This window comes from Papaver somniferum, unplaced genomic scaffold (assembly GCF_003573695.1).
Source record: "Papaver somniferum cultivar HN1 unplaced genomic scaffold, ASM357369v1 unplaced-scaffold_117, whole genome shotgun sequence".
NCBI lineage: Eukaryota > Viridiplantae > Streptophyta > Magnoliopsida > Ranunculales > Papaveraceae > Papaver > Papaver somniferum.
Window position 1 is genome coordinate 1,274,226 of NW_020620714.1, and position 60,948 is coordinate 1,335,173.

The 60,948-nt window shown below is 37.1% G+C and overlaps 2 protein-coding genes, 1 long non-coding RNA gene and 1 pseudogene across 6 annotated transcripts; 3 read left to right on the forward strand and 1 right to left on the reverse strand.

Annotated features, from left to right (window-relative positions):
- Nucleotides 1-6,075: 6,075 nt before the first annotated feature.
- LOC113330106 (putative wall-associated receptor kinase-like 16) lies at nt 6,076-7,711 on the forward strand. The gene is made up of 3 exons (XM_026576964.1): nt 6,076-6,394; nt 6,482-6,670; nt 6,741-7,711. The coding sequence occupies exons 1-3, from the start codon at nt 6,076-6,078 to the stop codon at nt 7,709-7,711; spliced, it is 1,479 nt and encodes a 492-aa protein (XP_026432749.1).
- Nucleotides 7,712-24,838: 17,127 nt separating this feature from the next.
- On the forward strand, nt 24,839-29,594 carry LOC113329546 (putative disease resistance protein RGA1). 4 transcript variants are annotated; one of them, XM_026576406.1, is made up of 5 exons: nt 24,839-28,554; nt 28,761-28,848; nt 28,972-29,065; nt 29,148-29,162; nt 29,245-29,594. In XM_026576406.1, exon 1 carries the CDS (start codon nt 24,931-24,933, stop codon nt 28,549-28,551), a length of 3,621 nt encoding a protein of 1,206 aa, XP_026432191.1. In that variant the 5' UTR covers nt 24,839-24,930; the 3' UTR covers nt 28,552-28,554; nt 28,761-28,848; nt 28,972-29,065; nt 29,148-29,162; nt 29,245-29,594. The 4 variants fall into 4 exon arrangements, with proteins under 4 accessions (XP_026432191.1, XP_026432190.1, XP_026432192.1 ...); XM_026576405.1 differs by lacking the exon at nt 29,148-29,162; XM_026576407.1 differs by lacking the exon at nt 29,148-29,162 and having other exon boundaries at nt 28,761-28,844.
- Nucleotides 29,595-51,840: 22,246 nt separating this feature from the next.
- Nucleotides 51,841-55,618, forward strand: LOC113330194 (annotated as a pseudogene).
- A 949-nt stretch (nt 55,619-56,567) lies between these two features.
- On the reverse strand, nt 56,568-57,969 carry LOC113329982. Its single transcript, XR_003350042.1, has 2 exons — nt 57,226-57,969; nt 56,568-57,103 (listed from the first exon to the last, which is right to left on the reverse strand). It is a non-coding gene; the product is annotated as an uncharacterized LOC113329982 (long non-coding RNA).
- Between the last annotated feature and the right edge of the window lie 2,979 nt (nt 57,970-60,948).

Sequence of the window (60,948 nt, forward strand, 5' to 3'; positions counted from 1 at the left end):
AATTTAAATTATTCGCGTCATGCTCCACGAGCATGCTTGAAAGGGAAAATGAACGTGCATTTTCTTAGTTTTAAGACCCACTGAGTAGCATCAGAGTGGCGCACCAGATGAGTTATGGCCTGCGCGCCCAGACACGCTAAAAGTAATTTTCTGGTTCGTCACAAAAAAAAATGATGCTTAGATGTGGGTTGTTCATCACAGTCTCAAAATTATTGTTGCTTTGGTTATTCAAAAGTTTGAGGCCAAAATGATTCTACTTCTACCATCTAACTTTGTGATGCAAAAGTCGAGCCACCATGGAGATTGCAAAAACTTATTGAAGATATAAACTCGCTGAGGATTAAGTTCACAAGTACTGTCTTCGACCGCCAATATAGAAAAATAAGTAATCGATTGTCTCGTTAAATTGGCTAGCAGTATGGATCTTGAGGGTCAGTGGTTGTATGGTACACCTGATATACTTCCTCAGTTTCGAAATAAAAGGCTGGTTTCATATATAAATTGCACCTAAAAATCATCCTATTATTTGAAATGGATGGAATAATAAAGATTCATGTTCTCCGGGTTAAAGCTGGTACTTCCTATTTGCGTGTAGTTAGCTAGAAAAGTGGGGTTCTAGATTTTTTTTATTTTTTTTTATGAAGCATTAGTAGTGGGGTTTTAGTTAAGGCTGCACAGAAACCGAACCAGAACCGAAAAACCGGACCAAAACCGGTGAAAAAAGACCGGTACCGAACCGGAACCGGCTGAGGAGGTACAGGGAACGGTTCTCGTTTTCAGAACCGGTATAGAAGGAGTACAGGTACCGGTTCCACTATGATTCCCGGCAAAACCGGTACCCAAAAAACCGATCAATACTAACCGTTGATAATATTTATGAAAATTAATCTGGGCTGTAAGATTTTAGGTTTAGAGTAAATATCTCTTTCACCCACTTCATCTCTTTTCCTTCTATCTTCTTCGTCATAAACCAGCGCCTTATTCTTCTCCACAGAATGGATACCACCACCAAAAATCCTTAACAATCAAACATCAATTCTTCCACCACCGAATCCACGAGCAACCAAACCAAGAGAGAGTTGTTTAATACCAGATCTAATATCTCCGAAGAAGCATGACCGAATTGGTCATTACTTGGACTTCGATATGAACCAGCATATTCATCACCTAATGTAAAATGTTTCTATAAGTTTCAATTACTGCCTTGCTACTCTTGAATATTCGATGAACAACAACAAGTCAAGGTAAAAATTATTCATCTGATTTAGGGTTTGTTCAATTAATTGCATGTCTATTTAAAATTTTCAATTGATGTTAGATCTATGATCAATTTTTCTTCTTCACCATCTCTAATCGCATGTTAGGGTTTGTGATTCTATTTCTGGGATATTTGGGGTTTGTTGATGCTGGCTTGTTGCTGCAATGGAAGAATGATGTTGTTGTGTATGGAATTGAAGAGTTTGGCTACGAATTTGAAGTCAAGAAGGAAATACAGGTTGGGTTGTGTATGAAACTGAAATTTGATTCAGGTGGAGACGGATTTGTGGTGTTCATGAGATGAGGATAGATGGGCTTGTGATGTAATGGATTGATTAATTACTGTAATGGATTTTGTTATCTCCTGTTATTGTTGAATACACATAAAAGTGTGAATTTATTTCACTGTGATTCAATACTTGATCAAAACTATCTCTTAAGTTGATTAATCACTGTAATGGGATTTGTAATTTTGGGCATTTTTTTTTGAGTGAGTTCATAACTGTAGTGGGTAAAAACCCGGTACCGACTTGTACCGGACCGGTGTTACAAGTCCAGGTACAGGGACCGGTCCTCAAAATGAGATACCGGTCAACTTCAGATACAGGTACCGGGTTCATAAGAAATCCGGATTATACCGGCCCATGTGCAGCCCTAATTTTAGTTGCTAGTTGTGTCTAGCTTATAAGAAGAGAAAAGAAAGAAAGAAAAGGAATTCAAAGGGTTATTATAGTTTTTAAAAGCAACTTTTTTTACGTGCATCACACCCATCTGTTTTAGTAGATATCCAAAAAGAAAAAGAAAAGAATAGGCGTGTATACCCATTGAGAAAGAAAGGTTCTACTTATTTTACCAAGTCAAAGTTATCTAATTTCCAACAACTAAATTAAGTAATATTCAATACGTGTTCAGAATATACGTGCACCCGAAAATGCTAAATTTACAGGTTTTGAGAGTATACGTGCAACCGACAATGCTAAAAATAGACATCAAATATCTTGCCCGCAACCCCTATGAGGTCCCGAAGTGTCCATGAAATATTCTTATTTTTATGGGTAAAAGACGTAAGGCAGGACGTATATGACAAAGTTGAAGAGTAAGTATAGAAGAAAAAGTATTCTCTTGAAACTTCTTCGAGAATGATTAGTGAGTTAATTAGTTATTTTAGTACAAAAATTACCACTAATTGAATTACTATAATGATTAGTGACTTTAAATTAAGAAGTTGATTTTGTTTAAAAAAAATTATTGAGAAGAAGATGAAGACAAGAGTTTTGGAAGGAAAAAAAAAGATCTTTTTCTTTAAGAGCCACAACAAGAATACGATGTTTTGGGTACTCACGGATACTTCAAATTTAGTTAATGGTGCTTGAATCGGCCAAAATATTCCTAAAAATGAACAATTTACAAATTGATATCGGTTTGGTTAAAAGAGTTCGGCTACGACATCTGAAGAACAGTTAGTCGAACTCTTCTGCAAGTAGTTCAGCTAATGTTTCTGAAAACACAGGTAGCCGATCTCGGCTTTAATGGAGTTTTTTTCTTTCAGAGAAAAGTTCGGCTAGCAAAAAAAAATTGCGACGTAACCGAACTAAAAGTTCGGTTAGGAATTTTTTTTCGACGTAGCCGAACTCAATATATAAATTTTCATAAAAAAGTTTGGTTAGGAGAAAAAATTTACGACGTAACCGAACTAAAAGTTCGGCTAGGAAAAAAACGAAAAAAAGTTGCGATGTAACCGAACTAAAAATTCGGCTGGGAAAAAATTTTGCGAGGTAACCGAACTTTTTTCTGAAAGAAAAATCTTCATTAAAGCTGAGTTCGGCTAGTTCGACAAATTGTTTCACATAATTCCTAGCCGAACTTCTCTCTACAACTTCCATTTTCAACTCATTTTTTCGATGATTACTTCTCATTTTTCCAATCAAAAACGAATGACAAGTAATGAGTTTGTGATAATATCTTTGTTAATGATTTAAATTAAGCTATATATATAGAGGTGGTGGTGGTTGACGGTGGTGGTGGTAGTCGGAGGTGGTGGCGGGCGGCGGTGGTGGTGGATGTGTTATATGTATATGTGTTATATGTATATAGGTGGTTATTGGGTTGGTTTTAAATTAAATTAATTAATCATTTCCACATTTTAGGACACCCCATATTAGTATAGGATGGGCGTTCCTATCACAAAGTAGTCCCCACCAAAATAAGCTAGTCCCCAACAAAATCATTCATACATAGCTGCTGCAAGTCCAAAAGTCCAACAGATGAATTGTAGGGCCCAGTCCACCACCGAAATCAGAATAGCCAACCATAATAGCCAATACAGGCAATTAACAAAGTCCGGCAACAACACCTTATATCCGACTGTCTGACATCACCAATTTCCCAACTCCAAATCCCTTTGAAATTCAAGACTTCGAGTACAGCACCAAGCACATGCCTCCAGTACATTTTCCATCTTATTTCATGTCTCTGAATCACCATTTATCCACCGTCGGCATAAATTTAGGCCATGAATTTCCCTTGTTTCATCTCCAACTTCGCTGCACCAGTCCAACTTGGCATAATTATCCAAGGGGCCCGATGGTCCGGAACCCTTTAGAGAAATAAAGGGCAGACAAAACCTCTAAATATCTAAAATTTAAAAGAAATGGGAAAAACAGGCTCTTACAGGAAACCGTAAAAACCTATAACTCCCATTAAATTTCAAGCATTATCTTCACATGAACTTCAAGCATCATATAGATTACTAGCGTTAAAATTTCATTTAAAACTGGGTTTATGTGGCTGTAAAGGACCACGAATTTTACTACTCTTCGTTGTATTTCCATCAACTTGTTGTAGCCTTCTTCATATTTTCCCGGTTCAAGACTCTATGAGCTTCTTCATCCGCAATAGGGTCAAACGCACTATCTATACTGGAAGAGTTTAAGATATACACCAATGGAATATAATTTACAATCACTGATCGGTTAGTATCATCCTCCATCCTCTCATTATAATTTTTTTTCAACTTTCTCATCATTCTCATCAACCAGTAGAGATTCATTAGCCACCTTCTCCGCCAATTCATCAATGAGATTATTTGCTGCAGTGTCTATAATTTTTTGAGCGAACTTCGACATTTTTCTCCATTCTTCCTCAAATATCTCCTTACACATGCGTATTTCCTCTTCAGTGAGATTCTCTTTAGATTTATTTCCAAGTTTACATTTTTTTGAGTCTTTTGTTACCAGTTGCAACACCCTGTATAATTTCAGTAATAGTGGGATTGTCCACTACTGAAGTTATAGTCATACCTGCATCTGTTGTTTCATCATAAACATCCTCACAATCTTTTTCCTTTCCGTGATCAGTTTCCATCTCTTCATTATTTATCAAGGCATCAAATCTACCATAGTATAACGATTTAATATCCTCAACTTCATCATCATCGTCCGCCCATCTGCGATGAGTATTTAATTGTTTATGTTGCACAATCTGTAGGTTTTTTCCAAGCTTCTCATTATTATTATTATTATTAATTTCACCTTAAGTTGGAGCCTCATATTCTCTGTTTTTATTCTCTCTTCTTCCACCCCTAACATTGTTCGTTCCAGTAGCTATTTTCCTGGCTTGCATCTGGTTTGTACGTGTCTTTAAAGTTTCCCTACCTTGACTGAGATGATGACCTAGAACCTTATAATGCTCGCAGTATTCGGGTGCTTTAGGAATTAAAACCTAATGTTCATAACCCTCCGGATCCCATCTTGATTTGACATACACTGTTTTGTCAACATGTTTTGAGAAATCAATCTCAACAAGCACTGATGCGTAATACCCAAATTCTTTCTGCAACGTAACTTCATCGACTTTTATTGGTATACCTAGGGTTTGCGCCATGGCTAACACGATCTTCTCAGTCCAATACTCTTGTCTTAAACGCGGAAATCAAACCCATACCAATGAAGACGTTACCTTTTGGTTTTCAGGGTCAAAACCAGGCAACCATTCTTGAACTCTAACTACATGAATAATTTTGATACCTTCAGCAATAGTTTCAATGATACATGGACCTTCTTCTAAAACCTTTTTTGTGTCTTCAGCATTCCGAAATGTCATTGTAAAGAAGCCTTTAGGTAACGGAATAGGTCTACAGCTATCTTTGATTTTCCATTGTGTTAAAAGCTTTTGTGTAACTATCTCAAACTTCATATTAATCTTCTTGGTATCCATACGGCCTACCAAGATAAACTTCATTCTCTCAATGGCTTCATCTTCTAAGGCAGTCGTTAGAACAATTCCTTTCCATTTTCCGGTAATAAGAACAAGTTGAGGCAAAGTATCAATCTTAACTGTTGTGGGTTCTCTATAACGTATAACCTTACAGTAACAACATCAAAATAATTACTCCGTGGAGGATCCCCAGACCGAATTCCCATTGTTGTAATCAACCTTAAAATCCAAAACCGCGAGGATGAAAAGCCAAAAATAAAAAACTGTCAAACCCTAGTTTCACCACTGGGGAGAAAACCGTAGAGAAAACCAGGTTTGAGGGAGACAACAATGTACCCTTGAACGTGTACACACTCCATGTTAATTGGTAGCCTATTAGCAATCCAGTACTTTGTGGTAGGTCACGCAAGTGGTTTCACGTGTCAACATCGTGCCCGAAATTTGCCGTCCAATTGCGATGTGCAACACACTACTACTAAACATAAGTGAAATCCTATTAATTAAGAAACGAAATTAAGTTCATACATCAAGAATAGTACCATAAACAGAAAGAGAAAAGAAGTCAAAATGTTTCAGCATATTATGTTCTTCCGTTTGTTACTAATGATATCAGTATTATCATTTTCATTCTCAGCCGAATCATCTGACATCGCACAATCTAAACGTGGTTGCCAATCGAAATGTGGGAATGTTACAATTCCATACCCCTTTGGTATAGGTAATGGTTGCTCTAGGATTGAGAAAGATGAGTTCGGTAATTCTGGTGGTATTGTCGACTACTCCATCTTCTGTAATACTTCATACAATCCTCATAAACCCTTCATCAATGCAAACGGCGGTAAATTAGAAGTTTTTAGTATAACAGATACAGAAGTTCGCATTAGAAACTCCTTCACAAGAATCTATTGTAGCAATAACTCAGGTATTCCCTTTTGATTTGTTCTTTTTTTTTTCTTTTATTTGTCTTCCTTTTACTTATTGTACGTAACCGAGGCATATAATAATTCAGGTATCCCTGTGGTTAATAATGACAACGAAGATGGTGCTCCTTATGGTGGTCTCAACTTGAATAATACTCCATTTGCTGTGTCCTATACCAAAAACAGTTTATTTGGGATTGGATGCGATGTTACCGAAGTGACATTATGGGCGACGGACAATTCTGATGATAACAGCAGTCCAGATATAAAGAGAGATTGTGAATCAAGCGGAAGAATACTATAATTTCAGTGAGTTGGCTTGTGTTATAGTATTCTGGTATGGTGTAGTTTACAAGGGAACTTTATCCGATAATCATGTAGTCGCCATAAAAAAGTCCAAGGTTTTTGATAGGAACCAAGTTGAGCAGTTCATAAATGAGGTTGTTATTTTAACACAGATTAACCATAGAAACATAGTGAAGCTGTTGGGTTGTTGTTTGGAAACTGAAGTTCCTTTGCTTGTGTATGAATATGTATCTAGCGGTACACTTTTTGAACACATACATTACAAGCAGGATTCTACTGAAATGTCTTCCATGACGTGGAAAAATCGTTTGAGGATTGCAACCGAGGTTGCAAGTGCAATTGCGTATTTACATTCCGCGGCATCTCCACCCATCATTCATAGGGATATAAAGTCTGCCAACGTATTGTTAGATGAAAATTACACTGCTAAGGTTTCAGACTTTGGAGCGTCAAAGTTAATTCCTTTAGACCAAACCCGTGTAAATACACTCGTTTACGGGACTTTAGGGTATTTGGATCCAGAATACTATAATACAAGCCAACTCACTGATAAAAGCGATGTGTATAGTTTTGGTGTAGTTCTTGCAGAACTCTTAACAGGTGAAACACCACTCTGCCTTGAGAGACCAGAAGCGCAGAGAAATCTTGCAACATATTTCATTTCTTGTATGGAAGGAAAAGATCCGTCCCAGCTTATCGACCCTAAAGTTGCACCTGATGGAAATCTGGAGGAGATTTTTGCAGTAGCAGAGATTGCAAAGAGATGCCTCAGCTTAAGGGGCGAAGACAGGCCTACAATGAAACAGATAGCAGCAGATCTACAAGTTTTGCAAAGGTCAGAGTCATCCGGTTCAAATCATCAAAACAGGCGCCACCAGCAAAATGAGAAATCAAACTTGGCATCAGAGCCAACTGATCTCTATAGCATGCCAATGAGTTCTGTCGACGGTCACTCGAGCCAACACAGGGCGGGGACAAGTATGATCACTCTCTCTATGAATCTACCTAGGTGAATTGGTATGTAAAATGTGCATCAAATATATTGATGGATTGCAAAAATCTTCGTAAGTTTCATGTTAGTTTTTTCCATTTAGTTTTCGTACCATCAAATGTGTAAATTTCCCATCGATCGGTATTTGTAACCATAGACGACTCTAATTGGTTAAGTTTTGTGCTCTAAAGTTTATAAAAGTTGTCTGGCAAAGAAAAACATATAGTAATTTGTATCTTATTGCTGCGGAATGTTAATTCGGCATAGTTTAGACAAACTTGTCTAGAAATTACATGAACAGAGAACAAAAGGCTTTAACACCCCAATTTAAAAGAAATAAAAATCAATTTCCAAACCCTAGGATTCAGAAAAGTCATCTTCTTTGGTGGGTAGCAGTAATATATCATCCTTGTTTGTTTCCTCCTAGTACCGGTGCATGCTTAGCTCTTTTCGCTGGTCGATTGGACGAAGAAGAGCCTTCATGGAGACTCACATCACCTGAGTTATCGCTGCTGCTAGATTCACCTTATGTTGCAGAAGGTGATGCCTGAGCTGAGTTCACTAGTGGGTTTTGCTGAGGACACATACTTGAGACACCATAGGCATTAGCTGCTGCGCGCCTCACGCGAATTTCTTCGATGAAATGATGATTAACTAAATTAGCTTATGTTTCAAGAGATTATTAAAAATGTATGATGTTGGAATCTGTTGGAAGTTAGTATGTGAAGATAATCGGAAGACCAAGTCTCTCGCATATAATCCTGTATTGTAGCTAGATAAGTATAGTGTACCTGGTCAAGATAGTTTGTTGCTCTAGGTTTACTGCTTATTCAATAAACCTATAAATAGGATTCATTATGTAAATGTAACTCATCCCAGAATGATCAATCTCTGGAGATCATAATCCAATTCACCCTACGGGGTTTCTCAGTGGATGTAGGTCAATGACCGAACCACTTTAAACATTGTCTTCTTTGATTTCTGTTTTCCGATCTATGAACCCTCGATACCCATAATTTATTATGGTATCAGAGCGGGGAGATCCGCTCAAATGCTTCCGCTATCTATACTTTTTTTGTTATCATATTGATTTTCTCATAGTTATGGGGTATCATCGATTCCGCATCTACTGGCATCTTTTTTGTTTTAATGTTGATGTTTACATGGTGCTTTCTCTACTACCCAGATTTCTTAGAGTTAGTATCTTAAATCACAAGTAAGTTCATAAAATCTGCTTTCCTTGTTATGAGAATGGGTATCAAGTAAAGAGGTGGAATAGTACTCACGTTTTGGCATAGAAGATTCGTGGGTTCTATAATCTTTATCATTATTGTACTGTACATCGCATCAACGTATGATTTTGAGTATATGCAGTACATATCACTTTCAGTGATTGTCAATCTAAACGAGGTTTTATGCTTCAGTTTTCATGAGGTACTATGCTCTTCAGTACCTAACGGATCATATCATCTATTGGAATCCTTTTGTATTCTCTTGAGATCTGTGAATACAGAGAGAAACAAGATATGTTAATATGCTATAAAAAAAAAATTGCCATTATTCACGGCAAGACTTGGCTTAAATATCACGAACCTTTGGTTTCCTAATCATCACATTATAATCTACTGATCATATTTTTATCAGGGATTTTTTTTTTTTTTTATCAGTTTCAATCAATTTCTTTCGAACTTGAGTTCGAATCAATCCAACCCTATTGTAGTGGGTACAATACAATCAACTTCTTGTATTATCTACTGATGATTGATATTTGGAAAGGTTTTATATCTTTCTATTCTCCAAATATAATTTGGATGTTCAGATCTTCTATTTTCAAAGGGTATCAACATCTGGGTTTACCCATCTAAATCAAATTTTTCAGCATCTTTATCAAGTTTCGTCAAAGTTGCTTGTGCACGGGTCTCCCTGTTCTCAAACAATCAACAGGGAATACGTTGTGCGATATTCATGTTCTGTTCTTTCAGAAACTTTCACTTTCTCTACAGGATGAGAAGTTCCAGGCAAGTCTTGTGTATCTCAACTTGGTGGTTTCTGTTTTTGTACCACCATTGTTTTTATCGAGTTCTAGCTTCAACAAAATTTCTATCAAGATTTCTTGCCATTATTCCCAAGATTTCTTTTTATTTTTATCAATACCTAAATGGTATTCATGTTCTCGGTGTTGGTTTTATTCCAAGAATCGTTCATAATCATCCGTTTTGGAAGGATGTTTTTATTTTATTCCAAAATCGATATAATCACTGCAAATCTTAATCAAAGGGATTGAAGTATCTCTCACGTCTGTTAGGGTAAGACAAAAAAAAAAAAATTGTATTACCCTTCTCTGGTGCACTCAAGGCATGTGCACATAAGAAGACGGTAACCAACCAAGTTTTTGGTATCTCTCACGACCATCATCTGCTCCAGGTTTTTGGTTTGTCTATAATGTCATGTCTTGGTTAGAAATATAACCAACCAAGCCCATTCAAGTCATTTTGCTCATCTGTGTTTTTTTTGAAGATCGAAGTCTATGCTAACAGATTCTTTTGAAGAATGCAAGTTCAAGTTCAAGGTACAATGTACACTTCGAACACCACTCCAATTGCTTAATCAATAGCAATTTGTGAGCATATCAGCGTCCACTTAAGGAAGATAAGAGATCAAACTGCTGGCTTATGTTACCTAAGGAAGCCTGCTCATAAAGATCAACTGTCGCGGTCCAAGTACGTGAATGAAGCATCCATGCCATGGTCGAAGTACGTCATGCAAAGTTTAAATTACAAGGTTTCTTTTCAAGATATTTTCCAAGTTGCACACTTCATTTCTCTCCGTGTCCAACTTTAGGGGGGGTGTTGGAATCTGTTGGAAGTTAGTATGTGAAGATAATCGGAAGACCAAGTCTCTCGCATATAATCTTGTATTGTAGCTAGATAAGTATAGTGTACCTGGTCAAGATAGTTTGTTGCTCTAGGTTTACTGCTTATTCAATAAACCTATAAATATGATTCATTATGTAAATGTAACTCATCCCATAATGATCAATCTCTGGAGATCATAATCCAATTCACCCTACGGGGTTTCTTAGTGGATGTAGGTCAGTGACCGAACCACTTTAAACATTGTCTTCTTTGATTTCTGTTTTCCGATCTATGAACCCTCGATACCCATAATTTATTATATGACGCGAACAAGGGAAATGAAGCTTACCCTCAAGCATCTTTGTCTCCTGTTTTTCAAATTGTAAGCGGATTTCAACAAGTGATTTCTCAATGACGACCTTTTTGTAATTCCTCTGCAAAATACAAAACCAATGAAGAAATTGATTAAGTCTAATTTTGTATACACCGAAACACTATTTACCTGTTGGTGTGTGAAGTCAGATGACTCTACATGCCCTGACCTCTCTCCGTCACTACGTGCAGATAATTATATGCAGGTAGTGTTTCTAAAAAATATGCACATCATACAGAATATACCCTCCGTAGCTGCAATTCAACACGATAATATGTTGCTTCAGCTTCGAGGGATTCAATTTTGCTCTCCATATTTGCAATATATCGAGCTTCTTGTGCTCTAGAACGAGCAACATCTTCGCGGTTTGGGGTATAAATTTGAATTATTATCATCAGCAAGAAAGAAACATAAATTTCCTCGACAACAATTATCTTAGATTTGGGGTGTGTTTGGTATCTGTTAAACGTGCTTTCCAAAATTGTTTTACGACCTTCGAATTATCATCTCCTTGACGTATATCGACCTCCAAAATTGTAATAGCCGGTTTTTCTCAATCCGCCGATCATTTTTAAAGTATTATCATGTGAAAAGAAAAGGTAAGCGCCAAATTAGGTAAATTCCAGGAGGGCGACAAACATAAAGGTCGTCTATGGGTCTGAGTTCTCCCCGGATAACACTGGATGCGGATCCAGACCCTCTTTATAAAAATTGGGTCTGATTCTTAACGGTTCGGATCTGGCTGCAAAAAAATTGGTCCCTGAGCCGGAACCACTAAAAAACCCGGTCATTATTGGGTATTGAATAATTATCGATATTTTCCCTAAAATATGATATCTTCTTCTTTTCGCATAAATTCATATTACTTTTACACAAGTTGATAATAATTCTTTTATTAATGTTCCAGATAAAGATCAGATGTAAGCAGTAAATTAAAAACTAAAAAAGAATCTAAACCAAAATTAGCAAAATACATAGGATTTTGCTGAAGAATTAAAAAATAGGTATTAAGACACGTAACCGAGACCGATATGGAAAGTGTCTCATAAAGCACCAACGAGGTTGATAAGCAACTGAAACCGATATGGTATATGCCATATATGAGACCCATTAAGTTGGTATCTAATCTTGAGACCCGTATGGTAGGTCTTAGAATTGTATTAGGAAAGGTATTATTTCTTGAGTCCCAAGTATTGGTCTTGTATAAATAGATGATTGATTAATGAGAAGGGTTAGACCGAATTATTATATCAATTCTTGACATGGCATCAAGAGCGAGTTACGAAAAAAAAAAAAACTCGTTCAAACCCTAAAAGATGGTTGGTGAAGTAGAATCATCCAAAGGGAAGTTGGTGGAATATGATACACAGAAGAAGAACCCAGTATATCATCTGGGATTTAGTGATGGACCGGGAATCGTCATCACGCCAATTGTTCTAAAAGGAACTAATTATGAAGAATGGGCTAGAGCCATGAGAAGGTCGTTAATAGCCAAGAGAAAAATTGGTTTTATTGATGGAACAATCAAACAACCTGTAGAACCAGATCAGTTGGAAGAATGGATAGCAGTTCACTCAATGTTGGTTTCATGGATTAGTAATACGTTAGAAGCATTAGTTAGATCAACTCTGGGAGACTATGATGATGCGAGTCTGTTGTGGGCACACTTTAAGAGAAGATTCTGTGTTGTGAGTGGAACAAGAATATGCCAGCTAAAAGCATCTTTAAGTGATTGCAAACAAAAAAAATGGAGGAGGTTGCTGTATATTATGGAAGATTGAACAAAATATGGGATGAGATGGTGACTTATATGAAGATACCTCAGTGCAAGTGTGGACAGTGCACTTGTAATATTACGACTCAGGTAAGTATGTTAAGAGAAGAAGATTTCTTACACTATTTTCTAATTGGCCTGGATTCTGCATACAGTTCTTTGCGTGAACAACTGCTAGCTAGGGAACCACTGCCATCAATAGACCTTGCATACCAAACGGTTGTCAACTCAGAACTTCTGAGAATTGGAGATGGAGGTGTGTCTACAGATGTGCAAGAGAATATCATGGCTTTCAAGGTGCAAGATGATAAACGACTGCTCAACAACACCTATGATCCAACCAAATACTGCAAACATTGCAACAGACAAGGACACTCTGATGATGGTTGTTTTAAGATTATTGGATACCCTGAATGGTGGGGAGACAGACTAAAGAATGGAAGAGGAGGTAGAACTGGAGGAAGAGGACGTGCTGGTGCTGGGAATGCAAACGGAAGAGGAGGCAGAGGACAAGGTGGTAACACTGTTCGTGCACATAACTTGCATATATCAGTAGCAAACCAAACTAGTGGCGCGTCGACAGCTGATGGATCAGGACTGGTGGGAGTTACAACAGCACAGGTTCAGCAGGTGATGGAGTTTTTGAACTCACGAAAGTCCAGTTCTCATCTACATGGTAAAAAGAATGAAACATCCTGGATTGTTGACACCGGAGCAACCAATCATGTCACGTGTGAACTTCTTGACATGATAAACGTAAGAGATATTAGGGCATGTTCAGTCGGATTGCCTGATGGAAAATATGCGTACTCTGAGAAAATAGGAACTGTGATTCTTCCTGGTGGATTAATACTTGATAACGTTCTTTACGTACCTCAGATAACCTGTAACTTAATTCCAGTTACACAACTTATTGATGAGATGAGATGTATTATCCAATGTACTAACAGTTTATGTCTTATAGAGGACCGGTTGACGAGGAGGATGATTGGAGTGGCTGAGAGACAAGGTGGACTATATATTTTCTGTGGTGTGCCTCAAGTTGAAGTTATGGCCGTGAGTGAAGATACATATGAGCTGTGGCATCGACGTATGGGACATCCTTCAGAGAAAGTTTTACAAAAGATACAAGGAGTGAGTAGGTTAATAAAGAATAATAATGATGCTTGTGATATTTGTCCACGAGCAAAACATCGTAGAAGTAGTTTTTCTAGTAGTTTGAGTAAATCAAATTGTATTTTTGAGTTAGTCCATATAGATTTATGGGGTCCTTATAAGATACATTCATCATGTGGAGCTCAATATTTTCTGACAATAGTAGATGATTTTTCAAGAAGCGTGTGGATTTATTTGCTTCAAAACAAAACTGAGGTTGAATCAATATTTCGTGATTTTTTTGCTCTAGTAAAACGGCAGTTTAACAAAGAAATCAAAATTGTTAGAAGTGATAATGGAACTGAATTTAATGCATTGCGTGGTTATTTTAAGACTAATGGGATAGTCTTTGAGACATCGTGTGTAGGTACACCTCAACAGAATGGAAGAGTTGAGAGAAAACACCAGCATATAATCAATGTGGCAAGATCTTTGAGATTTCAAGCAAGTTTGCCAATACGATTTTGGGGAGAATGTGCACTGACTGCGGCATATTTAATTAATCGTACGCCTACACCTATTCTAAACAATAAACCCCTTATGAAATATTGTTTGGAAAGCAACCTCCATATAATCAGTTGAAGGTGTTTGGATGCTTGTGCTATGTGTATGATCAAAGTAGTAAAGGAGATAAGTTTGCGAGTAGAGGAAGGAGATGTGTATTTCTTGGCTATCCTTTTGGTAAGAAGGGGTGCCAAGTTTACGATTTAGACACAAGAAAATTTCTGGTGTCAAGAGACATGAAATTTTATGAATATCAGTTCCCGTATAAGACTGATTTGAATGGTGCATTGAATGAGACGGGTCAGTTGAGTACTGATGGTTCGACTGAAAAAGAATCAGTCGTGTTTTAGAGATTCCTATGAGACCGATATGGCTGGTGTTTTGACTGGGACCGATCAATTGAGTCCTGGTGTGTGTTGGAGTGATGATGAAGACAGCTCAGTCGCAGACGAAGGTGTATTTGTGGAAGTACACAGCGATACCCAAGAACAACCTGCTGAAGATGTTGGTGGTGAAGTGGATGTTGGTGCTCGCAACGGTGTCACAGCTGAAGAAGAGATGGGTAAGGGAAAGCGTCAGAAGATCCCTTCTAATAAGCTCAAAGGATTTGTGACGCACACCATTCGAGAAAATATTCCATATCAGCCTCATTCCACACAATCATCATCCTCAGGTACACCTTATCCTTTGACATATTATGTTAGTTGTGATAGGTTTTCTGCAGTACATAAAAATTATCTTGCAGCGCTAACTGCAAAGTCTGAGCCTAAAAGTTTCAGAGAAGCAATGAAGCATCCAGAATGGAGTAAATCTATGGAGGAAGAAATAAGAGCCTTGGAAGAACAAGGAACGTGGGATCTAACAGAATTACCACCCGGTAAGAAGGCACTAGGAAGCAAATGGATTTATACAGATAAGTATGATGAAAATGGGAAGTTGGTACGATTAAAAGCGAGACTAGTAATCTTTGGAAATCATCAAGTTGAAGGATTAGATTACAATGAGACGTTTGCACCTGTGGCAAAGATGACAACTGTTCGTATGTTTCTTGCTGTTGCAACAGCTAAGAAGTGGGAAGTGCATCAGATGGATGTACATAATGCATTTCTTCATGGAGATTTGGAGGAGGAAGTGTATATGAAGATACCACCAGGATTTTCCAAGGGTAATCCTAATATGGTGTGCAAGATGAAGAAATCATTGTATGGTCTAAAACAAGCTCCACGGTGTTGGTTTGCAAAGTTGTCAGCAGCGTTGAAGAATTATGGATTTCGTCAATCATACTTAGACTATTCTCTTTTTACTATGATCAAGGGAAAGATGCATCTTAATGTGCTGGTGTATGTTGATGATTTGATTATTGCAGGTAATGATCTAGTTGCGCTTACAAAATTTAAGACATACTTGGGTCGATGTTTTAAGATGAAAGATTTGGGAAAATTAAAATACTTCCTAGGTTTGGAAGTGGCTCGTAGTAAACAGGGTTTCTACATATGCCAGAGAAAATATGTGTTGGATATTATCATGGAAACAGGTTTATTAGGTGCAAAACCTGCAGAATTTCCAACGGAAACGAATCATCGTCTTGCTTTGGCAAAAGGTAATTTGCTCAAAGATATGGAGAAATATAGAAGACTGGTTGGACGTCTAATGTATTTGTCAGTCACCCGACCAGATCTTGCTTACTCAGTGCATACTTTGTCCCAGTTTATGCAACAACCTAGACTGGAGCATTGGGAAGCCGCACTTCGTGTGGTTAGATATTTGAAGAAGAATCCTGGACAAGGAATTCTGTTGCGCTCTGATAGTAGTCTTAACTTGAAGGGTTGGTGTGACTCATATTGGGAAAGTTGTCCTTTAACTAGGCGCTCTCTAACAGGATGGTTTTTACTTCTTGGAGATTCGCCAGTGTCGTGGAAGACTAAGAAGCAACATACTGTTTCTCGTAGCTCAGCTGAAGCAGAATACCGTTCAATGGCGGCAACTACGTGTGAGTTAAAATGGTTAAAACAGATACTCCGAGATTTGGGAGTTCAACATCCACAAGGAATGAGCCTTCTTTGTGACAGCCAATCAACATTATATATTGCTAAGAATCCAGTTTTCCATGAATGTACCAAGCATATAGAGGTGGATTGTCATCTGATCAGGGATGCAATAATACAGAAGATTATATCACCATCTTACACTCCTACCACAGTACAATTGGCGGATATTTTCACTAAATCATTAGGGAAAGCTCAGTTTCATGGTCTTTTATCCAAGATGGGCATTTGTGACCTGCATGCTCCGTCTTGAGGGAGGGTATTAAGACACGTAACTGAGACCGATATGGAAAGTGTTTCATAAAGCACCAACGAGGTTGGTAAGCAACTGAGACCGATATGGTATATGCCATATATGAGACCCATTAAGTTGGTATCTAACCTTGAGACTCGTATGGTAGGTCTTAGAATTGTATTAGGAAAGGTATTATTTCTTGAGTCCCAAGTATTGGTCTTGTATAAATAGATGATTGATTAATGAGAAGGGTTAGACCGAATTATTATATCAATTCTTGACAATAGGTAACCAAGTTTCATCTGCAAATGGGTAATATCTTTCGGGTCCTAAGTTATCGATGGGTCCAAATTTAGGCCCGAACCCTAATCTACATGGACCGGCTTCAATTCTGGGTAACAGGTACCCATTCAAAGCCCTAGGGGAAATACCATTTCTGAGGTTAGAGGTATCGACTAATGCCGCCCATTTTCGGTGTGTAACACATGACATATGCAACCTAGATGAAGTTGAGTGTAAAATTTAAAAAGAAGGAAAGTCCATTTAACTCGTTACCTTTGTGTTTTCTCTTGATCAGCATTCCAAAGTCGGGTATACTCTTACGGAAGCAACCTACCCCTAGATGGAAAAGGTGAAGAAAGAGCTTTACGAACGGATTCGCTATTTTTTACTGGACTAGACATATCTCTCTCCCTTTTTTTTGTTGTTGGAAGAAAGTTTTCTTTTTTCATCTGCTTTTATAGATTGACTGGCACAAAAGAAGAAAAGTTCATCACCATTATTATGAATTGTGTTTACTTATGTTAGATTTTGAGGATTTGATTCGAGTTTTAATTGCATAATAATAAAATTTACCGTTGAATCCGCATTTCACGTTGATATTTGTCATATAACGAAAAAACATACCCTCTTTTATTTGATATACCATCATCACTGAATTGACCTATTATGAGAATTTATAATGATTATAGGTCCCAATCCCATCATATTTATTTGTGATAATACAATTTGATCTGTCAATTTGTCCGTTGTTCAAAAAATTTATGACGTGGATGATATCGTACCTCTAACTACATATGTTAAATCTTTTGGAATAGTCAACTTGTTGACATAATTAATGTGATCCAGATTTTTAAAGACTCGCCACGCTAAACAAAGTTTCCAAAATGAAACCGTCTTATTCTGTTTCACTTTCTAATCAATGTTCTTCAGTCAAAGACAGAAGACCATTTGCCAGCTATGGTTGTTCAATAGTGAAGATGACGGTTATCGGAGTGTACTCCTAAATATGTGGTACATGATAATGACATCAATAATTGTTACCAGCAGAATAGATGGTCGAATCTTAAGGCGTCCCCAGATGATGTGGTTATTGCAGATAAATATTATGAAGGGAGATTGTGGTTTATCAAACTTCTGAAAAGAATTCGTTCAAAAGTTGGCGATGATTTCAGGCGAGAGAAGGTCTGTTAGAGCACTTCTCGGTTGAACTCGCAAGCATTGCTATCTCAAGCTTGTTTGTCAATTTTAGTGATCAAAACTATAAGTCTTGATTTCTAGTCTACTTATAGTGATGTCTCGGACTAGGATAGATTGTGTAGTTGAGAATTAGACTTCACGGCGTTCATCCAATGAAGATGAAGAACTACTAAGGTGATCTTGTGGAACTTCATAAACAAAAGTATGTGAATACTAAAACTCATATATCACTTGGAAAGTTTATTTCTACTCTATCTCTTATATTGAGACATAAGTCGTATTACTATATGGTTTTCGATTATACACATTTAAGATTTCCAGCTGAGTTTAACTCGCTTACATATTTCGAGGCTTTCGTTTCAACAAGTTCATCTTATATTCTTGAAGAAAGTCAAAAGATGATCATGTGAAAATTGTCGAGTAACATATTACATGGTTTGTGTGATATAATCATTTGGTGTAGACTTGGAATGTTTCGTTATGATTATTTCAATAACTTGAAAATTGCTTTGATGCTAATAGTGTGTGAAAATGGTTATTGTCATCCTCTAAGAAAGTTTCAGTGATTCAAATAGAGTTTAGAAATATTGGATTATGAACGTAATATGCATTCGTGCATGTATGTGATCCATGACTGGAGCTATAGTATGCGTATGCGTACTTACAGTTGTGGAAATCCGTGTACCAAGTACACGTACCGGTACACATACTTGTGTAAGGTACAGGTCCGGGAATTTATGTTAGGTTTCGGAAGTTTACTTAGGTATGCGTACCAGTTCGCATACTGGCGAACCCAAACTCAGACTGGCTACTTAGGTATGCGTACCCGTATGCATACTTGAGTGGTTAAAGTTCTAAAATCGGTTGGCTCATGAGCTAATACATTTATATATTAAGGAATGCACTCTTTGTGAACCGTGGATACAATGTCATGATTGATTTGAGTAAATCAAGCCGATTTTGCTTCAATTGTGTTCTTGTATACTTCTATGAGAATATAACAATTGAACAACTCTTTAACTAGTTTCATTTGAGTCATTTGAACTAGTTATGGTTAAGATGAATAAGGTTAATATGATAGTGTTCATATAGCCAAGCTCAGTTAACTACTGTTGAGCCAACATGGTGTACACATTTTGGTATGGTTACATAAACCTAAATGAGGGTACATTTCATTTGTGTATAACAAGTTAAGTTCTATCTAACGGTTGAAATATATTAGTTTGAATCTAATCAGGATTTCATCTAATGGTGAATATATAATGCTTTGTTACTAACGTAACTTAGATTGCAAACCCTGATTTCAAAACTATATAAAGGAGAACTCTAGCAACTGGGAAATCTAATCCCCACACCTCCCGTGTGTTACTAGTTGCATTATCTAGAGTCGATTCTGTTAGAGCATAGCTCGATTGAACCCACCAAGCGTTGGTATGTCAAGTTTGGTTGTCATATTTTAGTGAATCAAAGCTCAATTAAAAAGTCGTCGGATTATGCACTAGAGACAACTTCGTATAGTTTAGGATAGAAAGATTAGGATAATGAGACATATAAGTATTACTCGAAGACTTGAAGAATGTGAAGAAGTAACAAGCTACATCGACGACATCATCCTTCCTCTTGAGGTTAGTAATATTTTGACTTGAACTGTTTCATTTCATACGTATCTTTCAAGTCATGCTATATTGAAAACATAACAGCGAAGCCGTAAATGATTATACTCTAGTAGACATAGTGTTAAGGAATTAGAATACGAAGTATAACGCTAATCTTTTGAACTTCGTCTATAAGACATCGACATAATCGTATGAATGTTATCGTGATTATGTGTATGGGTATGGGTGAATATTTCTTCCTAGGAAACAATGTTTACATCCGTTTAAAGGAAGTAATTCATGAACCTGTTTTATGAATTGAAAGTGAAATCTCTTGGATTATTGGTATATATCATTGCATATCTTTGGATTGCCAATATGTGTGATTTTGTAGAACCGATCATAACTTGTTATGTATCTTGGTAAAACTAGTCACAATGCTGACTTATGTATTGGTATGACTTTTATTAGTGTAACTGATCCTAAGTAATCACCTAAGATGGTATGATCAATATTTGTAATTGGTGTGACCGATCCTAGTAGTTGGATTTAGGTTATTTTTGGACAGAGCATTTATAGGAATTATGAAAACCGATTTTAAAATATATTGCATATCTTGAGAATATTCGGTTTTGGAAATTCCTTGGTGTCCAAACTTCCTTGGTCTATAAATACCCAAGTTTTCATTTCAAACAAACTATCCTAAGAGCCAGCAAAACTACCTTGTTGTGTTGTTGCTGGTGGAGCCTTATATTCGAAGATGAAAGTACCCTAATTAGGCGAAATTTCTTACGACCGCTCGTTTAAAGACTTTTATGGGATCAAGAAGCTCTATGATAGGATCTGGAGATACTTATTTATGTAATAACCGTAGTCGCACGGCATCTAAAATGTAGACAACGACAAGTACGGGTCGATCCCACAGGGAGCGTTGGAAATACTGTAACTATTATCTCAAATCAATTAACCAGCAATGATGTTTTTGTATTTTTGGAATTAAGGATTTCAAAAGAACGAACACAATTGTAAATTAATAGAATGCAATGAGAATGAGTCGGTAACCAGGGTCTATGGATTCCACTACTATTTATATTTATGCACCGAAAATAACTCTAATTCCAAATATGTGTTTATAGCTTTGTTCTATTGCAGAAGCTATTATTGACATAATTTCCGATCATAAACTCGCATCTCCTAAGTATAGTCCATCAAATTTTCTAAGCATGACCTATCAAATTGTAATGACGAGAGAATTATCGAAAACATAGTCTATAGATCCACAATTGTTATTTGCTTCGTCTAAGCATTACCCATCAAAAGTACTAACCTAAGCATGAATTATCAAATACTAACAAATACAATTGCAAAATATATAAATTTATGAATTTAGGCTAATGTATCATATAAAGCCGGTGTGCAACAACTCATATTCTAATAAAATCAATAAACATAATTATAGGTTTCAAGATTCATTTTTAAAGCGTACTACCAAAATAATTCCAATTTATTTCATAATGATCTATGCTCAAAGCAGCTTTCTCCATGAACCCTAGTTATAAAATCTAGCACACCATAGAAACTGATTTCTCAAAACCCATAAAAATAATTACAAGAGAAAAAACAATAAACCGATATCACCGTTGGCACCCGGTAATTGGTCGTCTTCCTCTCTTGTTGAATCTGCTCCTCTCCTGTACCTCCACGGCACCGCCTCCTCTCTGTTCCTCTGGCCGCCGTCCTCTTCTCTCCTCAAGTTGCTGTTTTCGGCCTCCTTTTTGTTCTTTGTCTGTTTTTCTTTTTATTCATGTTGCGGGAGTCTAAAAATTAGACCTAGCAAATCTGCCTTGGCCCATCCGTTCAGGTCCATTACCAAGCACCAAAACCCGACCAACAACTAATTTCTGTTCAATTAGTCACCGGAAGCAACTATTACCATCGAGTGCATGCAATTGCAAGATTCTAGTTATCTTTGAACCAGCACCAAAACTCCACGACTCCATACTCTATCGGTCGACCAGCTCCGGCACAGCTCAGTTCATACGTTATAGCCAACAACACACGTTCCATCCCCGCATCACCTCCATGACTTAATCAGCAATTGTTCTCTCGTCAGCTATAGGTTCAGGCCAAGTACTTCATCTCTCTCCGATTAATCTTGCCATGCCTGGTTGCACAAGATCAGCTAATCACCCCATCGAATCAGCACCTTCCTCTTCATCTCGGCAAAATAACAACACGAAAAGGAATGATTTCAGCTAACACATGCATCTCCACTTCGCAGGTATTTCATCAGTCACCATCACTGTTCCACTCACTGCCTATCCTCTTAACAATATCAACAGCTCGTACAAACTGTCCGCCTGAGAGTCTTATTGACTTGATTTCAAACAAATCGAACACAGCACCAAAGAATCAACGACAAAACCATTCTTCTTCATGCCTGCACGGCCCTAACAACCACCGCCAGCAAACTTAGACTTCTGTTACCGTCATTAACATTTCTGCCATCTAGTTGTTCTCGCACTAGGTTATAGAACCTAGTCCCCATCTCTCACCATCTCAATGAATTCATCGACTGCAAATTCGATTCCATCTCTCATTCATGGTTAGCAAAAGCTCACAAAAATCTTTTCTATGCACTTCGCAACACCCAAATGTTCTAATGTCTTTTAGCATGCAACACCAACTGCCAGCTCTTTGTCTCGATGTGATGGCAGCAACGACAGCTCTTTCGTAGACTGCAGCTACTTCTCGATCACGACATGCCAACAAACCCCCGTGTATCCTTGACAGTTCGAACCAAGGTTGGTCTTCATTGCTCATTCTATTTGAGAAGCCTTAATGTAACAGCAGCTTCTTCGTCATATTTGGGTGAAACCCATTGCTGCCAACAAATCCCATATACCATTGACGTTGCTGGTTGTAGCTTCTGAATTTGGGAGAAGATATTTAGCTCCATCTATGAAGAGATAACCATGACGGCAAGCAACACTTTGTTGTAGAAAAAGAACGTCTTCTACACTCCATCTCGGTTCTTCATTTCTCGCCATAGAAAATGGTTGCAGTTGCTACTGCTTGATTTAAGAAATGAGAATTCCTTTCTTTTGAATATGGAACAGAAGTTGTCCTTTTGATGCTTAAAAGTTGGACACGTCTCCCACTTCTCTTTAGCTGCTGATGACTCACGTGCTTAAACATTGCATGGAATTGATGTCTCTGGCCGTGATATGTATGTGTGGTGCACTAGCTTAAATGGTTGACTAGGCATGCTTTTTTTTGATCTGGCTGTCGTGCATGCTTGGATAGGTAAAATTTCTTGCTTATATTTAAGTAGCCTCTAATGTCTAGCAACATTAAGATCTAAGTGTAATAATAGTTGCGTTAAATGGACGAGAAAAATACTTTTACCTCTGTATTGTTGCTGTAAAAGTGTAAAGTAAAGAATGACAACTATACTGACCAGACCCTTCAGAATTCATTACCAACAACAAATTTGAAACTGGAAAGAAAGATTTTGCAGACAAGATATCTTGAATAAGGATTCTCTATGGATAGATCTGAGTATATGTACTGATTAAAGTTTTAGAGGACATAAATATGTTGGGTCATCTATACATGTGAATCAATTTTTGACTGAAATTTTTTAACCAGTAGTTTCTGCGCTGTATTTACAGATATTGACTGCGACTAGTGAGGGTACTTTTTCTATCGATACTAGTGAGTAAGGTACTCATTCATAAGATATATCATATCTGTTTGTAAACATTGGTGAAAGTATATTTGAAGTAGTATAATTTCTGAAATTTGTGCTCTTATTGACTTCTAAATCTTCTAAATTCAAGTACCTTATGTGGCGATGGAAGGGATTCTCACTAATGGTGTAACGGAAATCTTAAACAAGTTGATTTCTGTTCGTAACTATGGAAAATCCATAGTTACACCCAATTTGTTGATTCCTTGTTCTTGACTCATTTCAACTTGAAGCATATAGGTAAATATCAAGGTAGAAGACAACTAAGTTCACATGCAAAATCTCTGTTCAATCTGTCTATTTCACCAGGCTTTTGGGAGATGTCACTGTTTTTCGCGTGGCTGTTAGTAATCTTCATGGTAGACGTCGTCCCATATCTGTCGTATGGCTATTCTTCGTGAGTCTTTCTCCTTATCGCATGATTACTATTCGCCTAGTGTTTCGGGCGAGGTTGTAACTTAGTTCTGTGCGATATTCCGCCCCTACAGCTTACCTTCAAAATTTTCTCAAACTATCATAAGTACTTGTGTTCTTTGTTTATCCCCACAGGGGCAGATGCTATCCGGACGAAAGGCAAACGGTAAAACCAAATTAGCTCCCTATTAGTCTAATTTCCACAATCAAGCATTATTACCACACTACACTGTCTGATGCAATCTAGAGGTTGAGCATGCAAATGAGTATACAAAGAAAACCCAAGAGACAGACAGAGAGAGTTACAGTACGAGGAGTCTTGCTACACCACTTGTCAATTTAAGAAACATTAGTGGAAAATGGAAAATTTCTTATTTTCTTAGAAATATTATATTCTAAGCAGGTTTTGTTCTAGGTTGCTGGTTCGACTCAAAACAAACTGTCTTCTATCAGGAATAGAGAGTACAGTAATTGAACTTTTGCTAGACCGTTAGACTTAGACGTACAGTACCAGGTAAAAAACGTAGCAGCCAAATGATATACCGTATAAGATGGTGCAAATGTCATATGGAGACTTTTCATTTTGCGTATGAATCTGGCAACAACGGTTTAAACCTTAATGCATTATTGCAATTTTACACTGATTCCACTTTAATTAATATTCCGGTTCGTCCGGGGAATAGTGTGACAATTACCAAAAAGCTAATGAGGACATGACAACCTCATGTGGCTCCGTCCTTTGCCACTGATTAAGGTTTGAAAGAACAAAATATAGTGGGTATCCTGTTCATCTGAATAATAATAGACTGACAGATACATGGATCAATAGTTTCTACTTTCAGTATCTGAATTTAAAACTTCCAGCTATTTGATAACGACTAGAGCATAGTACCGAGTGAACTACTACCACACAATTCCTGGACAGTAAATGAGTCTTCTATCCAGGTGATATATTGTTGAACTCACAGTTTGTTGCAACTTTACTCTTAAACATCATTTTCAAAGTTCATAATTTTTGAAATATCTTGTTATTGGTTTCTAAATCTTCAAAATTTACAAACATGTCAATCACTGAAGGGTTCTTTACTAATGGTGTCACTGAAATATTAAAGAACTTGGTTTCTGCTATTGCTCAAGAGATTAGTCTTGCTTGGGGTGTCAAAGATGATTTGAAAAAGCTTCATAAAACCTTACAGATGATCCTTGCCGTCATAGCTGATGCGGAGAGGCGCCAAGTGACTGATTTAGCTGTGAGACTTTGGTTGATATGGCTCAAGGATGTGGCTTATGAAGCCGATGATGTGATGGATGAGTTCTCTTATGAGACCATGCGTCGGTGTCAAAGAGGGAACCGCTTGAAGCATAAGCTACACGATTTTGTTTCTTCCTCCAACAATCCTCTTGTTTTTGCTTTCAAGATGGCTAAGCAAATTAAGGATATTAACAGAAGATTAGACGAAATTACTAAACAAATGTACACGTTTCAGTTGCAAGCTGCGCCAGTTTATACTTCTATGGTTCATGGTGAGAGTAGTGCGCAATGGAGCCGGCAAACTGCATCCTCTATAAATGAATCCGACATTATAGGACGGGAGGATGATAAGAAAAGGATAGTAGACCTTTTAACAAAGGTCATTCCATCATCGTCATCATCAACATCATCTGATAACAATCCGGAAAAGGTCTCTGTCGTTTCCATAGTGGGGTTCGGAGGACTTGGTAAAACAAGTCTAGCTCAGCTCGCCTACAAAGATGAGTTGGTACAGAAACAGTTTGAGCTAACAATGTGGGTACATGTATCTGAATATTTTGATGTGGAAAAGCTCTTAACAAAAATTATGGAGTCTTTGACTCGAAAGAAGTTTGATACTTTGTCAAACTATGATGTACTAGTAAGTACAGTTGAAGAACAATTAAATGGGAAGAGATATCTGCTCGTACTGGACGATTTATGGAACGAAAATGCTGATCAATGGGAAAGACTCTGCGGTCCATTGCTTGTTGGTGCTCAAGGGAGTAAAATACTAATAACTACCCGTAAAACTCAGGTTGCAGATGTTGTTAAGGGGAGTATTCCTCCTTATAAACTGGAACAATTACAACAAGATGAATGTTGGTCTATCATCAAGAAAAGAGCTTTTTCTCCCGATGGAGCAGCAAAGACTCCAAACATGATAAACATCGGAAAAGAGATCGCAAAAAGGTCTAGTGGTTTACCACTTGCAGCAAAATTTCTTGGAAGTCTAATGCACTCGAGAAACAAGGAAAGTGATTGGTTGTCGATTAGAGAAACCGGCATCTGGAATACACAAGAAGGTCAAAGCGAAATCCGTCCAATACTGAAATTGAGTTATGATAACTTGTCGCCTCAATTGAAACAATGTTTCTCTTATTGCACCATCTTTCCAAAAGGTTGTGAGATTGAAAGGGATACGTTGGTTCATTTATGGATGGCAGAAGGATTCTTGGGGCCATCATCTAACATCCAAAACGAACGATCAATTGAAGACATCGGAGAAGAATATTTTGATAGTTTGGTGTGGAGTTCATTTTTGGATGCTTTGGTGAAAAAAAATGAATTTGGTGACATAATCGCGTGCAAGATGCATGATCTTGTCCATGATCTTGGACAACAATTTTTCGGGGAACATGAGTGTGCGGCAGTCAAGGTCAGTGAGTTGGAAAAAACTGAATCTGATCTTCGACGTGTTCAATTAACAGCGGATGCGGTTTTATCAGAGAGTTCTTCCGAAGCCTGGAGTAGACTGAAGAAACTTCGAACAATTATCATCCCCGAACCAAATTCTAATTCAAAGGATTGTACATTCTCAAGTAACAAGAAATTGCGTGTGCTACATTTTGGTCGTATGGCTGACAGTTGTCCAGATTCTGCAATGCGGGTTGCATATAAGTTAAGGCATTTAAGGTACTTCTATCTTTCCAATAGAAATCTTAATGGTATGACTCATGATGACCATTCCATCAGTAAGTCTTACAATTTGCAGACATTGGTATTACGTGAATGCACCAATGTCCAAAATCTTCTTGAAAACATGGGGTCTTTGAAAAATCTAAGGTCCCTTGATATCTCGTTTTCAGATATTAGAGAACTACCCGATTCTGTTACTAGTCTATGCAATTTGCGAAAGTTAAACCTCTGTAGTTGCAGCAGCTTAACCACCTTTCCCAATTCTGTCACTGGTTTGAAATATCTAATATTTCTTAAAATGTCACATACACCTATTGAAGAACTACCTGGATTCATCATCAACCTTCACAATTTGCAGACATTAGATGTGTCCTTCTGCAGGAAATTAAAATCCTTGCCGGAGTTTGTTGCCAGTCTTGTTAATTTGAAGATATTCGATTTCAAATTCTGTGAATTACTTCAAGCATTGCCCAAAGATTTTGGATCATTAACACAGCTTAGGAAGATTGACCTAGCGTCTACTCAAATCAAAGTATTACCCGAGGCATGCACTAACCTACACAATCTTGAGTTTTTGAATCTTTTTATGTGTGAGGTTCCAAAAGAGGTAACGAATTGGATAAATCTGAGATACTTTTCTCACAACAACAGGGAAGCACCAAAGGGTATAGGAAAATTAGTTTTGCTGCAACATCTGACTTACAGAGTGCGGGAACAACTTATCAACGAGCCTGAACGTAATGATGGTATTGAAGAGTTAGGTAACCTGAACTTTCTTGAGGCACTGGGTATTCAGAATCTTCAAAACGTGAAAGACCCAATTGATGCTGAGAGAGCAAATTTGAAAGGAAAACAGAATCTTCGGAAATTGTATTTAAGTTGGGGTAAAATAGAAGAAGAGCTGGGTGGGACCAGAAGTCGTGTAATCCTTGAAGTATTCGAAGCTCTCCACCCCCCCGCTGGTTTGAGGACGTTGGATATTCGTAATTTCATGGGGTGTGACCTTCCCACGTGGATGTGTGTTCCATCTGGTCTTCCAGACTTGGTATGGTTGAACTTGGACATTAAAAACTGCAAAGGAATTAAACAACTACCAGCATCTATTGGAAAGCTCCCACGTCTCAGAGTTATGTTGCTTAGAGGAATGTCTTTAGAGAGTTTAGATATTGGTGGTTTTCCTTCCTTGATTCGTCTCGAACTTACAGATATGTTCCTTCTAGAAGAACTGTGTTGTTCATATCCTCCTTGTCTTCAAGATCTGTGGATTAATGACTGCCAAAGGTTAAGAGAAATTTCTCCCTTTCTTTCCCTGACGTCATTGGTACTTGGGAAGGTGGACGACAAGTTAGTATGCTCAGTTGGGAGAACCCAGACATCTCTCCAGATCCTAAATTTGAGGAATATTGAGGGTCTTATATACTTCCCAATAAACATACTCCAAAGCAATCGTGATCTTCAACATATGAGAATTTGGCAGTGTAATCATTTTCAAGGCTTTCGAATTTATGATGATGAGAATCAGAACGGGGTTGCTCTGTATGGACCTGAACTTTCCAGTGGCTCTCTTCAATATTTGTACTTCGATGATTGTCCAGTTCTTAAGTTTCTTCCAGATTTACGAGGATGGACTACTCTTCGAGAATTAGTCATCATGAATTGCCCACAAGTGAAGGAGTCTTTGAAATATGATCTGAAATCCCTCTCGTTCCTTAAAAAATTGGATGTTGATTTTATTCAAACAGACCAGGAGTAACAGGTACTCTCTCCTCCTTATCTATTTCATTGTTCTCTTCATCTTAACAGGTAGTTTCGTGCATATCTCAGGCACATAGTTTATTTCATTCTATACTTTCAGATAGGTTTATTATAACCTTGGACAGGATGTATATGGTGTGTCCTACCAAGGTATGTATGTTTCCACTACTAGCATTTGGTTTGATTTTCCTTATATATGGATCATAGGTGTTTGAATGGCTAAGGAGAATCATAAATAGGAAGGCGACGTGTGTATGAATTTCAATACCATGTCATCTTCTAGTGCGGCATGTAGGTGTGTGGAAATGTGACTGTCTTCATATTATTTTTTATTTTTTATTTTTTATTTTCGGTTTTCTCATGATTACCATATTCATGCTCTGAATTACGTTTGATTTGGTTTGGCTTTGTTGTACAGCTGAATGAACCGTATGAAAGCAGAAGATAAGACAAAGCAGATCCCATTATTTTGCCGAAATCATACTGTTCTTAGCTCAACAGTTTTCATATTTGTGAGTAGTCTTTCTGCAGTTTGAATGGATTTGCTTCATCCTGCAACATTTAGTTCATAAAAGTCTTTAATATGATGTGCAGGACTTTACATAAATGGTGACTGCTTGAGACATGCCCATCTTTTGTAGTCACCTATTTATTTTTTGTTGTTGACATTCATACCAACATGGTGTTGCAGCTGCAGACGATGGAATTATGGAACAATTAGAGCATCTCGCAGAATACTAATAATGTTGCAGTACTAATTCTAGAGAAAAGCACAGATTGCTCTCTTAGCCCACTCCTTGGAGCAATTTACTTATCAAGATTTCTTTAACAGCTTGGAGAATTTAGGGTCTGAGGTGCTTTCTGAGTGTTTTTTTGACTGTTCTGTTTAAACATTCCAACATAGGTCATGTGTTAATTGGGTGCTGCAATAGTAATCAGGCACTATCTCACCACTCTCTTATGGAACTAATTTCATGTTTTCCGAAAAACTATAGTTGCCTACAAAATCCCAACTGTGATGGGAGTGCACAATGAAATACAAAACAGAAACCTTTTTCCTCATTTGAAATGAGATTCTAAGGATGCATTTCATTCTGTTAGTACTATTTAAAGACAGCACGCGGTATCCCAGCATAAAGCAATTGGGTTATACTGCAGCTACGTCAGAAATGAATTCAGTGCATCTAAATCATTTGCTGAACATAAGTTAACATCTCAATTATCACCTAACCGGACTGATTTCACTTTCAAAATCAGTTAAAGTAAATATTACATGATTTTAAAATTCTATCCTAGCCCATCACCAGGCTGATAATACAATATTACATGATTTTACAAGGAAATCATCCGCATCAAACTCAAAAAGAAACTTCATTCACTGTAGGTACAACAGCACTACAAATTGAGGCTTGAAAGAAATTAAGCGTGTTTTTCTTGCAATTCCTGGAGAAGGCACTGCCTTTGAGTTGTTTTTTTTTTGGACTTAAAAGGTTAAAACTTTATTAAAAAGGGAAAAAAGAAGTAGAGAAAGAAGAGTGCACTTGAAAGTGCTACAAAGATCAGCCAAAATTCAACATGAAAAGAAAAATAAAAACTAAGGAAGCAACCATCAAGAAGCCAAAAATAACCGACTACATCACTGTCTCTAGCCTCTTAGAACTTTTTCTTTGCAGGGGTTCTCTTGCCGCGGCCTAACAACTCGTTACTAATCTCCCCATTCCATGACAGTCTTGCTCGTTCCTTATCAGTTGTTGAGGACCTGTAATTGTCGACGATTCCTTCATAGATGTTTTCCTTTCCTCCATGAGGAACACCTAATAAGGTACTGCATCGCAGAAGTTTATCCATGTGTTGCTCTTTAGTCCAAGATTTTCTGCGCGAGACCTCCTCAATGGGTTTAAACCTCTCCACACATGTCTCTTCATTATCGGTTTCATATTCTGCCTTTGATTTGTTGTTATCAATAGATGCCTTTGAGTTGTTGTTATCAATAGATTCTTCAATCAGAATTGCGACCTTTGGCACTGAAGACGTGACAGGTAACAAGTTGGTGCCGCAATTAAAAAAGCAGCAAAGGACCACCGCATCTGTTTACAAAATTGTGTTTCTCCTTGAGTAGAGGAGAAATCTTAGATTCTAAGGCGGAAAGTCGCTCTTTTTCTGATTCAGGGCATACTACAATTCCAGAAGATTCCGCTTAGAGGTTTGGCTTTCATGGTATCCTAGTTTCAGTCTTTCTTATTTTTAGGATTCTTTTAGATTTCCTTTTAGTTTTCTGTTTCCTAATTTAGTTATTCTTCAAGCCTATATAAAGGCTAGGGCTGCACAACGGGTAGGGTGGGTAGGATATGGCCTATACCCGCCACCCTACCCGTTTACTGGCGGTTAAGAAAATCTTTACCCGCCACCCTACCCGTCAAATAATGGTTAGGGTAGGATACGGTTAAAAAACTGGCGGGTAGGGTAGGGTTAGCGGATATGAGTATGGTATGTGCACCCCTAGGTAGGGTGGGTAGGATATGGCCTATACCCGCCACCCTACCCGTTTACTGACGGTTAAGAAAATCTTTACCCGCCACCCTACCCGCTAAATAGTGGATAGGGTAGGATACGGTTAAAAAATTGGCGGGTAGGATAGGGTTGCGGATATGGGTAGGGTATGTGCACCCCTAATAAAGGCTAGATTAAGTCTTGTAAGAGCTATCTATTACTCAATCAAATTATTAAACACAAAACTTATCTTTCTCTTCTTGCTTGAATTCTCTTCTCTTCTTGCTTATAGCAATCTTCTTGCTTTCTTTTACCTTGTTCCACATTAGTTGGTATCACCCGCTTAGTTTTAGGTTTTTCATCCTATCACTTGATCCTTTACTTCGCTTCCGCAACACCTTTCATTCCTTTTAAGTACACAAAAAAAAATATATGACTGCTCAACCAGTTACTCTAGCAGCAATCGAAGCTCTCATCAAATCTCATACCGAGATTTTGGCAAAACACATTACTGTAACTCTTGAGAAGTCCATGGAGGAAAAATTAGGTTTAAGAGATAACAAGCTTGAAGCAATGCAGAATCAGCTTTTCAAGGTTGCAAAACACATAAATATAGATTTGGATATGCCTGAGCTTGTAGACTTAGAAGAAAAAACTAAAAACGATACACTTCAGTTTTTTACAGAATGATGAAGTACCTAAAGATGTATTGCGTACTTTAAACATTAAGAAACCGTATGAAGGGTTCATAGGTCATTCAAAGAAGAAGCTAGTTTCTCCTACACTCGACAGTGATCATGAAGATGAACGTGAGAACGATCTAGAGAAGAATTGGATTGAAGAGCGACGTTTAAAAACTGGTCACAACCCTTACAGTTCTTTACCCGAATATAAGCTAAAAGCTGATATTCCCAACTTCTCTGGAAATTTTCGTATTGAAGAACTAACTGATTGGTTCTTTGAGGTAGAAGCTTTTTTCGAATTTATGGAAGTCCCTGAAGATTCTAAGGTCAAACTTGTGACTTACAAGCTCAAAGGAGGAGCTGCAGCCTGGTGGGATAAGATCTGTGATGATCGTAGAAACGCAAACAAACCGAAAATACGTACTTGGACACGTATGAAAACTTTGATCAGGGATAAGTTCTTACCTAGAGACTTTATGCATCAACTTTTCATCAAATTGCAGAACATTCAGCAGGGGGCACGCACTGTTGAAGAATATGTGTCAGATTTTTATAATTTGGTGGCACGAAATCAACTCAAAGAATCTGAAGAAAAGTTAGTTGCAAGATTCATTGAGGGGCTGAATAGATTAATACAAAATGGTATGACTCATTCAGTTTTTACTATGGTCGAAGCTGTGCAGCAAGCTATTAAGATAGAAAATCGCCTTCTTCGTTCTTCTAGGACTTATCCATCCAGACAAGGGCGTTATCAAAATAATTCCAGGGGTACCAATTCATCTCAAAACTTTTCTCCAGATACTGTTTTGACTATTACCAGGCCTCCTTATGATGATGTTAGCCATTCACATCGACAACCTAGCCATATTGTGCCTTATACTCCACCTCTGGCTACACCTATCTTAGCCAATCCAGTTGATCTTCAGCCGGGTCAGCAGTCTCACTCTCTGCAACCAACTCCTCCTACTACAGGGAATCGGTTTCATAACAGGCAACAACAATTTCCACCGCAACAGAGAACTACTAATACTTATGCAAAATTTCGTGGATATAAGTGCAATAAATGCCAGCAATCGGGGCACACGTCTAGTGATTGTAGGAAATTCAATGCTTTGATTGGTGAACCTCAGTCCATTAATGAAGTCACTGGTGCGCTTAATGAGTTCGAAGATGAAGACTCACCTGGTGATGACGATGAGTTTGTTGGGATGATTCGTCCATTATTTCTTACTCAACAATGCAAGTCTCAGAGACACAGTATCTTTAAATCCAGATGTTATATTGGGGGTAAAATCTGCAAGATGATAATTGATAGTGGCAGTGTGGATAATTATATTGCTGATCACGTAGTTAAGAAGCTTGAACTACCAGTAAATTCTCATCCAGAACCTTACACTGTAGGATGGGTTAATGCCTCTAGCACATAGAAGATTACTCTTCAGTGTTATGTGTCATTCTCTTTTGAGGGTTATGAAGACACAGTTCTATGTGATGTCATTAATATGACGGCAACCCATCTTCTTCTTGGCAGACCTTGGCAATACGATCTTCACGCGGTTCACAACGGTTTCGAGAATACTTACACTTTTTTTCATAATGGGAAAACCAAGGTTCTTAGTCCATCCAATTCCACTACAAACTCTTGTGCGCAGACTGATGTTGTCGTAGCCACTGTTATTCGTTCTTTGCACCCACAACATTCTTTACATTCCCATGAAGATTCTAAGCCTATGATTGAGTTGCCTGCAAAGGTGAAGCCCTTATTATTTCAATATAATGTTTTATTTCTAGATGAACTACCAACTGCATTACCTCCTTTACGGAATATTCAACACTGCATCGATTTTATTCCTGGAGCCTCTTTACCAAACCAAGCACACTATCGCTTGAGTCCTGCTGAGCATGAGATATTACAGGGACAGGTAAATGATTTGCTTACAAAGGGTTTGATACGACCTAGCAACAGTCCTTGTGCCAGTCCTGCCTTCTTGGTTAGTAAAAAAGACAATGGATGGAGGATGTGTATCGATTGCAGAGCATTAAATCGCATCACCATTCCTTATAGATTTCCGATTTTTTTTTTTTTTTTTTTTTTTTTTTTTTTTTTTTTTTTTTTTTTTTTTTCCTTTTTTTTTTTTTTTTTTTTTTAAAATCGCCACCATTCCCCCCCGCGTATTGATGATATGATTGATTTACTGTCGGGCTCTATTATTTTTACTAAGTTGGATTTACGCAGTGGTTACCACCAAATACGCATTCGAGGTGGAGATGAGTGGAAAACAGCATTCAAGACACGTGAAGGTTTATATGAATGGCTGGTCATGCCATTTGGGTTATCTAATGCACCTAGTACTTTTATGCGACTTATGAATCAGGTTCTCCAACCCTTTCTCAGTAAATTTGTTATTGTCTATTTTGATGACATACTAATTTTTAGTCGCAGTGAGCCAGAACACCTCCAACATCTTTCACAAGTGTTTCAAGTTCTTGCTGACAACTCTTTATATGTTAATTTGAAGAAGTGTACCTTCATGGCTTCTTCAGTAACATTTTTGGGATATGTGATTTCTACTGATGGTATTCATGTCGATCCTTCTAAAGTTCAAGCAATTGAAGATTGGCCAGTTCCTACTTCTATTCGTGATGTTCGTAGTTTTCATGGTTTGGCTTCTTTCTATCGAAGATTTGTGAAGAACTTTAGCTCTATTTCTGCACCTTTGACTGACTGTCTCAAGAAGGAGAAGTTTGAGTGGACAAAAGCAATGGATAAAAGCTTTATTCTTCTTAAAGAAAAGCTTTGTACGGCACCAATTCTTGCACTTCCGAATTTCAACAAGCCTTTTGAAATAGATTGTGATGCATCTGTTGTTGGTATTGGTGCAGTATTATCACAGGAGGGTCATCCAATTGCATATTACAGTGAGAAGAATTCAGATGCACAAAAGAAATGGTCTACATATGAATTAGAGTTATTAGCTCTTGTTCAATCTCTTAAGCAGTGGCATACTTATCTTATACATAGGGAAATTGTTTTCAACACTGACAACCATGCTTTGAAGTTTTTGAATACTTCTGCTAAAGTTAACAGAATGCATGATCGATGGCTTTCCACACTCAACAAATACACTTTCTCCGTGAGACATAAAAGTGGCAAATTGAATCAAGTTGCTGCTGCCTTAAGTAGAAGAAGTCATCTATTAACAACAATTCGTAATGAGAGTTATGCATTTGACTATATCAAAGACATTTATCCAAAAGATGAAGATTTTGGCAAACTATGGGATCAATGCAGTTCTCAAACTCATGGGGTTGATGATTTTCTTATACAAGAAGGTTTTCTTTTTAAAGGGAATCGATTATGTATTCCTCAAGGGTCTTTACGTTTACATCTTATGCGATAATTACATGGCAGTGGTCTTGGTGGTCATTTTGGGAGAGATAAAACCATTGCCCTGATTGAAGAAAGATTTTTCTGGCCATCTTTGAAACTTGATGTACAAAAGTTCGTACAAAAATGCATGGTCTGTCAGAGAGCAAAGGGTACAATTCAAAATACCGGGTTGTATACTCCTTTACCAGTTCCTGATGCACCTTGGCTTGATATAAGTATGGATTTTATACTTGGTTTACCTCATACTGCTAGAGGTAATGATTCTGTTATGGTCGTAGTTGATCGTTACTCTAAAATGGCTCACTTCGTAGCTTGTAAGAAATCAACTGACGCTTCTAATGTTGCTTCTTTGTTCTTTAAAGAAGTAGTAAGATTGCATGGGGTTCCAAAGTCTATCACTTCTGACAGAGATACAAAATTTTTGAGTTATTTCTGGAAAAGTTTATGGATGCGCTTAGGCACAGTTTTACAATTCAGCACAACTTCACATCCGCAAACTGATGGACAGACTGAGGTTGTTAATAGATCACTTGGGAATTTGATTAGAGCTAAGTGCCTGGATAATAGTAAGCAGTGGGATGTGTTATTGCCACATATGGAATTCGCTTTCAATACTTCTGTGAATCGTTCTACTAGGAAAACTCCATTTGAGATTGTGTACTCTAAAGTACCTAATCATACTCTTGATTTGGTAGCCTTACCCACCACACAGAGTACAAACACTACAGCCGACTCTTTTGTAGACAAAGCAACTGAATTACATAATGAAGTAAAATCTGAACTGGAGAAGTCCAATTCTAAATATAAAGAGGATGCTGATAAACACAAGAGGTTTAAAACCTTCAAGGAAGGGGAGCTCGTGATGATACATCTAAGAAAAGAGAGATTTCGAGTGGGTACTTATAACAAAACCAAGATGAAGAAATATGGTCCTTTCAAGGTTTTAAAGAAGATCAATGATAATGCTTATGTTATTGATCTACCAAATGATTGGAATATCTCCAACACATTTAATGTTCAAGAGATTTTTACGTTTCATGGTGACAATGAACTTCTGGTTTGTTTGGACAACTCGAGGACGAGCTTTACTCTAGAAGGGGGGACTGATGCAGGGCATACTACAATTCCAGAAGATTCCGCTTAGAGGTTTGGCTTCCATGGTTTCCTAGTTTCAGTCTTTCTTATTTTTAGGATTCTTTTAGATTTCCTTTTAGTTTTCTGTTTCCTAGTTTAGTTATTCTTCAAGCCTATATAAATGCTAGATTAAGTCTTGTAAGAGCTATCTATTACTCAACCAAATTATTAAACACAAAGCTTATCTTTCTCTTCTTGTTTGAATTCTCTTCTCTTCTTGCTTATGGCAATCTAGTATTGCTTTCTTTTACCTTATTCCAGATTATTTTCCCAGACCAGTTGCTGCTCAGCCTTAATGACTTGTGCCTTCGCCTGATCCTGTTCCGCCAATGTTTCCTGAAGCTTCTTCTCCTGAGGTAAAATTTTCTTAATATCTTGCAAGCGCTCACGAAGCCAGCCAATATTGAATTCAAGTTTCTCTGCTACTTTGATCTTCTTCTCCCAAGAGTCAATCACATCTGAAGAATCCTCCTCCAGAGGGTAGCAATAAAGTTTGACCAAGTCAAAGGCGATATTCTGGCGATTTTCTACTGTCGGATTTTGGGAATTCTAGCAATCTGCTCAGGTAATTTCGTCTGGATCTTGATTTCTCCAGTATCAATCTCTGATGGGTACTTAGAATTACAGAACTAATCATTAATTCCTGATCTTTTGGTTTTGATTTCCGTGTGAGCTAGAATAAGATTTCTATTAAGATCATGGGTTAAAAAAGCTAGGATTTCCAGTTGTGTTTGAGTGGGATTAATGGGTGATTGGTGCTATATTAAGGCTTTGTGATATGATTCTCAATCATTAGTTGTTCATTTTGAGGGTGATTTTGTGATGGGTCTGGTTTATAGGTACTAGCTAAATTTGCTTCTTGTTGTTCTATGTCGTTGCTTAGTAGTTCAGTATGGAGAGAAATTTTGCTCACATAGAGAATAAATCGTACGAGATACAAGTGTTCTGGGCTGATAGTGAGATTTCAGTTCGTATAATTGAAAGATCTAGAGGCTTCACCAATGATGTTTGGATCCCTCTTCACTCTGCCAAACGACTCCTCCAAACTATTAGAGATGCTGAAGTACATTTTAGAGATTCATGGAGAACACAATATTGGAGAATACCAATTGGTAATGCTGCCTCTTTACTGGTTTGAGCTAGATCAAATGACAGAGGGAGATATTTCGCTGTGGACTGGTTTACCAGAAACCAAGGCGAGAAACCACACCATCTGATAATTCCTGAAGGATACAAGGGAAGGGGATGGCACTCTTTCATTGAAGCTTTGCAATTGGCAATTATTAAGGATAAGAATCATAGAGATCCTGAGCATTATCAATCTGTCAGAGAGAACAAGGGTCATTGGCCTTCTCTTGGAAGTGGAAGTCAGAAAATAGTGTTAGGACACCAATCCAAAAGCAAATTCATTGTTGATCCAACAGAAGCAGGGGCGGTCGTTTATTTTGGCGGGGAGGCACGTTTTTTTCGATCGATGGGACGAGGTTATTATATGCAAAGTGGTTCCTCTACCAGCCGATTGGGCGATGGTTGAAGATAGAATAAAAGCTGTATTCCATTTAAAAGTGGATGTTTCTATTCAGGTTTTTGGTCAGGACATGGGTGCCTTTATGGCCTCATCTGTAGTAGAGGATGATTGCATCATTTCTCAGAATGTTAGAATACGGGCATCCAACTCAAAACCAATTGGCAATGAGTGGAGAGGCCCAAAGGATCATAAACCGCAGGATCTTAGAAACCCAGACAATGTGGGACTAATAATCTCAACACGCCCCCTCACGTGTAGCCTCGTTGGGTCTAACACGTGGAACAATCAATCAGGTAACGTGGAGTAAAGGTGCGGTCATTTGACTCGACACAAATAGCCTGCTCTGATACCATGTTATAATACGGGCATCCAATTCAAAACCAATTGGCAATGAGTTGAGAGGCCCAAAGGATCATAAACCGCAGGATCTTAGAAACCCAGACAATGTGGGACTAATAATCTCGAATAAGAAGATCTTGAGCATCTGTTGAGATTATTAGTCCCACATTGTCTGGGTTTCTAAGATCCTGCGGTTTATGATCTTTTGGGCCTCTCCACTCATTGCCAATTGGTTTTGAGTTGGATGCCCGTATTCTAATATGGTATCAGAGCAGGCTATTTGCGACGAGTCTTTGACCGCGCGTTTACTCCGCGTCACCCGATTTAATTGTCCACGTGTTAGACCCAACGAGGCTATACGTGAGGGGGCGTGTTGAGATTATTAGTCCCACATTATTGGACAATCTAAGATCCTGCGGTTTATAATCCCTTATGGCATATTCTAACACAAAAGGTTATCAAATTCTTGAATGAGGAAATTCAGTTTATGAGATGGTGGCCGTCAGTTAATGCAATAAACGACATCACAGATAAAAAAAGAAGTTTCCCTCATCCTCAAGGGAATTCCTTTTCATCTGTGGACAACGGATCTCATTTTTTCTCTTCTACGCAAGTTCGGCACCATTCTGGAGGTGGATTTCAGGGAATTGGGTGGAGTTCTAGTGAAGATAAAATGCTTCAATGATGTTAATTCCATTCCGAGAGTGGTCAACATAACCGAAGAAGGTCTTAATTTTAAATTTGGTATCTCAATTCCTCTTATGGATGACTCCTTTAAAAGCAACAGAAGTTACAAGGAGCTCTTTGATAAAATAGAGGCCCCCAAGGCAATCTTATCGCGTACCATCGATTCTTCTTTTAAGGATCCCTCCAATATGTCCCTTCCCGGAAACAAGAAGACTGGTAATGCAGAGAGCAATTCAGTTTCTAGAGGTAATACCAAAAAAGGGCTATTGGTGGGTAGGCACAACACTCAGGAGTTTGATCACTCGAGGGATTGGAGGAACACATCTGACAGGAACAAGGCTCACCATACTCAGGAGTTTGATCACTCGAGGGATTGGAGGAAACACAAGCGAAGGCGTAAAAGGTCGAAAAAGAAGTCCAAAGTGAAGGAGACGAAGGGAAAATCTAATGGAAATGATGGGAGTTCGGTCAACCTGACAGTGGCGTCTGTGTTCAAATCCTTGTGGGTTGTTAAACCAAAACTAGTGGTAACTGAGGGATCCTTAGATTTTTCCCCGGTGCCGCAGCAAACAATGGCGTCGAACTCCTCAAATCTTACAATTGGCCCGCAAAAGGAATTAGTTGTACATCAAGGAGATCGGGCAACGGTTCCTTCCAATCTGGGGCATGGAGGGATACAGAATATGGCCACAGAGCTGTCTGTACGCAGCACTCCTGCTATATTGAGAGAAGAAGATAGACCAGAGTACCGTTTAAATCCGGGGATTCGCATTGATTCTTCGCCTCCTGAGAAAAGTCCAGTGTCGAATAACATCTCTCTAAAGACACTACAAATTGGTGTGAGTCCAAAACTGTTCCGCGATTGTACAAGTACTGGTCTTCCATTGGTCCTATCCAGCAACAGGGAGGAACCACTTGAAGTTACCCCTTTAAATCAATTGCTCCCTCAAGATAGCGAAAATGAGGAGTTCTACTCAGATGTAGATGATTTTGAGGAGTTTTTTGATCCTTCGTTTGAGCTCCCAAAACAAATCAAGTATATAGATGAATCTACCCCCCTCGTCCAGCAACAGAAAGAGGCAATGCGTCGAGCAGTGGATGTTGGAAAACGATTAATAAAAATATAATTTTTTAAAGTTTGAATAAAAAATTATAATTTATTGTTTTATTTTGTGAATGAAACTTTTTAGTCTCACATCGTGGAGTTTCCAATTTTTTGTAGTTTTAAGAAACTATATAAACCTTTTAGTCCCACATTGGGGAGTTTTTCTTCTTAAGTTGTATTTGTCAATTATATAAAGAAATACACTACTTTTGTAAAATCGATGGGAAAGGGGTTGCTCTATATTTTAGAGGGACCCCTAAGGGAAAATATTTTATAGCGTTTTTTAAGCATTCGCGATTTTCCTTAACGGTTTTTTTCGGAGTTGCCAAGCTCAAGTTGAGCATCTACTACATATGCTAGTAGTAGGTGTATTAGGGTGTTTTATCCTGGAGATATCCGTCCTGTGAGGGCTATAGCATCACTCTTGAGTGTAGCCGGGCGCTAATGTCTTAAGGACAGCGTGTTGAACACGTGACTCACTCTATTTTCCAAAGTTTTGCCTTGTTGCTGTTGCGGAGATACGGGGAGCTTGTTCGTTTCGTCAAAGCAATCACTTCCATTATAAAGGAGCTAAGTATCAATAACTTTTGCTTATTTGATTTTTCTTTTTTTTGATTATTGCACCCAACAATCTTAAGACATTAGTATTTGTAATAATCGAAAACGATTGATTGGTTTGTGAATCATGGATGTTAATTGTGGAGTGAAAAACAAAAACGAATTTCTGGTCAGCTGTAGAGTTTCAATTTTATCTTTTAATAGAAGGAATTTCGATGAACCCTTTTGACACAACGTAGTAGACATCCTGATAGTTACCCGCGTAAAATTTCAGAATTTTTGGAGTTGTAAAAGTATTTTTTTGATATTTTACAAAACAGAAAAACGTTTCTGAAAAATTCTGACGAGCAGAAAATTGTTGTTAACTAAATTAATTTTTGTGGGGTAACCATGAGTTTTTTGAAACGCTGATTCAAACGAAGTTTGTATATATAGATGTTATCTTCAAAACTCATATTTTACTTTCTGATTTGGAATTGTGATTTGTGAATAAAGGTGTCATCTCCGAGGGACATGGCTAATAGCCGCATGTGGTTGGAAACAAATCTTCCAAAGATGGCAAAGGTGAGAACATCGAACGCAACTCTAAGCATGGTCTTCATGATAAAGGTATATTTCGTAAACCTGAATCCGGAATTACTTTAGTTAAGGGTGAGTGTTATGTTTGTAAAATTCTGGCCACGCGGCAGTAAATTGTAGACAACATAAAAACCTTAATAAGTAGAAAGTTAATGCTAATTTAGTTGAAACAAACTAGAACGAGTTTGGTGGCATGATGTCGGAAGTTATTTTAATAACCAATGTGAGAGACCAGTAGGTGGACTCTGGAGCCACCAAGAATGTTTGTTGAAACAGAGACCTGTTCACCTCCTATCATAGGATAGGGGATGTCGAGAAACTCTTATTGAGTAACTCATATGCAATAGAGGTTGCATAAAAGGAAAAGGTCGAGCAGAAGCTCATATCTGTAATATTCTCACATTGAATGAAGTTTTCATGTTCCGAGCATATGCGAAAATCTTGTATCTTGTTCTGTTGTAGATGGAAAAATATTTAAGATCTTAATTGAATCTGGAAAACTTGTTGTAACTAGGCAGTGATTTTTTAAGCAAGAGTTATAGGACTTTGGGTCTATATAAGCTTAACGGAAAAACTGATGATGTGAACGTAGTTGATTCTTGTGATATCTTTTGTGATGATTGTTTTACGTGGTAGACTTGGAACCGTAAACTTATAAGTCAATGCTTAACTGGCTAGCATAGGCTTCGTACCCAAATTTAGTTTGGATTTTGAACACAAAAGTGAAATCTGTGAAGAATCAAAATATGCTATAAAATCTTTTAGCACAAATGTTCAGAGTAATTCTAAGCCTTTAGAATTAATTCAGTTAGGCCTAGTTGACATGAGTTCAACCCAAAACCACTGTGGTAAAAGATGGTTATAACTTCCGTAGATGATTGTACGAGGTACTATCTTGTATACTTGCTTAGGATAAGGATGACGCCTTAGAAGCCTTAAGATGTATAAACTTGAAGTTGGAAACCAATTAGAAGCCTTGAACATAACAACCGTATCCTTAAGGAGATGATAATTTCCATGTTGATTAGTTCAGGATTACCTGCGGCCTTGTGGGGGGAGGCAGTCCTCTTAACTAGTATATCCTGAATAAAGTACCCTTTTAAGAATCAGATGAAACTCCATATGGTTTATGGAACGGTAGATGACCTTCTTATGAATGTGTCAAAGTGTGGGGGCGTTTGACTAAGATTGTAATTCCTCTTCCTAAAAGAACTAGATTGAAACCAAAAATGTTGATTGTGTTTTCGTATAGGGTATATTGAGTATACTTCTACAAATAGATTTTTGGTTGTGTGTTCTGATTTTTTCTGACATTGGTGTGAATATTATTACGGAATCTAGGGATGCTGAGTTCTTTGAACATGTTTATTCTAAACCTGTACCTCATTAGAGATGTGTTGTTGATCCCCTAGATTTATCTTCAAATAGTCAGAACTTATTTTAAAGGAAGATGAAGTTGATGTTGAGCCTAAGAGAAGTAAAATAATTAGACTTGAGACTTCTTATGAAACCGACTTCATAACATGCCTAGCTTAGTCTGAGCCACAGACTTGTAAAGAAGCCTTGATATCTACTGAAACCCCATTCTGGTAAGAAGCTTCATTTAGTGAAATGGACTCAGTCCGTTGGAACCAGACTTGGGAGCTTGCTAGTTTACCTCCAGGTTGTAAGACCATGGGATGTAAATGAGTCTTTAAGAGGAAACGATAGGTAGATGAAACTGTGGAAAAATATTAAGCTAAGTTGGTAGCTAAAGGCTATAAACTAAAAGAGATTTCCTTGATTCTAATTCAATTGTGACGGAAATTACTTCCGTTGAGATACTAATTGTTATTGCTGCCATAAAGAACGTAGAGATACATCAGATGGATGTTAAGACAGCTTTTTCTAAAACCGTGAATTAGGTAAAGAAATTTACATAGATCAACCTGAAGACTTTGTAGTGAAAGGTTGTGAATACAAAGTTTGTAATTTGAAAAATCTTTGTATGGTTTTCAAATAAGCACGTAAACAGTGACATGGAAAATTTAATCATGTGATAATGGATAGTGGATTTAAATTAATGAATCTGACAAGTATGTCTACAAGTAACTTGTTAAGGATGTCTGTGTAATTGTATGCTTGTATGTTGATGATATGCTTGATACAAACATATGTGATCAATTCCACTAAAAACATGCACTGAATGAGAACATTGACTTGAAAGACTTGGGCCCTTTTGATGTAATCTTAGGGATGAGGATTAGAAGATAATCAAACATTTATAAGTCTTAGTCGTTCTCATTATGTTGAGTTGTGCTTAAGAGATACAATCAGTCTGATTGTAAACCTGCTTGTACTTCGTACGATTATTCTTGTAGTCTCAAGAAAAATAAGGGTAGTGGAGTATCTTAACTTGAATACTCAAAAGTTATAGGATGTCTGATGAATTTAATGAACTGTAAGAGTCCAGACATTGCCTATATTGTGAGTAAGTTAAGTGGATATAATTGTAGTCCAGAGCAAGAGAATTCAGATGCACTGAGTAGAGTATTATGGTACCTAAAACTCTTTTGATTTATGAAAGGTATCTTGTTGTCCTTGGGACTTTATGATGCAAACTGGATAGTTGACTCAGAGGAGTCTAAGTCTACGAGTGGATATGGTTTCACTCTAACATGTGGGTTTGTTGTTGGAAGATTTCCAAACAAACATATCGCTCAATTCATTATGGAATCTGAGAGTATTGCGTTAGATAAAGCATGAGAGGGGGCCGAGTGCCTAAGATGCTTTTTAGAAGACATTCCTCTTTGGCATAGGCCTGTGCCAGCTATATCTATACATTGTGTTAGCCAAGCTATAATAGTTAAAGCTAAGAAATAACTAATCTCAATCGGCGTTATTTCCATTGATTGGATAAAGTCCAAGGAGAATATCGCGCAATCTTTGACGAAAGGTTTGTACAAAGAGATAGTTAAAAATGCATCGAGGGGGTTGGGGCTTAAGCTCATATATTAAACTTGCCATGAAGGATACTCAACCTTGCTGACTGGAGATCCCATGATCAAGGTTTCGAATGAGACAACTAATTTGTGGTGGGTAAAGGTAAACACTATCAGAGATTTTCATTCTCTGTCCCTTCCCTATGGTGTAGACGTGATAGTGTGACTGCATGTGGAGGATGACTTTTTAATAAGTCTTAATGAGTTCTATAGTTTCAATTTAAGATTGAAGTGGGGTGTAGCAGTAACACTCTTTATGGAAACTCACCTATCTGAATGAGGAAGTGGGTCGCTTCCTGTGAGAATATGAGCTGATTCTCTAGAGCATTCTGAGAAACAGGATACGTCCAGGGCCAAAACGGACAAAACGGCACGAGCTTGGCAGCAATCTTGGAGATATCACCCGTGGTTGTTATCACGATTACATCAAATGCTAGCAGTTCAAGACATAGTTCACTGTCTCTAGCAAGTAATTCTGGTAATATCTCACTAAGCAAAGGTTCAAGACCTCATGGACACCTCTGCCTAAAATGGTATTTCCTGCGTTTTTTATGTGATTTTCATTTTGATGGTTTTGGTATTACTGGAACTTAGGACCTAAAGGTCACTAAGGGTTCACTAGTTCATGCTTTTTCACTTTGGTGAAAGATACCTATAGTCTCACCATGTGAGAATTAAAGATGAAAGCTCTCAATACTATTATGATTTATGCAATCCATAGTATGACCCTGGGGTCAACACACTTTTGTGTGAGGGAGAGGACGTAGAAATGACTAGTATGATTTCAACACTTGCACGATCAGTCTGTTTGGATCGTGAGGTTGGGATGTTTATTTACCAAGATCTATCTGTGTTTTCATGTTTTATTGAGTTTTCATTCATGTGGGGGATTGTTGGAAAACGATTAATAAAAAATAATTTTTTAAAGTTTTAATAAAAAATTATAATTTATTGTTTTATTTTGTGAATGAAACTTTTTAGTCCCACATCGTGGAGTTTCCAATTTTTGTAGTTTTAAGAAACTATATAAACCTTTTAGTCCCACATCGGGGAGTTTTTCTTCTTAAGTTGTATTTGTCAATATATAAAGAAATTCACTACTTTTGTAAATGGGGGGTTGCTCTATATTTTAGAGGGACCCCTAAGGGAAAATATTTTATAGGGTTTTTTAAGCATTCGCGATTTTCCTTAACGGTTTTTTCGGAGTTGCCAAGCTCAAGTTGAGCATCTACTACATATGCTAGTAGTAGGTGTATTAGGGTGTTTTATCCTGGAGATATCCGTCCTGTGAGGGCTATAGCATCACTCTTGAGTGTATCCGAGCGCTAATGTCTTAAGGACAATGTGTTGAACACGTGACTCACTCTATTTTCCAAAGTTTTGCCTTGTTGCTGTTGCGGAGATACGGGGAGCTTGTTCGTTTCGTCAAAGCAATCACTTCCATTATAAAGAAGCTAAGTATCAATAACTTTTGCTTATTTGATTTTTCTTTATTTTTGATTATTGCACCCAACAGTGGAGTTAGTGAGTATTCTGATGGGGGTTCATGTGCCGAATCAACAACAATTCCAACAATTTATAGTGGAAAAAATCATGTCAACCATTAAAGTAACTCTGCCGGAACAAGTCAGTAAAGAGGTAAAGCACACAACTATCACTACCACAGGTATTACTGATGAATCCTTAGAGGGGGTTCAACTGTTGTTACATGGCCAAGAAGATGAAGTTAGCGATGTTGAATCAGTTGATTCTGAGGCAGATTATCATGTATCATCAGATGGATCTGGAGGGAGATTGTCGAGAGAAAAGAATAGAATTTTTTCCACTCTTAAGAACTTCATTCCATCTAGCTCTAAGGAAGAGAGAAGATTGAAAGCTAGGGAAAGTGGTTATAAATGATTGATAAGATCATCTCTTGGAATGTAAGGGGCTTAGGGGATTTTGATAAAAGAGTTATTATTAAATCTGCCCTGAAAAAGTGGAATCCCGACGTCGTTATTCTTCAGGAAACCAAATTGGAAGTTTTCGATGAGCAAATAAGGAAAGAAATATGGTGTAAACAGGGTGTGGAATTTTTATTTCAACCTTCTCAGGGCGCTTCCGGAGGTATGTGCATCATGTGGGATAGCAAGAAGTTGACTCTTTTGGATAGACTAGAAGCGAGTCATACTATTGCTGCATGCTTTAGGACAATAACTAATAATATCGACTGGTTCATAGCTAATGTTTATGGTCCTCAAGACCGGAAGACTAGAAGAGGTCTATGGAGGGAATTGGGCGCTGTGGCCAGTTTGTGGGATATGCCGGGTTGTTTTGTGGGGATTACAATATTACCAGGCTTCTGGATGATCGTAATAGGGTGCGGCCAATTAGTAGGGCAGTGAACGACTTTAATAAATTCATCATTGATTGGGATCTGGTGGATTTGCCGTTATTTGGTGCAAAATATACTTGGTCGAACCTTCAAGAGAACCCTATTTGCAGCAGAATTGATAGGTTTATTATAAATTCCAAATGGGATGAGTTTTTTCCAGCGACACATCAAGTGGCGAAACCAAGGCCAACATCTGACCACTCTCCACTTCAATTATATCTTTCAGTGGTCAGTAATGGGCCACGGCCTTTCACGTTTGAGCTCATGTGGTTACAAGATGCCAATCTTTATTCGATAATGGAGGTGTGGTGGCAGGCCTTGCACTTTAGTGATAATGATGTCATGAACTCACGAGTAAATTGTGAGATCTGTGCGTAATTCCAAATAACGTGCGAAGATCTCCATGTAAGAGCATGCGAGTTATCGCATGATAGATCCGAAAAAACGGATTTATTAGCTTTCTTTCGCTATGTAAAAATAGTATAACTAGGGCTAACCCAATTTGATAATTGCAGTATTATTAGTTTTCGATTTGATTTGATTGACTATCGGTTGTTAAACTTTGATTGCACCTAGTTTGTTTATTCTTGAGAATCTTCTCTTCTGATATAAGATTCACTCAAACTAGATCGAAGTATCGACAAGATCTTTAGACTAGTTTGTAGATCTAAAGACATCTTGTGATAATCCATTGTTAACAGACTCTGTTCTGTACGTGATTGATCACATGAGATTCAAGTTGTGGTGTGCAGGTGTTTATTGAAGTTTTAAGAATATTTGAAGACAAAGAATATTTCTTATTGGTTTCATAATCTTTGGTGTGCACAAAACTTGATCGGCTGGTATCCAACTATAGTTGGCTTATCTTTGACAGATTTGATTGATTAGTTGCGTAGATCGGCATCAGTATTTAGTATCTTGGTAGATCCTATTATTGATTGCATAGTCTAAACACAATTACTTTGGTAGTTTTTAATTAGATTGATCTAAAACCCGACAAAGGAGTTTATTTGATTAAAGAGAAGAGCCTTTGTCTAACTCATATCACTGAGATTGAATAGAATTGTTACCGAACAAATTTGTTGTTCCTTTACTATTTGGAATACGAACCAAAGGAATTGTTCCAGTGCGTGCACTTATTGAATGTCGGTAGCGCAGGGATACTGAAGAAACTAGGTGAACTATAGGTTTAGTTGCTTGGTCTCAACTATAAGAAGTTGATTTGATTTTGTATAGCGGCTTAATTATAAGAGTATTCAATTTTGGACTAGGTCCCGGGTTTTTTTTTGCAATTGCGATTTCCTCGTTAACAAAATCTTGTTGTGTCATTTACTTTTGTTTTCCGCAATTGTAATTATTGTTATTATAATTTAAAGTAAATTACAAAAACATTAACTCCATATTACTTGATAGTGATCTTAGAGAGTTTGGTTAAGTCCGAACCTATTATCAAGTGATCACACTTTGATTGTTGTATTTTCTCGATCTCGTATCTATAGACGTTCACACAAAGTGTGAATACCGATTTGTTGTATTGTCTCGACTGAGTTCATAGACAATCACTTCGGGTAAGAGGACTTATAGGTGGAAAAGTGTAAGATTGTGGTATATTTGGGTACCCTCGTCTTTTCATATTCTCCTTTGACCTTAGGTTTTTCACGAAACCTTGTAGGTTAACGACTTAAATACTTCATTGGTATTGTGAAGCCAGACCCAACTATTTTCTCTGTAGTTGTGTGTTCTGATCTTACTTTTACTATCGTGATTGAGTATTATCTTTAATAGATTTGCTTGAGATTTATCTCTGATAGGTAAGATTCAAAAGTGGTCACAAACATCTTCGTTTCGTCGCTTGTGATTCCACAATATCTTGTTTCGTTAATCGATTGTGATTATTGTGTGGTGATTGATATTTCAAGGCTATTCTTCGGGAATATAAGTCCTAGGGCTGTTCATGGTTGGTTTTGGTTCGGTTTCTACCCAAACCAAAACTGAAACCAATACTATTGGTTCTTAAAAATCTAAACCAAACCAATCCATTAACCATTGGTTCGGTTTCTTAATGCTTTTAGCCGGTTTTGGTTTTTTCCATTGGGTTAATGGAAAACCCACTGTATGTTAGTTTTCTGAAACTGACAGTTCAAATCTTTACAAAAAACAATACATTTAAATTTTTTTAACCTACCTGCAAAATGTAATTAAAACACAAGCGTAGTTCATAACTCAAGTTTTTAAACATAGTTCAAAACCTAACACATTACAGATTAAAAATACATAGACTCTAAGTTCTGCATGCTCAAATTCCATATTCAAAGTGTGAGATGGACGGGGTAGATTAAATCTATCTGATTTTAATCAACGGCCTATACTTATTGGTTTTCCATTGGTTTTTGGTTCGGTTTTCAAGTCAAACCAAAATCGAACCAATAATGTCGGTTTTCAATTGTATTTACCATAACCAATCCATTAGTATTTCTTCCTTATCAGTTTGGTTCGGTCTGGTTTCAGCGGAAAACGGAAACCATGTTCAGCCCTAATAAGTCCGGTATATCAATTGGTTCATGTTCACCTTGATTTATCAAAAGACGGAATAAAACTCGTAGGTATTTCTGTGGGAGACAGATTTATCTATTCCAATAAACTTTTCTGTGTGAGACAGATTCATTTATCAAGTCTTCAACTATGGTTTAAAGCAACTCTTGGTTGTGGGTGAGATTAGCTAAGGGAATCAAGTGTGTAGTATCATACTGGGATTAGAGGCGTAAGGCGGACGACTGTACCTTGAATCATTGTGAGAAATTATTAGGGTTCAATTACATTCAAGTCTGAAGTTCATTGGTAGTATTCTAGTGTCTGTAGCAGCTTAATACAGTGTGGTGCTCAAACCTGGACTAGGTCCCGTGGTTTTTCTACATTTGCAGTTTTCTCGTTAACAAAACTTCTAGTGTCTGTTTTATTTCTTTTCCGCATTATATTTTTTTATATAGTTTAAATATCACAGGTTGTGCGTTGAATCGATCAATTTGGAAATCCAACCTTTGGTTGTTGATTGAAATTGGTTGATCCTTGAACATTGGTCTTTTGTACCGTTCAAGTTATTTCTCTAATATTCAATCGGGCTCGAAAATACCTATTTGCTGATTGCGGATTGAAATGAGAGAAAGAGATATAAAACTCTTTGATATATTTTTCTCTAGATTGAATCTAACTGTCTAGTTGATTCTGTTGAAAGTATATTGGAATTTGTCTATTCAAACTGACAAATGAAATATTGTGTGTGATTGTTGTACCCGCTATTTCAAGGTCATTAATATTTACCGCTCGAAACGACATCTTGGCTTTATTTTGGTATATAGGATTGGATTTGACATAATTTTTATGACGTGGCATGTCTGTGGCTCTTCGTAGGATCGGTTGTTGGAGTCTTTCCTCGATCACCTCATCAAGATACAGAAAGAGCAGCGGTTTGTTACATATAGTTTTTGTGTGCATCTAAAAAAATTGATACACCAAAGTCATATTGGGATTAAAGTTATACATTTTTATTTATTTTTTTCATTGATAAACTAGGAATGAATCCACGATTATTTTTTTTTGTAGTTATAAATTGAAATTCGGTTGGGAAAAAAAATCAAACCCTTGCGTCGGTCTTCATTTTGTAATCATAAATTCATATTCGACTGAGAAAAAAAGATACTCAATGTTGAACCTTATTTTTTTTTGGAACAAAACTTACAATTTTATTTTCACACTTAGAATGTCATTTGTATAATAATAAAAAAAATACCTACACGATAGTGGATTTGAGGCTAATGTTTTGAGATATGTTAGCTTCTTAATGGTTTCATTTTCCAAATTACAGAAATCAACACTTTCAGAAGTCACGGTATGAATAATCGGCATGTTCGGTCGAACTAGAAGATAACGACCTTCTCTAGCCAATAAGGTATTAATTACGTAATCTGCCGACTAATCTTTACTCGGCAAGGTGGAGAATGCCAAATACTAAAGATTAAAAATCTTATACACACAGAGAAAGGTTGTCTTTAGTTTTCATTGGTCGTTATGGACGAAATTGCACAAAGTGACGACCAACATTAAGTCGTCAAGGTAGTTTCCGAAAGCATGCTGACTAATAGAAAAAATGTACAGAGAGAAACTGTTTTACGGTAGTTGTTGGTCGGCAAGGTTCAAGTTTTCAAAACATGATGACCTCAATTACTACTATACTAGTCGCCATAATATAAGGTTGAGTACTATTACGACTAGGGATGTCAATGGGTCCGGGTCCTCCCGAGTATCACTGGACCCGGACCTGGAACCTACTTATAAAAATCGGGTCCGGTTCCTAAATTTGTGGACCCAAAACCGGACCCGTTAAAAATCCAACGTACCCGTCGGTTCCGAGTACGCATTGGGTATCAAGAAAACTATAAAAATAAACTTCAGAAATGAGACATCTTTCTCTTTTAGGCTTGAAACTAAATTTTTCTCACAATTTTTTTTATTGTTTCTTCACTAATGTATTAAATAAAAATTAAATGTAATAAAAAATCGAAAAAAAATCCAGACCAGAACTAATAAAACACTTATAATTTTGCCAAACGAGTGAATAAATGTTAGAATAACCGGGTACCCGACGGGTATTACATGTTTTGAACCGTTAAGATTCGGGTCGAATCAGGTAATTACCTGTCGGTTCCAAAGTCATTAATGGATGCAACTTTAGGACTCGGAACCAGATCCATTTCTATAGGGTCTGGTTCCGGATCCGGGTGATGGGTACCCATTGACATCCCTAATTACGAGCCTGTGAATGTATTTTTAGAGATAAAAAATTGTCACGATATTTATCCCAAAAAGATGACGACCGAAACATGAAGATCAATAAAAAACCTGACAACTATATAACCGTAACAATTTCAGTCTTTCTTATTGTATTTTGACAATCAAACAATAAAATAAAGCGTTGTTCGTTAGGTTGGGAACTTGGGAATGAAATTGATTCATTTAAGCTTGATAAAAGCAAGGAGCTATTTTGTAGTGGACGAATTTTTCTTAAGAAAAAATGATATTCCCTCTATTTTTGGAAAAGGTATTTTCATTTTTTTCATTTTTAACTTAAACATAGGTCAAATTAAAAAAGTGAAAGTATTTTTTTTTCAAAAACGGAGGGAGTATAAACGAACAAAAAAGGATGGAAGATTAGAAATAATGGTTTTTAGGTTGGGAAGACGAGGGAATTGGTCCACGGTTGGGATGAAAAAGAATCTGATAAGGGTACTAAGGCAAATTTACTCTGTTTGGGAGCTTGTCACAAACCTCGTAAATTTCTCGAGTGATGACAAATCATCCACGTCACTTCAAATCAAATTCTTCCAAGTATACAAACTCAAAAAAGAAAGAAAATTTAATTTAATTTAATTTTCATCATCTTCATTACACGTTTCCTCAAAATGCTTCAATCCATATCCACTTCCGTTTGTTCATCATCCTCTGCCGCCTCTCTGTTACTCATCACCTCCCGCAGCTCCTCCTCCTCAGCCTCATCAACCTCCTTCCTCTCCTTTCTCAAATTCCCCAAAAAGCCCTTATCTTTCCCAACAAACACTCAAAGAACAACCATATCCACAACAACCCCCAAAATGAACTGGTTAGGTAAATTAGGGTTAGGTTTTGGTACGAACACATCAATGAATGCATCATCATCAGGAGCATCAGAAATTTCCCAATCTCCTGATGAAGATATACCATCACCAGGTCAAGAATTTGCTCAGTTTGGTGCTGGTTGTTTCTGGGGTGTTGAATTAGCTTTTTAGAGAATACCTGGTGTTACTAAAACTGAAGTTGGATATAGTCAAGGGTTTCTTGATAATCCTACTTATAATGATATTTGTACTGGTACTACTAATCATTCTGAGGTTGTGAGAGTTCAGTATGATCCTAAGGAATGTAAATATGATGATTTGCTTGATATGTTCTGGTCTAGGCATAATCCTACTCAACTTAATCGTCAGGTAATACCCTTTTTTTTCTAAAATTGATTTGATTTTGGGATATGGGGGTTTTTAATTGATCTTCAATTTGTTGTTTTCGTGTTCAATTTGACTGTTTAGGGTGAAATTTTTTTGGGGGTTTTCATTCTGTTTGAATTTGAGGTAAAATTGTAATTTGTATTATTAGGATTAAATTTTCTGTTCATGGATATTGTTTAGAGTAATTTAATTGCTGTTGAATATCCGGGTTAGGCACGGATTTGTGCATGTTTGTTGGTAGTTGTTTATGATTACTAGGGATTCCCATCTTGGCTTAAGATAACTTGGTCAGATTTTTGCATGGTACTCTTCCTGTAAAAGTATGCGCAACTTTCTTTATGTGGGTATTCTTATGAGAGATGTTAAGATGTCAAGCATCCGTCAGTAGGATCAGCTTTGTCGTAAGTGATTTGTAAAAAATTTAGTGTTTCTTTTGTTGTATGGGAGCTCATAGAATCTGTAACTTGATTGGAAATCAGATTTTTCACATGTTTGTTGGTAGTTGTATATGGATACTACTGATGCCCATCTTGGCTTAAGATAACTAGGTAAGAATTTTCGCATGGTAGTATGGTACTCTTTCTGTAAAAGTATGTGTAACTTGCTTTACGTAGTATAGACGACGGTTGGGAATTAGTATTCATATAAGACTATAAGAGATGTTAGGATGTCAAGCGTCCTTCAGTTTTATCAGCGCTGTTGTAAGTTAGGATATTGGTACTTTTAAGAACAACAAGAAGTAATTGAATAACTGTTCACTAGTTGAGCTCATACATTCTGTGGTTTGAATGAAAATCGGATATTTACCTTGATCTTGCCTTAGGATTATGGCTATCTGTGAATACAATGTTTAGAACCACTGAAACAGAAGTAAATGTCATCTTGAATACCAATTAAGTCATCTGTGTATTGTTCTCATGTGACCAAGCTACCCATGACAAGGGCTTCACCTGGCCGAATTGATGCATTAATATACTTGGTTATGTCGAGTACTCATCATTTATTGTTGTAATTTGAGGTCTTGAGGAATAAGCTCCAAATGCTTTACCTTGCAATGAATAGAAGGGCCAAGTGTGATTTATTTTGCAGCTACTTATTTCCTCTAAGAATAGAAATTTCCTATTAAACATAGATCCGGCATGAATGTTTCACTGTTTTAACCTATCCAAACGATCATTATGGGAACTTGTTGAACAATATCTCTGAAGGATTCCTATTTGCAATACAAGTGTGATATTTATTCATCCGTTCATTTTGTAATCTCTCCACCATTCTATTTGTCCATCACTATGGTGTATTTCTTGAGCTATAACTGATACATCTAGCAATGGGAGACTGCACCTCGGTCGTTTAGCTTTGCTCCTGGCTTCTTGTTTTCTTCTCAGTAGTGTATATGATTTTTCTTCAGATACCTTTGTTGTAGTGGTAAAACGAGTGATTATAGGTTTATTTTGACCCTGTTCTGAATCATGTTAAATTCATTGGAGAATTTTGTTTACTGGAAAAAACAACTAAGTTCAATATGTGTACATTGATTCAGCATGTATGTTTCATTGTTTTAAGGAAATACCATCACTTGCGGAGATTCAGCTAGTTCTGACAGTTACATGGTATTGATGGATTTGCAGGGAAATGATGTGGGTACACAGTATAGATCAGGAATATACTTCTACTCACCAGAGCAGGAGAAAACAGCTACGGAGTCTATGGAACGACAAGGAAAGATTATAGGTAAGAAGATTGTTACTGAGATTTTGCCAGCAAAGAAGTTTTACAGAGCAGAGGAGTATCACCAGCAGTACTTAGCAAAGGGCGGCCGCTTTGGTTTCAGGCAGTCAACTGAGAAAGGTTGCAATGATCCTATCCGATGCTACGGCTAATTATAAGTTGAAGTCACATTTTGAACATGATGTTTTCTGTTTAATACAGAAATGGTTGATAATAGCGAAGGTATGTGAAATCTCTGTTCTCTCAAAAAGATAAAACATCAAAGAACATAAATATGTTTCGTGCTTTGGCAACTTTTACGTGTAGCTACTGAACATATCAGTTGTATGTAATTGAAAGTAGAGTTCTTTGGTATATGTGGACGTAGTACATTGTATATGTTAGTTCCTCCCATATTTGGTCTTGCCTTACGCTTGTAGGTCTAAGGTTTTTCGTGGTCTGGAGGGGTCAGTTGACACCCATCTGTTCCATCGATGTGATAAATTGCCTAATATCGTGACTTGTTTGCAATGTCTCAGCTATTCATTGTTTGACCCTGTAAGCCCTTTAGATGTTTGGTTGAGAAGATGGTAATGTAGCATGTTCTAATAATATGGATGCTTTTATTGTTAGGACGTAGAAAATTATCTAATTATGTGATCCATTTCATGTGAATATGTTGTGATTTGACTGTTCAAGGACATCATATTGAGTAGGAGCTCCTTTTATGCTGTTACATGTTTTGTTGCCGCTTACTTTTTCATTTCTTGTTATTAACCAGTAGCATGTCTTACTTTGTTATGCATTTGCTGGAGTGGTTTTGTTGCCTGTTAACCTACCAAAGGAACTTTAGACAGACTTAGACTGCTGCTGATGGGGTTTTGCTGCACAGTAATACCATATTTCTTCGTCAGATCATTTGTAATTTATCTACCATTCTATTTATTTCTCACTAAAACTGCTAAATCTACCCATGGGAAATTGCATCTTGGTCATTTAACTCTCTTCTGTCTCAGTAGTATGATCTTTCTGCAAATGCCTCTGTAATATTGGTAAAGCTGTTTAGTGTTTGACATCCAATGCAATCCAATGATTTCAAACTTCGTGGCTTGACTGTCATGGTGTTGTAATTGTTGTTGATCTTTCCAAGAGCAAGCCACCTTACATGCCCAAGTTCCCAACTAAAAAATCTGGCATCCAACTAACCTGCGGCTTTGAAGACAGGAGAAACGACAAGGCGGACAGCGTCCAAAACCTCTGTTCTCTGTTCCTTAGTTGCTTCCGGTCCGTCCTTAGGTTGCTTCCCCAATTGATGGTAGTCCCCTTGTGACTCCTCCTGCTCAACAAACCGATCCAGATCTCGTTTAACTAAGACTGTTTCCACCTGCATGAACTGATTCTGATCATTTCCAGATTTACAGAGGGAAACATGTTACTCCCCCGTTTCAAAATAAGTGATCATTTATTTATTTTATTTTTGCCCGTAACAAAAAAATAAAAAAGTTAAAATATCATTTTCTCTGAGACTAAAGAAAATATTATTATTTTACCTAAAAACTTAAAGCTGATGATCGACCAAAAAGAAAGAATGATGAAATCTCATCAATCTCTCTTTAATGTCATGATTGGCCATGTGGTGGTACTCTACTCTACTCTTTCTTCCTCTTGACGCATAATAATGCTTTCATGGATGGTCCTTCAAAACCACTTTTCTGCAGATAAATCATCTGGGCTCAGCAAAATTTTACTGCCTTAAACTGGAAAGCCATTCCCCTTTCCGGAACCTTTATTTTATTCACCGGAAAAGAAAGAGATTGATAGAATCAGCAGTAAAGTTATTGAGTGATGATAACGATTCGGAAAATTAGTTATCACCGGAAAGTTCATCGTCCTTCCTAATAACAATAATCAGGTCCAAGGTATATCCGCACACCTAACTTGTTAAAAAATTATGCCGGCTTATTTTATGCTGTTTCTAATATATTTAAGTCGTATATGATCCATTTCTTTAAGTGTGTGTTTTATAAAAAGAAAGATTAAGACAGAAAATAAAAAAGGACACCTAATAGAATTGGAAAAGTAGATTTTAATTTTCTTTTTTAAAGCTCAATAAATATTTTAAAGAATTTAAAATGAAAATGATGGATTGCCAAATTAGCAGTCGACATCAGACAAATAATGGATGTGTGTGGTCTAGATACGGTCAGTGTCGTGGACTCCTAACTTAAGTCACCTGATCTGTTCTATGAGTGTCCATGATTTAGGTGGAATTCCATGTGAATTATGCCTAATCTTTAACACACATGAGAATCAACATTTTTTGGGCATTAGTGGTCCCATTGTCTCTCAAATACAAATTGTAATCGAGGATCAACAAATTATTGCAAAAGATTAGAAAAAATTCATATATTTAAGAAGTCAAGGGGAGGAAAAAATGTTGTATAAATGCTCGTAAATTTACATTAGCAACTACACGAACTCAAAGAAAGATCACTAATATCAACACCCACCGTTTTTTTACAACTTCACCAAACATAAGCCAGACTTATCATCTTCTTTATGCTCATTTTTTCTTCTTCTTTGAATTCGACCATTCCTCAGGAAAAAAAAACTTATAATAGCTACAAAAGTCCAAAATTCAGTTTCAATATCAATAATTTTGTTGATGCTAAATTAAAAATGCTCTTAGATTAAAAATATTCGAACATATTCCACGAACAAAATGCTTAGAGAAACTGGTAACATAAAATGTTAGTTAAAAAAATAGTGCCATCAAACATAACTTTGTGAAATGCCTTGCCGCTCAAACGGACTTCTAAACCGTTAAATCACTATGTCTCATATTCAAAACCTCTTTGATCTGTTTTAGTGCCGAGTGGCAGCCTCGACCTGAGCGGAAGTCCGACGTGTCCGGAAACTCGGAATTGTATAGCCTTGGAATCTAACAGTAGGTCCTGAACTGAATGCGAATCCAATCGTTAAATTGAACATCCCAAATTTGTGTAAAGAAAAACGTGAATAATATAACGGAAACGATTAAAGTGGAAGAAAAAAAAAAAGTAAAAACGGAAAGAAGAGTACCGGAATTAGAGATAAGTATCATCACCATCATGATGACGATTGGGTAAAAACCAACAAACAAATTTCCAGAAATAAAAAAAGTAAAACCCATTTCTTCGGCATCTGCTGTGCTGTCACTATTTAGTCGTCATTGCCCTTTATTTTCTTTCTAGAGACACACAGAGGTATTTCTAGAGATGGAGAAGAATCTCTCTTTCTCCCAGATCTTCCCACAATCTCAAAACCCTAGGCACCGATTTTAATTTCCTTAAATCTTTTCAATTCTTTGTCGTCGAAGAAGAAGAAATCAGATTCAGAGAAGCTTCGGATTCTTCTACATTTTCATTTGTAGAAGAAGACGAAGGAGGAGGAATTGGGATTTTGTTTTTGTTGATTGGATTTGAAGAAAAAATGGTTTAGGGAAGAAGAAGATTGGGAAAGAGAGATTGGAAAATGGATGATAGAGGTGGATCATTTGTTGCTGTTAGAAGGATTTCACAAGGACTTGACAGAAGTACTGCTCACGGTTATCATTCTCCTTCTGGTATTATTAATGCCCTAATTTCTTCATTTATCGATTCAATTTCTCTTCATTATTTCGGTTATTATTTTTGGTTGATTTCTTTTGAAATGTGAATTTTGTTTTGTTGATTGCTGGTGGATATTGTGGAAGGAAAATTTCTTGTTTGGTCCTAGGCCCATATAGTTATTTATAGTAGGGTCCAACTGAATTTTTTTTTACCCGGAGGTCCAAAATTAATTAAAACATGGAAATGTCCATAATGCCCATTACTACCAAACGTGTGTGTCTACACTGCTTACAAATTTGAGTACATATCTGGTACACTGCTTAAAAATTCGAGTACATATTTGCTACACTGCTTACAAATTTGAGTACATATCTGTCGCACTGCTTAGAAATCTGAGTACATATCTGTCGTACTGCTTACAAATCCGATTATATATCTGAATGCTTACAAATTCGAGTACATATTTGCTGCACTGCTTCCAGGTAGAGTACAAATCTGTAAGAATCAATGATAAATAAATTAGAAAACGTCATATATGTACTGATAGGTAATACACAAAAGAAAACTGAAAAACAATTGATAATAACAATTTATGAGTCTTGTGACTCTATAGATTATCATTTCCACATAGTGACTAAGGGTGAAAAAAACAGTTGTGTATCAGGTGGTGTCTGTTTGTAGCATGAAGCAAGAAATGGGTATTCCAGTGAGACAGCAATATCGCACAGCAGCAGGTAGTCAGGAAACTTGTGGTAGAAAAAAGAATTGTTTTGCCTCAGAGGTCTACATGATTTTGGGAGAACGATAAAGCTTTCAAAAAATAGTAACAGTTAACAAAATCACATTATCTAACTGTAAATATTAGGCTAACCTTTTACTTATCCGCATGCCCATGAGCCTACATTAGGCCATTTGGCATTTAAGAAACTACACAATGGTGAGGTCTATCTATCCAGTTGAGGATAACAGTTCCAGAGCAGTAAACAACATCGAGAAGATGCACCAAGCTACTATTCTATTTATTTTGGTATGTATGACAAAAGCAACAAAATCCGAGCAACATACATGTTCCAGGTGCACCTCTGCCTGCTAATTTTTCTTCTAATGAGGATGTGGATGAAGGGCATGGAGTAATTTATATAGCTGAGATGCATCCACTGGTAATCCAAAGTTGAGTAACGCAGAACGGGTTCCCACCTTCACCTGTCCGTGATAGATAAGATACAAATTGTATCATGAATCTTAAAAGGAAATACAGAAAAGAAGAAGACCACATAAGAGGAAGAGCACATACACATGAATCAAAATCCCCTTCAATTCTTCACCAAGTGGAGCACCAGCAATGAGTAAGATACAGTCATGCAATTCCAATTTAACTCCTTCAATTCTCATCTCTCTAAAGATACCCAACGCTTCTAATGCATTTCAAGAACACTTATTCATCAAACACTTCACAACATCACTAACAAACATAAAATTCAAATACTACACATATGAATCAAAGAAGGTCTATAAACAAATCTAAGCAAAACCCAACTGTGTACATTCTTTTCATCAACTATATCCCCACAAACTTTTAAAACAGCAAGAGGAGTATAAAATTTAGGACGAACTCTGGACAGTGATGTTTATCAACAATTGATAATAACAAAAGAAAACTGAAAAACAAACCATAAAAGTATCAGATCTACTAATGAATTAAACACAAAACATGATTGTTTATTTAGATCTGAACTTGTTCCATCAAAATCCACCAGTATATCATATACGTACCGATGATTAATACACAAAAACAACTTAAAAGCATATCAAAAACAACCAAAATGAAACTAAAATCAGTTGCATGTGAAAACCAAGTAATGAATCTCTAAAAACCAGAATCGAAACACTTTTTTTCTTCAATATTCCATATATATACTTCTAGATCGAAGAAGAAAAATATCAAAAACTACAAAAATAACAAAATTAAAGCATAATTTTCAGTACATCATATATGTACTGCTGATTCATAATCTAAACTTCAGCTGCATGTGAAAAACTAGTAACGAATCTATGAAAAAAATAGAATGGAAACCGAAAATCATTGTTAATATACATACCTGGAAACACAAACAATCTTCTCGTCGTAAATCATAACGATGCATCTTCTTCTTCTTCTTCTTCTCAAAAATAAACTAAGTTTCTATCAGTACGGGATATACGTACTGTTGATTCATATACAAAAAAGAACTGAAACACGTCTAAAACATCTAAAATGGAAGTGGCATAATCGAATCTAGCAACGAAATGAACAAAAAATGTGATTATTCATCTAGATCTAATATATAGTCGACAAATCAACCATGGAGATCGAAAACATAATCAAGCACAACAATGATTAGATCGCCAAAACCTTAAAAGAAACATTACAATGGAAAATCTTCATCATCTGATTTGGTAGAAACGAGAAAGAACAAAAACAAATCTTCATCTTCATCTGCAACAATGGTGAGAGGAAAGAGAAGAAGAAAATGAATATGAAATGTGAAAAATATTTCTAATGCTTTTAACATATTAAATAGGAAAGGTTATTTGTGGTATTTTCATATTACGTATACCTGATCTCGCACGTGTGCAGGACCTGGGCTAAAAAAAATTGGTCAATTTTCATGTTTTCTTTTAATTATGGACCTCTGATTACTGGGCTTTAATGGGTGGACCTGCCACTAACTAAGAACACTATAATGGTACCTATTGGTAATTCCTACATTGTGGAATTTGGTTTTTATTTTGTGATTAATGGTGTTGGTGAATGGATTTGGGGATTTTTGGTTCAGGGGAATTGTTGAATTAGCTTGTAATAGTTTGAACTTGTTAAAGTGGATTTTGAGTGAAATTGGGAATACAAGTTAGGAAAGAAATTGTTGATTTGGTAGTATTAGGTGTTGGATTGGCCGGGGTGACGATGTAGTAGTGTGTAGGCATACAGATTAGGTTTCTCTGGAGTTTTTGTGGAAATACGATGCAATAAACACCAATTTATGTAACTGCTTAGTGTATTGAGAGTTGGAATCACAAGAAGAAGTGATGATACCTTAACTTCTTTCCAATCATGTGTTCTTACCAGTGAAACTGGGGATTCTATACTAGTTAGTCTTATCTTGACATAAGCATGGTGGTCATATATGCAGCTGTGATTGGGTACTGATATTGTGTCCTTGGTACAAAGTCATGA

Excerpts from the sequence above, each read along its gene's own strand:
- LOC113330106 (XM_026576964.1), top strand. The coding sequence starts at position 6,076 with ATGATATCAGTATTATCATTTTCATTCTCAGCCGAATCATCTGACATC. Across the intron at positions 6,395-6,481 it reads CTATTGTAGCAATAACTCAG|GTATCCCTGTGGTTAATAAT; the intron begins GTATTCCCTTTT and ends ATAATAATTCAG. Across the intron at positions 6,671-6,740 it reads TCCAGATATAAAGAGAGATT|TTTACAAGGGAACTTTATCC; the intron begins GTGAATCAAGCG and ends GGTATGGTGTAG.
- LOC113329546 (XM_026576406.1), top strand. The coding sequence starts at position 24,931 with ATGTCAATCACTGAAGGGTTCTTTACTAATGGTGTCACTGAAATATTA.